The 72,089-nt window shown below is 41.6% G+C and overlaps 1 long non-coding RNA gene across 2 annotated transcripts; it reads right to left on the bottom strand.

The window, feature by feature from the left end:
* Positions 1–43,139: 43,139 nt before the first annotated feature.
* LOC119856160 lies at positions 43,140–48,372 on the bottom strand. Of its 2 annotated transcripts, XR_005293186.1 has the most exons (3): positions 48,287–48,368; positions 45,932–45,959; positions 43,140–43,693 (listed from the first exon to the last, which is right to left on the bottom strand). It is a non-coding gene; the product is annotated as an uncharacterized LOC119856160 (long non-coding RNA). The 2 variants fall into 2 exon arrangements; XR_005293187.1 differs by lacking the exon at positions 45,932–45,959 and having other exon boundaries at positions 48,287–48,372.
* Between the last annotated feature and the right edge of the window lie 23,717 nt (positions 48,373–72,089).

Raw genomic sequence — 72,089 nt, 5'->3', positions numbered from 1 at the left:
CCAGTGTGCTAAGCGCTGTACATGGGGACAGTCCCTGTCCCTAAAAGCTTACAATCAAAATAAAATAAGTAGTACCCAGTACTAGAGTGAGACAAATAGGTTTTAAAGCTGGTTTGCAAATATCTTAGGGAATAGAAGCAATAATTAGTTTGCTATTTTTGTCAGATCATATTATTTATAATTTGCAAGTATTTGGCCAGCTGTCAAGTATTCGTAAAGATGTTTGACTCCTCAGTGTTTCACAATTGTTAACGGAAGAGCTGACTGAAAAATTTCTAAATTTTTCAGCATGAAAGACAGGCAAACTTTTCTCAAACATTTTCAAGCAAAAGTCTCCCAGTTTTTTCAGCCAATTTTAATAAGCACACACCATTATTCATCCCAAAATGTATACCAGAAGTGCTTTATTAGTTATTCACTATTTCTACGCACTCAGTTAGAGTTACAGTCATCCAGTCAGGGAACAGAAATGATACCATGTAATGAATCACATACCACAAGTAACAAAGAGTGAACACATGAAATGAGCAGCTCACAAATAACCCATACTCTGAATATTGTTCATTCAAACTATTTGGTAAATGCTTCCAAAAAACTAATACATTCCAGACAAACACAGACTGGTATATGCATGACTCCTGATCAGAAAAAAGGCCTAACTGTGCAATTAATGATTCGACCAGCTCTACACAGCACAAACAACATAGACAAAATGTTTAAGCACCCCTACACCACAGTTTAGAGGGCAGGATGTGTCAGATATTGAAAGATATTTTAAAAATAATATATCCCAAATCTTGTGCTCTAACGGGCAATGGGAGTTAGTGCGTAACCCTCAATGGGTCTGAAACAAAGAATTAGTATAACCAGAGCTGCTATACTCCAGAGGAAAGAGATGCTGCGGAGGTGGATCAGCCAAAACAAACATGGAGAAAATGTAAGGCATCTACCAATTTTCTAGTGGTTCAACATGACCAGGAAAATTAGTAACAATTGCAGAATGCAGAAAATGATAGATTTTCCCCTTTGAAGGGCAGCAAGTGCTAAGGAGAAGGGTTAGTGGCCAGAGTTAGATTTTTTTTTAAAAAGGGTACGAAAGCGTCTTATGTGAAAGAGATAGCACAGGGAAGGGTACAGGCTGTTTTTATTTTTGAGTGGGACCAATATATCTCTAGATAGGGCACAAAGAGCCTGGGAGAAAGAGATACACACTCCCTTTAGACGTAGCTCTTTGTAACTCACAGACGCAGCACAAAGCACCCAGACAGGCTGCTTCAGAAAAGAAGCAAACCACTAAGCCATAGGCAAGGTTGTAATTTTACAAGAGCAGGCTCACGCTGTAACCTGTATTGTTCTCGTCTGAATGCATGAGAAGAAAGTGAGACGTGCTGTGCACATGGATATGAGGGAAATGGTTTCTATAGGAACAATGACAACATATGACTGTTCACCTTCCTCAGCCCACCAGTTTGGCCGGCTAAAGGAAGTGATTTGGACACAGAGGGCCAAATTCAGAGCAGCTGTAAGGATGATGTGTAGCTTCACTTAAGTCAGTGCAGTTACTCCCCCTTCTGCCAGCTCTGAATTTGGGCCGGAGTGTCTGAAGTATTGTAGGGAGAATAAGGAAGAACACTGGAGTTCCAAAGGGGGCTCAGAAACTGGGCAGTAATATTGCCAGCATATCATTCTGCTCATTTCCAGATTAGGGCAGTTTGAGGTGTGAAGTACTGTCAAGAGAGCCTTTGAGTTTCACTCCTCTTTTCTTGTCATATTGAACCACCCTGAATGTTGTTGCACTGCAGTTAGATTAGCCCCAACTCAGGCAATCTGGGGCAATACATAGCAGCAATAACTAAATTACAAAAAGAAATGGAGTACTTGTGGCACCTTAGAGACTAACAAATTTATTAGAGCATAAGCTTTCGTGAGCTACAGCTCACTTCATCGGATGCATTTGGTGGAAAAAAAAGAGGGGAGATTGATATACACACAGAGAGAACATGAAACAATGGGTTTATCATACCCACTGTAAGGAGAAAGAAAAGGAGTACTTGTGGCACCTTAGAGACTAACAAATTTATTAGAGCATAAGCTTTCGTGAGCTACAGCTCACTTCATCGGATGCATTTGGTGGAAAAAACAGAGGGGAGATTGATATACACACAGAGAGAACATGAAACAATGGGTTTATCATACACACTGTAAGGAGAGTGATCACTTAGGGGGTGGGGTGAGGGGGAGAAATAACATGGGGAAATAGTTTTACTTTGGTGCCACAAGTACTCCTTTTCTTTTTGCGAATACAGACTAACACAGCTGCTACTCTGAAAACTGTAAGGAGAGTGATCACTTAAGATAAGCCATCACCAGCAGCAGGGGGGGAAAGGAGGAAAACCTTTCATGGTGACAAGCAAGGTAGGCTAATTCCAGCAGTTAACAAGAATATCTGACAGGTTTCAGAGTAGCAGCCGTATTAGTCTGTATTCGCAAAAAGAAAAGGAGTACTTGTGGCACCTTAGAGACTAACAAATTTATTAGAGCATAAGCTTTCGTGAGCTACAGCTCACTTCATCGGATGCATCCGATGAAGTGAGCTGTAGCTCACGAAAGCTTATGCTCTAATAAATTTGTTAGTCTCTAAGGTGCCACAAGTACTCCTTTTCTTTTTAAGAATATCTGAGGAACAGTGGGGGGTGGGGTGGGGTGGGGTGGGGGGGAGAAATAACATGGGGAAATAGTTTTACTTTGTGTAATGACTCATCCATTCCCAGTCTCTATTCAAGCCTAAATTAATTGTATCCAGTTTGCAAATTAATTCCTATTCAGCAGTCTCTCGTTGGAGTCTGTTTTTGAAGCTTTTTTGTTGAAGGATAGCCACTCTTAGGTCTGTAATCGAGTGACCAGAGAGATTGAAGTGTCGTCCTTCAGGATAGGTTGTAGATCCTTGATGATGCATTGGAGAGGTTTTAGTTGGGGGCTGAAGGTGATGGCTAGTGGCGTTCTGTTATTTTCTTTGTTGGGCCTGTCCTGTAGTAGGTGACTTCTGGGTACTCTTCTGGCTCTGTCAATCTGTTTCTTCACTTCAGCAGGTGGGTATTGTAGTTATAGGAACTAAAACCTCTCCAACATATCATCAAGGATCTACAACCTATCCTGAAGGACGACCCATCACTCTCACAGATCTTGGGAGACAGGCCAGTCCTTGCTTACAGACAGCCCCCCAATCTGAAGCAAATACTCACCAGCAACCACACACCACACAACAGAACCACTAACCCAGAAAACTATCCTTGCAACAAAGCCCGTTGCCAACTCTGTCCACATATCTATTCAGGGAACACCATCATAGGGCCTAATCACATCAGCCACACTATCAGAGGCTCGTTCACCTGCGCATCTACCAATGTGATATATGCCATCATGTGCCAGCAATGCCCCTCTGCCATGTACATTGGCCAAACTGGACAGTCTCTATGTAAAACAATGAATGGACACAAATCAGACGTCAAGAATTATAACATTCAAAAACCAGTTGGAGAACACTTCAATCTCTCTGGTCACTCGATTACAGACCTAAGAGTGGCTATCCTTCAACAAAAAAGCTTCAAAAACAGACTCCAACGAGAGACTGCTGAATTGGAATTAATTTGCAAACTGGATACAATTAACTTAGGCTTGAATAGAGACTGGAAATGGATGAGTCATTACACAAAGTAAAACTATTTCCCCATGTTATTTCTCCCCCCACCCCCCACCCCACCCCACCCCCCACTGTTCCTCAGATATTCTTGTTAACTGCTGGAAATAGCCTACCTTGCTTGTCACCATGAAAGGTTTTCCTCCTTCCCCGCCCCTGCTGCTGGTGATGGCTTATCTTAAGTGATCACTCTCTTTACAGTGTGTATGATAAACCCATTGTTTCATGTTCTCTCTGTGTGTATATCAATCTCCCCTCTTTTTTTTCCACCAAATGCATCCGATGAAGTGAGCTGTAGCTCACGAAAGCTTATGCTCTAATAAATTTGTTAGTCTCTAAGGTGCCACAAGTACTCCTTTTCTTTTTGCGAATACAGACTAACACGGCTGCTACTCTGAAACTAAATTACAGACTCCGTGCTGCAAATGCTTAGGCACATAACTTTACTCATATGAGTAGTCCCATTGACTCCAGTGTAGTTAGACTGGTGTAAATGGGAAAAGAATCACACCCCATCATGTTTTGAAACAGAACCCTGGAAAGTGCTTAGAGCACTCTCTAGGATGTTAACAAAATGAAAGAAACCACATTTCTTAAGTGAGTAGATCAAATCCAGTGACTACATTTGTATAAGAGAAATTTACTGATGATCTGGCTGAAAGTCACAAGAATTAATATCAGGCAGTGCTGTTAGTGATTATTTTAGTTCCAGTGGCCTTTATGTTGACTTCAGATTCAGCAGAGGTGTTAAATTGATTTTTACACCATATATACATAAAAGATTCCTTAGAAAATTCTCCTAAAATAGATGGCACAATACGTGGAAGGTATGTTTATCATGTGCATTCTTAGCTAATCCACCCTTCAGCACACAAACAATTATACAATGTAATTATGGCAGAACATACATACTACAATTTTCTGTAATCCATCATCAAATATAGTCACTTTTAATCACCATTTAGCAGAAAAATCTGCTCAAATAGGGCATTTCATTTTAATAAAGCAGTTGTGATAGAAAGAGAATATTTCAGTTAGAGATAATAGCTCTCATCTGAAATTCACATTACTTAATCTTTTTGTTCTTTTGCTATTTTCAAAGAGTAATTTATCTTGGCACTTTCATGACAAAGAAAAAAGAATAGAATTTCATGAGCTGTCACATATATTGCAGAACAAAAGGTCTACAGAACTTAATTCATATTGGATCTGAAGCCAAAGGGAGACAGCCTGAACTAAGCACATGTTCATAAACGTGATGAAGAATAAAAGATCCAGGAAGGTAAAATAATGTAAATCCAATCTAAATTCCTGCCAATGTTTGCCCACACAAGACAATTTAGAAAATGCGTCATTGTTTCCAGAACCTTCCTGTGACTGTGGCATTATTTTTCTGAATATCTAGCTTAGTAATATTTTCTTTTTTATTATATCTACATTTCTATTGAAATGTGCAGGCATATTATTTTAAATATGCTCATTGAATTCTTCTTGCCAGTGGATTCCATTTATCTTCCAGGATGCGAACATGGCTTTATATTTGCAAGTCTGAAATATCCCTCAGTAGGGACAAAGAAAAGATGATGTATCAACAGCATGTCATTGTCTCAGAAGAATAAACAGCACACCCTGATTAGCAGGGCTACTTTTATTTATTATTCAGCATGCTACAAAATTGCTTTTCTTTTTTTGCCAGGGAGTGGAGGGGAAATGAAGCTTCTAGTTTTCAGCGAAGAAGTCCTGCTTTTAATCACAATCCTGTCAGGACTCAGATTTTAACACAACATCAAATAACTTTCTCAAGGTCCTACAGTAAGGCAATATTTCAATCACAAAAGGAGCCCAGGATCTGCTTGGGTTTCAGTCCCTTAATCAGGAGTCCAAAGATTTGTGCAGTCATGGGGCATTGTCACTTTCCCTATCTTAGCTGTACATTAATATTGTTCAAGGCATTTTTGGATACGATGCTTAGTGTTCGACCAGGCTGTTCGGTTAAGTTGTGCTGCTATTATTGACGTTGTTCTGAAGCCCAAGAGTAGAAATGCATATAAGCTTGTGGAGTGGGCCTACTGGTCTACCTAAAAAAAAAAAAAAGTCTTTCATCAGGACAGTTTACCCCCAACCCCAACTAAGGCTTGATTATCAAGACACAGAGTCTTAAATTGAAAACTAGAAATGACTGCTTACATGGGCCACCTAGTAGTATTAAGTGGAAATCACTCATTTGTGAACTACTTTGTATACCCATTCTAACACAGCAACAATACCATTCATAATTCATTAGCTTATTATTGCACCGAACGGGAATTCGGTACCGTAATGATGAGTAAACTGGGATAATAAATATACTACAGTGACCTGAAGAAGAGCTCTGTGCAGCTCAAAAGCTTGTCTCTCTCACAGAAGTTGGTCAAATAAAAGATATTACCTCACCTACCTTGTCTCTCTATACTATAGCATAGTCAATTTGTTTGGAGGGGGATCTTAGTGCCAGATACATGATTTGATGGAAAATATTGGGTCTGATCTACACTACAATGTTTTGTTTGCAATATGTGCCTTTTGTTGCCACTGGTCTGCATGGATCCACGGCCAACTTTAATTCCTGCTGGTGAAACCCAGCCTTTCTGTTGTTAATATAAAATCAATACCCGGAACACCACCAATCAAGTCATCAGCCATCATACTTCTTCCAGCAAAATGCCAGGGTGAATTCTGTATTACCTGTACCAGCAACGGTTCCACAATGCCCTGTCTCTCTCACCTTTGAATTCCACTGCCCAAGGGTCAGAGTGATTGCAAATCTGCCCTTTCCTGCCTCCTGACAGTAAAATCCCTGGCATGTTTTGTAAATGCCTCTTTTCCTGTTAGCCCACCTTTGCAAGCAGACAGGTATGATTAAGCTCCTGCTGCTGCCTGGACCACCAGGGAAGTCCTATATCTCCTCAGCTTGTGGGGAAAAGGAGCAGTGCAAATCTAGCTGCAAGGTAACTACAGGAATAAAGATGACTATGCAGATTTTGCAGAGGTGATGCCAGGGCCGGCTCTACCATTTTTGCCGCCCCAAGCAGGACGTCTGAAGACAGAAGCTGCCACCGAATTGCCACCGCAGCGCAGCCTGCAGAGTAAAGCTGCCGCCGATTTGCCGCTGCCATGGAAAGACGAGTGCCGCCCTGACGGCACACGGACTGCCACCCCTTTCACAGTGCCGCCCCAAGCACCTGCTTGTAAGGCTGCTGCCTGGAGCCGGCCCTGGATGATGCAAGAGCAAGTCTGCAACAGGGACAAGAAGGAATGCTAGGCCAGAACAGACAGGTCCTGCTGCCCAAGAAGGGTATCCAACATGTGATCTTCACCTGGGAATGTGCCTGAGCAATCTAGAGCTAGGAACAGTAACCAATCACTAGCGAGATCCAGGATGCTTAGAAGCAGGTGGGTTCCAGTCCACTCAAAACAGACTGGTGTCCACCCAGCGAGGGGGACAGGGACAGGTTGTTACACCTGGAATTGAAGTAATAGGTTGTTGTTCTTGTCATCACTCATGGCCATAAATGACCTGCAACTCACTGGTGATGGGTTTGGTGTGTTATAGGGGGTAAAGCCCCCAATGGAGGTAAAAGGAGAAGACCCCCTTATACTTGGAGGTCTAAGGAGTGAAGCTCCCCAGGTAGGCATGGCATGACAGAGGGTGGCGAGGCCACATTTGAATGGCATTGTGCCTTTGTGCACAGAGTCGCCAGAGAGAGTGGTGCAATGCCAGGTTTGAGTGGCATTGTGACCTCAAGCACCAGGTCCCAATACCACTCAAATTTGGCCTAAATGCACCTCCATCTGGAGACCCTGTGAACTAGGACACAATGCCACTCAAATTTTGGGCTTCCAGGCAGATAACATGTTCTCCCTCCTAAACAAAATTCTGCTTGCTCCACTGGCTCAAACATCGGTGAGGCTGGGCCCACTTTCCAGAATATTGATGGACCCTAGGCCCTATAGGCCCCTATAACTCAGGACCTAGGCTCCCTAATTAGCTGCTGATACTTTACAGGATAGCCACACTGAAATCCCATTCAATGGAACAGCAGAGTTCTCCTCCCTACTGATATTCCAGGCTTCACCCATTTACACTAAAAAAGCAGCTATTTGCTGGGGTATGTGTATTTCTTATAAAATCTCCATCAAGGCCTGGTTTCTCTTAATATGCAAAATATTTCTGTGCTGTTTCAGGCAAAACACTCTCATTTAAGGATTTTCATTTTACATCATGGGTGAGCACACTTTACCAAACCTGGCCCTTAGGAGATAGAAAACTGCAGTGGACAATGACCATGAGCTCTCTGATTTTCTCAGTGTTTCTTATAAACAGTAGAGAAATCGGAAACTGCACGTTTCCCACTGATAAGAGTGTCATTATTATTGCTAGTGAATGAAGTGCTCATAAAAGTGTGAAACATGCAGCCTAAACTGCATATTATCACATGAGGATTTGCTAGTGTTCCTTAACCCTTAGCTGAAAAATCCTTCTGATCTGATCATATTTAGCCTAATTAAAATACAAATCAAGGACTTCACACCACACTAAACTTTCAACTTCAGAAACCAAGGGCCAGGTTAATTAAAAAAAACTGATTTATTAAATTTCATTTCATTTTTTGTGCAAATATGATATTTGTCATATGTTCTATATGTTAGCTTGGCAGCATGGCACAGGTGCTCACTCTGGTCACTACTAGTGCTTTACTGAAGATTCATGCTGGCAATTCTTTGCCATTATGCACTTAATTTTTTTTTAGACTTTTAAACTATTATTCATGGTCACACCTACCAAAGGGTATACACCAAAAAATCACAGGCAGTTTGATCAAAGATGTCATCCAATTACATCAATGGAAAAACTCCCACCGATGCCAAAGAGAGCTGGATTAGGCTCCAAGTATGCTTTTATGTCTTTGGGGATATCTGTGAGTCACAAAAATAGCTCCTTTTTGCTTACGTACTTAAATGGGCCCCATGACCATAGTATCCAAGTGCTTTCCAGGTATTTATCGTCACACATATAATCTTTGCTTTGAAGATGGAGACCTGAGGCCAGAGATTCAGCCTTTTCCTAAATTCACAAAAGAAGTCTACAGGAAGTGAACCTGGATTGCCTGAAGCTTTATCCTGTGCTTTAAACCCCAAGACCATCCTTCCTCCCAGTTATGAAAGCACATTCTCAAATTGGGAGAATTTGTCCCTGTCCTTGTTTCTGTATTAATATGAAGAAAAAGCAGCTGACTCTCCACTCATTCATTACTTGCATGAAGAACTCCCTGTGTTGTCTGAATAAATTCCATATTGGCCATCCTATTTGTATAGCGTGTTTGCTCTTTACGGTTGTTTTAAATGTAATTAGCAGTACTTAAAAAAATGAAATCAGTCATTAACAGTTAGTGAGCTTTTGAGTTATCCAAGCGTAAATAAAATATCTTAGGGCCAAGTCCTTCCTTCACTTATTCCAGTGTACCTCCATTGAGTTTAATTCAAGCAAGTCAATGCTAGAAAGCCATAATTATTTATGGGTGTTTGGGAAATATGTGGAAACTTTGCTAGACGCTAAGATAGCCTACCTAGAGTCTCTGGATCTGGTGTTTTCATATTATTGTTCTTAAAGAGAAGTCAGATAATTGAAAAAGTGGATAAAAGAATTTTTGTAGTGCAGATTTAAAATTTTGTAGCAATTCTGTGTTTTAAACTATGGCAGGAGTCTAAAGTCTAGGAAAGTTATCTGATAAAAAAATTAACAAGCAAATAAATTGAACTGAATATTAGTTGAACTCAGTGGGATTGCACCTGTCACAGTTCAGGTAAATTGGAACTGTATTTTCCCATCATGGGCCAGCAAAGGCACCCACTCCAGGTCTCCCAGCTTCTCAGCCATCACCTCTCTTGGGCCCCTGACTGAGTATTTCTAGGCTTCACAGTTTCTGCCCACACTGTGAACTCCCTAGTAAGTCAGATGGCCCAAACAGCCAGCATCTACACTTTGCTTTCTCTCCAAATGCAACAGCCCAGCATATTTGCTCACAGTTAAGTTACCACATAGCCCTTTTTAAGCAAGCACATTTACTCTTAAGGAAAAATCCTTCCAGGGAAAATATATTAAAAAACAACAAAAGAACCTCTTCACATGCTAATAAGCTTACCAGAGATCATCCCCAACTCCAAAAGGGCTCTGGTAGGCATCAGTCCTTCAAACCTCACACAGGGATATTTCTGTGGTTACAAAACCAGCTTTTTGCTCAGAACAAGAACACATATGCAGAGCTGGCACTAGGCATAAGCAGACTAAGCAATTGCTTAGGGCTCCAAGCAGCTCAAGGGGGCCCCCTATTAATTATTAGTACATGTTGGGGGAACCCAAAAGATTCCTGCTTAGAGCCCCCAATGGGCTAGCACCAGCACTGCACATATGCATAGATTAACATTTTCTTTATACAGCTTGGGTCTTTGATCTTCAAAGGTAAAGGTAATCAATCATAAAATGGTTCTTTTCTCAGCATGTAGCTTCAAATAGTTGGGTCCGGAGGTGGGAATTTGCATTCCCCTTTCCCCAGGTGTTTCTTAGGAAATCCATTTACGTTTCTTTGTCCCAGAAATACCTTCTTGTCTGACATGTCATTTAAAATAGTCCTTTGAAGCTCCTAACACTTCCTATGGTTTACAATGGCCACCTCACCCCCTTAGAGAAGATACATACATCCCACTATAAGCTATTTACATTTAATTCAATAAGACCTCCTAAAGATTGTGCTATTACAGATATGGCAATTTCCTGCAATGTCCTAGATACTACAGTGATGGGCTTTACAAAAAGCTGAAAATATTGATTAGATCAATTTCTAAACAGTGAGACAAGCAAAATTCTTCTAACAAGCCAGTTTTACATTTTTAGCAATTCCACTGGAAGGTCATCCTTTACTTACTCTATTGAACTTTGATATGCATTCAGTATGGGCCCGATCCAAAGCTCTCTTAAGTCAATATGACTCATTGTATTGATTTCAATGGACTTTGGATCTGGCTTTATATGGGTGCTTGTAGGATAAATATGAAATTAAAGAATTAGGATTAGCTTCAATTTGGTTAAGGAAATCGTATGTGGGTGTGTACACGTGCATTGTAAAGAAAGGCTCTGACTAGCAAGTGGAAGGAAAGGCCTTGAAAATAATGAGTTATAAGGCCAGAAAGAATGAAGTATGGAGGATGTCTGGTTCAAAGAATATCTAATGAAATAAGGGGAAGTTCATGGAGGATAGATCCATCAATTGCTATTAGCCAAGATGGGCAGGGATGCCAGAAGCTGGGAATGGGTGACAGGGGATGGATCACTTGATGATTACCTGTTCTGTTCATTCTCTCTGGGGCACCTGGCATTGGCCACTGTTGGAAGACAGGATACTGGGCTAGATGGACCTTTGGTTTGATCCAGACTGGCTGTTCTTATGTTCTAAAAAGAAGGCTTCTGACCGATAGGGGTGACTGCAGGTGGTTTTAAATAAGACAAAGAATATGTCTGAAGATGAGCCAACATGGCCCTTCCCATGCCACACACGAGTGTTACCTCAAAAAATTAGGGCTTATGTGAACTCAAATGCAAAGGAAAAACTGTTAGTCAGCAAGAAGAGGAGAAGAGATAAGGAGGAAAGGCCTTGGGGAGAAAGGAGATTGTAAATCTTATCTGAAATAAGATTGGAAAGAAGGTTGAATTGTCTCAAATTGGCTTTTAGCTCAAGTCAGTCATTGGCAATGACATCACTTGTTTGTTAAAGGGGTATAAAAAGTAAACTCTTCAAGGCTAATACCTGCCTGACCACACTGGAGCCAACCCATATGGGTCTAAGCTCGTTTGTAAGTATCTTGATCAAATGCTTATAAATTTTTTGTTACTGTTTGGATGAAGTAAATTGCTTATTATTTAGGCTTTTTAGACATGTTTAGAGCAATTGTATAAATACCATTTGGCCTTTGGTTTTAATAAAGGAATTTATGGCTAAATTAGTGTTGTGCTAATGCCTACATAAATAATAATAATTGTGACAGTATATAACATAAGCATATCTAGGATTGAAGAGCTAAATCCTTCCTGATCCTGCTCTGTTACTTGGTATTATAGGAGTCACCAAATAGCATTATTATTAAGCAGTTATTGGGGAGGGAAGGGGTTGGTTGTTTTTCTGAGTGTTACAGAATACTGTCATTCCTTATCAAATAAAAGCTAGAACAACCGAGCAAGAGCCTCTGAGAGATACACAGGTTGGAAAAGACACATTTTTGGGAAGGAAAATAAATTTTTGATAACTTCTGTTCCTTCAACTCCTAAAAAAAAAAAGTAACTTGAGTATTTTATGCATTTGTTTTGTTTATGACAGAACAGTTTTCTACTTAACTGGCCAATCAGTTTGACAAACCCAATCCTGCTGCTCACAGGCAGACAAAATTGTGTCCTGTTGCATGAATGCATCATAAATTTTAACTGTGGAAGAAGGGCTTAATGGGCTAGAAAACTCTGGTGTTTTACTAGGCATTTTAAATGATAATTGAGCATGTCATCTTAAACTGCTGCTTTTCAAGTGGGCTTTGTTAAGCTGATGATATACAGTAAGGAAATGCTGTTTTCTCTCAGAATTGGCCTCTGTAGCTATTTTGTTGTCTACAGCAGGGACACTAGCAAGGGCTTTTTTCTTTCCACAATCCAAGGAGTTTTGAAAGCCACCATGTAAAATGATCTAATCAGTGCCTAAAATTATGGTTGGTACAATATCATTTTCTTCCTCTTACACACACATCTGGAAGTAACATACAAAGTAGAAACGTTCCAGAAATACTTTTAATCATCCCTGTTTAGGCACTGGGGAGGATTTAAGTTCCTGACAATATTGTAACATTTTAAAACATCAAGAGCACTATTTTTAAAATTTGCTATGGTTTCTTCACAATCAGAAAATAAGGAATGTATGCCATATCTGTGTGAAGAGCAAAAAACACTGTCATGTCTTTCTTTTTATGATAAGAAGATTGGGAAAATTGCAGAATGGGTTTCCTAATATGGTTGAATGAGCAGAAAAAAAAGAAAAGACACCTCTGATTTGAACTTTCTTCCATTTTAGGACCAATCTTGAACCAAATAATGTAAGGTTCTGAAATGTTCAGATTCATTTTCCTATTTATGTAAAGAAAAGAGAGAGGCAGACACTTTGTTGTTTAGATCACTGCAGACACAGTGTGCTCTGTCATGGAGACTTTACTTGTATTGTCCTAATCTAAAATGAAAATGATTCTAATTGAAGGCATATGGCTGTTCTTTGTGAACAGGAAAACAAACTGGAAGCAGAATTCCTGGATATTTTATGGTCAGTGAACCTATTCTTACAAGATTTGCTACCCAGCTTTACAGCCCAAGAGGTTTAGATCATTCAGATAGTTCAGAAAAGCACTTGAAATTTCTGATGCTCTCTTGAACTGAATCTGAATCCTGAATCTTGTGATGTTACCCCCATCAGTACTTCTCCATTTCCTCTTAGAGTGCTGGTCTATCTGAATTCATTGTGCCAAATCTGCCCTCACCAGTACAACCCCAGTGAAGACAGAGGTAATGGAACAGATCATGAGTTCACAGACATCAACTGACAGAACCGCTGAAACCAATCAATCTGAGTCCCTGTAGTTTAAAGCAGGCCTTTCATGTTGGATTGCAAAGGGCATGTTCCAAGTACACCAGTCCAGAAGATGAAGAAGCAGTAGTGCAGCCCAGATAGTTGTATATAAAACAACTCAAGCTACAGATGAAACAAAATCACAAGGTTGTTGTCTAACTCAGAATCTGGTGAAAAAGGTAGTTGGACAGTTTTTGTGGAGAACCAGAAAGACTCTGCATGGCCTTTCACACCAGACTACATAGCTTTTTTATTTAAATTGGTGTGTCCTTATTGTAGGCTTCTTCTGAATGGTTAGGAGGAATTGAGATACCAGATGTCTCATCCTCCCCCCTCTTAAGAGTTATGCTGACAGTGAGAGCAATCCCATAAAGGCACAAAGGTTCTGGATTAGGGTGACCATATTTCCCAAAGGGAAAATGGGACACTACACGGGGCTGGCCTGAGGCCCTCCTCCCCCAAGCAAGGCTGGGGTCGCTGGAACTCTGCCTCAACACCCCCCTTCCTCCCCGTGCGAGGCTGGGGGTGGTGGAACCCTGCCTGCCCCTCCTCCCCCATGCCAGATGGATAAAATATTCATTGTAATATGGTATAAATGTATCATGATTTTAAAGTGGGTGCCACATCCCTCACTAGTGGCTAGTTCACATAAAAGGAATAACAATCTACTAGTGCTGCTAGCTTGTGGAGTTAACCAAATGTTATAAGTCTGTGCTTTGGTACTGATGATCACAGGCTGATGACCTGTGTTGAGGGTCACTATTTTTAAATGAAATGTAAATTTGAATCAAGATCATTGTCTCTGGGGTATAAAAGGCATTTCTCTTAGTCTCTAAGGCCTAATTAAATTCATCTACCCTCTCCCCCCCACACACACACTTAAAAAAGAAAAAAACCAACAAATCTCATTAAAAAGTTTAACAAAATACATACAATGTTTTAAATAAAGCTAAAACAAACATTTAATGGTATTGTATAATAACATTTTACTAGTAAAACAGCCTTGATCTTTTTGATTAAAAATTCACAAAAAACACTCGTTCCTTTCATTCTTAGTAGACTGAGGGCCTGATCATGCTCCCTGTAGAGCCAATGGAGGTTTTGCCACTTCAGTAAGGTCAGGATTGGACCCAAGGCGTCTGTCATAATTATTTATTGTTAAGTTTTATAAATACCTGATAAACACTAACTGAAATTAAAAGTACTACTTCAACCTTTAGTTCCATTCAATGGGTGTGTGGAGATGCTACTAGTTATCATGTAGGTTATGAAATATCCTAATTAATAACATTTGTGGTATTTGTTAGATTGTATAAACACAGCTCTTTAGCTGTGAAAAACATTTTAGTCTTCAGGTTCTTTTTGATGATTTGTTAAAAAAAAAATTCTCTACTGGTGCATGTGGTTAAAGAGCAATTTGCAGGACATCTGACCTTGATGACTGAATAAAGAAGGGAAGAGTTTTAAAGCTATCTGATGGTGTGATATTTCATGTATACAGCTCAAAGGATTTTATAGTGAAGCTAAGAGAATTTTATGGCTAAAGGTATATTTTACAGCAGTCAGTGATGATGATATGGCTTCCTTCTCCTCTGCCCCATCTCCAACACACAGCTAGCTATATCATTCTAAGAAATCAGGTTTCCCAGAATTCCAGGATTGTAGAAAGATCACGGAATTATTTATTAGCCAATGGATTTAGTTAATCCTTTCAGTCGAGTGGTTCATACAGCATTCATCCAATGAGGAGAGAACTAATAACCTCCTGGGAGTAACGTGTGAGTCAGAAGACACACAGTAAATGGAAAAACAAAACAAGAAAGTGCATGGGCTTGGCAACTGTATTAACTATAGAAATGTAAGGATTAAAATTCAAGTACACTGACATCCATACACAAAGCAAAGCTGGTGTATCAAGAAGAAAGCTAATGTCTAACGCTAAGGACATGACTGCCTGTTGGTACCAATACTAATTGGGCTGTATTAGTAGGAGCATTGCCAGCAAATCGAGGGAAGTGATTATTCCCCTCTACTCAGCACTGGTGAAGCCACACCTTGGGTATTGCATCCAGTTTTGGTCCCCCCACTACAGAAGGGATGTGGACAAATTGGAGAGAGTCCAGCGGAGGACAACGAAAATGATTAGGGGGCTGGGGCACATGATATACGAGGAGAGGCTGAGGGAACTAGGGTTATTTTGTCTGCAGAAGAGAAGAGTGAGGGAAGATTTGATAGCAGCCTTCATCTACCTGAAGGGGGGTTCCAAAGAGGAAGGAGCTCAGCTGTTCTCAGTGGTGGCAGATGATAGAAAAAGGAGCAATGGTCTCACATTGCAGTGGGGGAGGTTTAGGTTGGATATTAGGAAACACTATTTCACTAGGAGGGTGGTGAAGCACTGGAATGTGTTACCTAGGGAGGTGGTGGAATTTCCATCCTTCGAGGTTTTTAAGGCCCGGCTTGACAAAGCCCTGGCTGGGATGATTTAATTGGTGTTGGTCCTTCTTTGAGCAGGGGATTGGGCTAGATGACCTCCTGAGGTCTCTTTCAACCCTAATATTCTATGACCTGTTAAAGCATGCTCTTTCTACATGTGTGGCCTCATAGAACAGAAACAACTAAGGGAAAATTATGAGTCAATTAGTTTGGATAAAATAATTGCCCACCCTAACTCCAAATTGTCTTCAATTTTCAGAATCAAACCTTTTTGTGAAGCTCTGAAACCATTCAGAATACCTTTCTCAAACAGAAAAGTCAAAACATTCATTTATAAGAGTTCTATGACGTTCATCCCCATAGTGTCTGAGCATGTAACAGCACTACTAAGAAATGGGGAGTATATTTATCCCTCTTTCACAGATGGCAAAACTTAGGCATAGCAAAGCTGTGTGACTTGCCCACGGTCACACAGAAGTCTGTAGCAGAGCTGGAACAGAACCCAGGTCTTGTGTGTCTAAACCATATAATTATCAATTATCATGAAAGCCTGGGACTAAATGCAGAGGCGCCAGAAATCTCACAAGAAAACTTTTCATGAGATTTCCAGCCCAATTTTGTAGATCACCAAGATTTATATAGTTTAGATAAGATTGGGAAAAGTACCCAGAATTTTGTAAGTTTGTCTGAACTTGAGGTATATTGATCTCTAGTAAAAACCCTGAAATTACAAAACTACATGGATTTCATGAAGAAAACCAGCGAGTTAGGTCTATACGAGTCCATAGCCCTCGGTGTTCGCTTGCGCTAGGTTCACACAAAACCTGAAATTCCAAGCAAATCTGGAACTAAACCCGGGAAATTCACAATTTCACCACTCCTTGATCCATGTTCTTATCTCAGGATCACCCTCTCTGAACTTTAAACAGTCTTCTAGTGAGGGTAGGCTTGGGGGGCAACCCGTTGTTTGTTATTCTCCCCTCTAGTTGGCTACTTTCCCCTTCTTTTGTTCTTGGACATCAGTGAGCTGCCCGGTATGCCCCATTTTCAATTTTCAGTGGAGGGGACAGCAAAGTTAAGACCACTCCTTTCCTGATCCAAATAGCTTTTAGAGATGCAGGTTGTGCCGAGATACTGAGCAGGGTTTTTACTACCACAGATTACTCAAGTGAAGGCTGGAACATCTCATACCCAGAGAAAGACAAGTCTCAGACAACTGTTTTCTGCCTTACTGCTGCCAAACAGGGAAGAGGCAGACAATTTGATTGTATGGAGATACCGTGGTTTGGGGAGAGCCTTACCTTTGCTGTCTCCCATCCTTCAGCCCCCCAGATTGTAGATAAGGGAGTGTGGCAACTGGCCATATAGGAAAAGCTCAGGAGTTGCACTCAGAAACACCCGAAAATAATGGGGTGGAAGGTCAGGCAAAGCCCCTTTCCCCCCCAACATGTGTTAAAGTATGGATAGATAGATCCTGGAGTCTCTTGGAGAAGGAGAGGTTTTGGGGTCCTGGTTAAGTGAGGCTTATATTTAAATTATACCTAAGGTCCAAATGTCATTTGACTAGTCACACCCCAAAAGCTGCATAGCATCTGAATCCAATTGTCAGCTTTGCCACCTATTTCTGTCCAAGGGCTTGTTAGAGGGAAGAGAATAGGTGGAATAAAACTTGCCTGAAATTCAAGAAGTCACAGCACTGGAGTCAGTTCTGATGCAATGCCCCAAATGGTGCTGGAGGCACTTGGATACTGGAAGGGCTGTCCTTCATACGCAGTGTAAAACTGAGATTCTATTTTCATTCTGGGCCTTATGCCTGGAACTCCCTTTTCTTCCCTGGTGAAAAGGCAGCTATATACACTTCATTCAAAATTATCTGCAAACACACTCCTTCTGTCACGCCTACTAGTGTCAGCCCAATTATACGAGAACTAATGTTGCATCATACCAACAAGTAAAAAATATACAACATATATTACACACTTGGTTAGCCTCCCTCTTGTCACCTACAGCAGTGTCTTTTTAAGGCCCAGATTTTGCCACTTTTACTCCTGTTGATTACTACCTTACTCCTCAAATAACGTGGACGGCAAGTTCTATTTAACGTGAGTAAAGGTAGCAGAATCTAGCCCTTAGATCGAAAACTCCATGGGAGTAAGAATTGTGTCATTCTCTGGGTTTTGTTCCGTGATAAGCACAGTGTTGGCATCTGGGAATAAAACAAATACTAATTTGGGTAGAGCTGGGTGAATAATGGAGGTTTTTTGGTTCACTGGCAATTTTTAAAGCCAAAAAAAAAAATTTGTTTCAGGTCAGCCCCAAAATGAATTTTTTTGAATTTTTCAGTGAAACAAAAAAGCCCCCCCAAAATTTGTTGCAGGTTAAAAACAATTCTGTTTGAACTGACACTAAGTATATCATTTTAATTTCAGGCATTTTTTAACATTTTTGAATTTTTAAAAATAAAATTAAAGAAAATTTCAAAACAAAACCAGTGGATTTATGACTTATTACAACATTCTGCAACCCACAAATCCCCTCTTTTTATCCTATGACTGCAGAGGTCTAGTGAGCCACTCTACCTAAAATGGTCCCTGAAAATATGTGCTAACTATCTATGCTAAACAATCTGTTCCACCTTGCATTTAGCTGTGATGCTTGGACTACCTTTTTCAGACCTGAAGAAGAGCTCTGTGTGGCTCAAAAGCTTGTTTCTCTCACCAACAAAAGTTGGTCCAATAAAAGATATTACCTCTCTCACCTTGTCTCTCTAATTCTCTAAGACTCACATTGCTACAACTATACTATATAAAACAAAGTCATTTTTAATGAATAAATTAAACATTTAATTTCAAAAATGTAAAAAGGAAACATCTCAATTCTTTATGATTTAGTTGCTTTTCCTAAACGAACAATTCAGCAAAATGGACATGAATTTGTGAAACATTTCTGTGTCATTGAATCTGAATTTTTTGCCACAGTGTCAGTTAACAAATTTTGCTAAGCTCTAAAATTGGGCTGTGTTTGTGTAATGAAGATTTGTTTTACTGTATGTATATCCATTTACTAAATTAGTAGAGTGCTATGAAATTCTTCATAACAGAAGACATTCACTATATAGTCATTTGCTGTATACATTCAAAATACTATATTAGCAACATACTGCAAAATGGAGAGCTATGCCCAGCGTAAACTACACGTTTAGCCTCTCTCCATACATTTTTTCCACGTTGTTTTCCACATCTGTAATTCATCTGTCAGAGACATATTTTTCAAGAATTGACAAGCATAAGAAAAAGCTTTGGCAATACATCCTAACCCTAAATTAAAATCTAGACCCCACCAATGAACCTGCATTTCAGGAAAGAAAAACTCAGATTGAAGAGTAGAGAGGTTTAAAGGCCTGAAAACTTATGCAGCTACTCAAGGACTGAAAAGTAATTAAAAGATTGGTACAGAACCAGATAATAAACTTTGATGAGTAAGTAATTCATTAGTCAATATTTTTTGTGTTGATGCCAATCTTTAAGTAGCAACAATACATTGAGCTTATGAGATACACTCTTGTAAAATGTGTGTGCGCATACTATATAAATTTGTGAGTTCACTTCCACTTAAAATGAAATTCTAGATGAAACTGAGAAAAAAACCCATCTTTCTGTGCAATATGCTTGGGATTTTAACTTTTTTTGCATGCTATCAGGGTGACTCTCTGCTATCAGTGTGATTGCAAAGGCTATCCCAGTTTTTCATGTCCTTCTTTTGCTGCCTGTTGAGATTTGGATGGATTCTCTCCACTCAAAACAGACATTGTTCCTCCACCCATTAGAGATAACTTTTGTAATTGTACAAACATCAGCGTGCAAATCCTGTTCTGATAAATGTGAAACGTCGAATCTGTGGATGAAACTTTACAGTATGTTCTTTTCAGCAGTTATAAACAAGATATGAATATTGTATCTGACATAACAAAATCTGTACCTCACTGGCAGCTTTTGCAACAAAAATAAAAACTTCACATCTTTACACAGGGGACTTCTAGAATTGCAGTTGGAGTTGGTGATTATGGGGAAGCTAAGACGTACAAATACTTTATTGTTGTGGTGGAAATAGGCCAAGAAGCCAGATAAAATGCTTTAGAAGAGGCTAGCTAGGAAACAAATCAAAGACCTAGATGACCCTACTGGAAAAATAAATTCTAGAGCTTAGCATCTGGTTCTTGCAGTTGTCAGCTCACTCAGTGAATGGCCAGACTGATTAGCTGCTTGTCTACTGAATAGAGGGAAGGGTGTAAAGACCACGTCATATCAGCAGTAGCAGGCAGTACCAACTGAAAGCTTATAATCTACAGTGATATCAGGAAAATGGAGGAGACATCAGTGTTTAGAAAAAGCCTAATTATTTTTTAGTTTATCTATGACGCAATGTGTGTCACGCAATTTGGGTGGCAAGAAGATGGGAATGGAATCTTAGACAGAAATGTGCAAAACTTTCAGTTGTAAAAAAAGCTCACTTTGGACTTTGTTACAAGTTTAATGGGCCAGGTTTGCTAAAGTTCATGGACCATTCCACCAAACGTGAGCCATTTCCAGTGAAGGTGAACTGACTTTTGGTTTCATATCAAAACTGTTTTCATGTGAAACCAGGAGAAACGTGTTGAATTTGAAGGAGTTTTATGTCTGAAACAAAAACTGAAAGAGAAACTTCAGATTTGTGAAGCAATTTGAAAATGGAAGAAGAAAAACATCTTCACAGGAACCCACTAAAAATAGGTTTCAGAGTAGCGGCCCTGTTAGTCTGTATTCGCAAAAAGAAAAGGAGTACTTGTGGCACCTTAGAGACTAACAAATTTATTTGAGCATAAGCTTTCGTGAGCTACAGCATCCGATGAAGTGAGCTGTAGCTCACGAAAGCTTATGCTCAAATAAATTTGTTAGTCTCTAAGGTGCCACAAGTACTCCTTTTCTTTTTTTTCACTGAAAATAGAAATGACAGAGTTTGACAATAGTCCCATTCAAAAACTGGGGGTTACTTAAGGCATTAGTCAAATTACTGGTTCTGTACAAATTTCCCCTATACATTGGAGTGAAAATTTACAATTTAAAATGAAAAAGAACAGGCCCAACTGATATGCAATAGATGCAGGAAATGTCTCTTGTTATTTAAGAAAAGTGGAATTAATATTTTCTATTTTTTTCATGTTTACAGTTCATTTACATCTCCATTAGTCTGCCCCTTATTTAAGATGCAAATCTAATCCTCAGCTCCACCACTAAGTGGAGGTGACCTCTTCCTACATGGTATGCTGCCAGGACAATTACCTCTACATACATACATACACACGTATTCCTAGGTTGTACAGCTTAAAAAGTGGGTCATATTCCACTCACACAATGGTTTAGGTCAAATATTAAAAATGTGCATGCTCAATTCTTTTTTTTCAAAACATGTTTAATTGTGACGTGTGTAGGTGCAACTGTAGCTCAGTGCCAGAATTCATTCTGCACCAATACATTAATGATCTATTCCTAAAAGGTGCTGGGGAGTTAATTTAAATGAGAATTGTGGATACTCAACACCAAAAAGATTTGACCATTAATTTGATAAAAATCTCTTTGTGATGTAATATAAAAGTAAAGGGCCAAATTCTGCTCTGAACACTGGTGTAAATCCAGAGTAACTCCATTAAAAGTCAGGGAGTCAAGCCACTCTGGGCCAAATCATGTGATTTTACTCCACATTTAGGAAAACTCCCATTAAAGCAGAATGAGAATTAGGCCAGAATCAGTCGTGTAACTGGGGCCCTGCTACATCCTCTACCCTGCAGAAACAGCACAGAGTCCTCCAGGTGTGCTCTCAGTGAAGCTTTATTTTACATCTCCTTCACCAATATCACCATAGTCCCCTGGGCTTCCACCTATTTACAGTATTTGCCAAGGCTTAGGTCCTCTCAGCAGGACCTGTAGGGAACAGAGGTCTTCCTACTCTAAGCCCTCTGTGCGACTAGTCCCAGCTAGCCCTGTTTCTCTCTCTCTCTTCCCCTGCACTTCTTTTCTGTACCTCTTTTTATCAGCCCTGAGCTGATGGGGCCAACTGAATGTTTACCCCACCCAGCCCACTAGCCCAATGGGATCATTACCACAGTCTGCTTCTCCTGGGGCACTAATTAACCTTCAAGTGATCAGAGTGCAGGCACTCTCTCATAGATAGGGAGAGGGTATCACTTATACTTGTTTTCCACCCAGTTTATACTCCATATGCAACAACATCCCAGTAACATCACTACTGAATTTGGTCCAGAGATTTCCCACAGGAGTTTCATCTACTGCCATCGGATTTGAATTTGACATTCTGGTTATAAAAAGTGACTCTATGATCTGCCACTATAATTATTTTTATATATACAAAACTAGATCTCATTCTTCACATTTTGTATTTGTAAACAGATGGTCTTACAGTCTCCATCAATTTGTTTAAAATCTTCTGTGATTAATGATGCCAAACTCTGAGTTAAATTCTGATCTCAGTTAAATCACAATGACATCAATGGAGTTACACAAGTGTAACTGATGGCAGAATTTGGTCCGAACTCCATCTTTAAGCGTCTCACAGACTCAGCCATTATCTTGCCACCTCCTGCAGTCCCTAAAATGTTAATCAGTCTTTCATTATTAAAAATATTTACTGTACATGTTAATCCCAGAAGAGACTGAACCATCCTCAGAAAAGCAAACCTGTATATATCAACTTGGATTACAATAGCACTGTGACATATCCAATTATCGGCTAGCATTTTGAAACAAAAAACGCAAGTAGTTGCATTTTTTTAAACAGCACAGAGACAAGAAAGCACTTTCAGAACTTCAGAACTCAAGTAAAATTTTATATTCATTATCATTACTAGTTTCAGAGTAGCAGCCGTGTTAGTCTGTATTCGCAAAAAGAAAAGGAGTACTTGTGGCACCTTAGAGACTAACAAATTTATTAGTGCATAAGCTTTCGTGAGCTACAGCTCACTTCATCGGATGCCATCCAATGAAGTGAGCTGTAGCTCACGAAAACTTATGCTCTAATAAATTTGTTAGTCTCTAAGGTGCCACAAGTACTCCTTTTCTTATTATCATTACTGAATGCACTAAATCACTGACTTGGAAAGAATACATAAAGCCTTCATATTTTCTGATACCTTTTCAATTCTTGAGCTGGGCAATGAAAACTGAAAGAGTTGATATAAGAAAAGTCTTGTTTCATGTCTTTGCATTAAAAATTCCTCAGTAAGACAAAAGCATACCATTCCATCAAACAAAATAACTATGTAGCCTCCTCCATATGTTATTTTCTTTTAAGGTTGATGCATTTGAAAAATCTGTATTGCATTAAATAGGAAGTGAATATAAACATGACATATGGAGATCTGCCAGATGATTAAACTGTAAAATATGATTTAGTGCTGAAGAAAACTTCTTTTCTTTCTCAGCTCATGGCATGCATTTCTACTTAGACATTAGAGGATTTTTTCATTCATTTGCTCTGGTAACATTTTACTAGCACTTTTAGCAGAAAAATCCCATGATGTTTCTATAATGCTGCTCCAGGATTTTATTAAATTAAAAGGAAAACTAAAATCCTTAAGAGACTGAGTCTGCTTCTGACCTTATGCAACCAGAGTAAATCAGAAATGACTCGAAGTGAATGGAATTACACTGGTGTAAAAGTAACGAGAGATTAGAATCTGGTCCATCGAGTTAAGTGGAATTACTCCTGATTCACACTAGCATGAGATCAGATTTAGTCCCATACACAGAGCCTTAAACATTAGAAATAAACTTTTGGGGATAAACTGGGCTGCAAAGTTCTGATCCATAACAACATTTTCTCAGATGCCAAGGTGTTTGGATCTGGGATTTTGGTTCAGCCCATTACAAAGATAGGGACCAGCTGCAAAGTTCAGGATGTTTGGGTCTAGGCCCTTTTCTAATAAATATATTTTAAAATCAAATGGCTGCAAATCAGCACCTCCTTCTCTTAATTGCCAGGAACTAACTGCATGCCTCTGGATTTTTGCTGCATCAAAAACTAATACCAAAAGCAGAGCAGGGAGCTCATTCCTTACACTACACTTAGATGTTAGTGAAGTTATCTACTGTTGCAGAAGAAACCCAGAAGTTTGCTCTGAGCTGTTGGCAGGTAAAAGCCTTTCAATTCATCTTTATAACAAAAATAATGTTGATATTCGAGATGGGCAAAATGAATAAAGTTTGCTACATCAGTTGTTCGATTATTTGACATGAGTGAAGTTCACTCCTTTAGGCTTAAGTGGAACATGGGCCTTGCTGCACAGGGTGAATTTAACCTTTAGTGATTGGCAGACTGTTTTGGAAAAATAAGAACTCTCTACCCTTCTCCCACTCCCCTTTGACCCTTCACCCATTTCTAAAGCCAAACCTAAATTGCAACTTTAAGATTTTGAAATGTTTGACTAAGTCTTTTTCACTTCTGGTTTCTGGCTGCAGCTGGAAGTCAATACCACAAGGAGGTCTGTTCTCTCTGCTAGTTTTGGAGACTCAACGACTTTTGAAGGGGTTTGGACAAGTTGTCAGTGCTAATGCAAAGTAAATCCAAATGCAAATCCCTTTTGCACTCAGCCTGTCTCCAGAAGTGCAGAGGCCAACACACCTATCTTGAACATGAGTCCCATGACATCTTATTGTCAGACTTGCTCTATTAAGCCAGACATCAAACTGTTAATCAAAACCAAAGGGAAAGTCTTCAGCCATGAGTATAATAGACACATTTGTAAAAATGTACATTAATCTCTTGCTCCTTCAACCCCCTGTATTTCCACATATATAATTGCAGAGTCTAAAGCATATAATAATACACATAATTTGTTGCCTCTAGGACTGGCAATTTAGTCCTAAAAGTGTCTTGTGCTGATTTGATGTTACTGATATAAGTATCACCTTTACAGATTCTGGCTGCCCCCTGCAGCCCCTCTTGTACATAAGGGAAGGAGATGGCCCAGAAGCCTGTCCCACTTCTTGCTCCATGCACCGTGTTTGGTCAGAATTCTGTTGGGATCTAATCCTTGCTCCCTCTAAGCATCCTCATAGTGACTGGGAGCTAGATCCACAAAAGGATTTAGGGAACTAAACTTTAGGCACCTAAATCCAAAATCTAGATACTCAAAATCCCTGCTTCGCTGCTACCTAGCCCTGCAAGCTCCTGAAGTCCCTAAGTTTCTGCCAATAAAGTCCCATGCCACCTTCATTTCTGAAATGGGCATAGGCACCTAGCTTGCACCTAAGGCCCAGCAGATTCACAAACTAGGTGTTATGCTGTCTATCTCACCTATGGAGCCCGATCCAGCAGGCTTACTCAGATATCACCTTAGAGCATGTCTACCAGAGTGGGCCACACACAGGACACCTGGAGGAGGAGAAGCTCCCCGTATACCTTAACATAAGAACTCACCCAGGATGTGGGAGACCTGGGTTTGAATCCTATTCTGTCTGATTTAGAGCAGATTCGAACCTGACTTTCTCACACCCTACGGGAGTGCCCTGTGCTACACAATCACACTCTCTCTCTGGCCTAATGAATGTTTCAGCATTTTATACATAGTGGAATAGCTTTAAACAGGAGAGACCAAGAGGAACACACCGCAGAATATCCCATAGCCCAGTGGTTGGGGCATGCATTAGGGGGATGGGACACTGTGGTTAAAGTCCCTTATTTGAATCAGACAGAAAGGGGATGGGAACTCATGTATCCCACATTGTGGGAAATCACTAGACTATTGTGGTAGGGGTACTAATACCACCTCCTCCTTTGTAAGAAAGTGCTGAGATAGCTTAGGCATCAGGGAGACTGTAAATCGTGAGCTGAGGGAGGCACCTAACTATGGGTTGGAGTTAGGTGCCTAAATCCCTCTGAGAGGTGGGGTTTAGGTGGCTCCCCACCCAGTGTGTTGGCTTTGGCAAATCCCTTTTTAGGTGCCTAACTCCACCCGTCCATTGTATAGGGAGCCTGGGCACCTAAGTCAAGGCTCTGGATTCCATTGGGCAGCAGGGTGCCTAAAGTTAGGCCCCGTGTTGCAATGTCTATGTCCCCTTTATGGATCTAGCCCTAGGTGCCTGTAACAGGGGCCCTGACCCTTAAAGCACCCCCTTGTGGCCTGGTGCAGCACCATTGCCTCTCTGCCTCAGTTTCCCCGAGCAAGGGTTTCAATACGCCCAATGAGACCTTAATATTGACAGCTCCCCTTCATTGGCCTAGGTTATTTAGCCCCAGAGGTGGAACATCTCATAAATATGCCTCCCTCTCAGCATCACTAACTGGAGGGTGAAAGGGCTGAGTCAACCTTAGTCCATCAATCCCAGTTATGTCCAAGATCCCTTACAAGTGAGACCTTCAAGACCCAAAACCCTTTTCTGGAGTCAGGGCCTCTTGTCACTAGCTGGGGGAGGGTCTCTCCTCTTGGGTCAAAGTCCCCACAGATGCTGAACTACAACGACCCTTCCTCAGGACAGCACATCATTCCTCTTTTTCGACGGCTTATGCTGTTGCCTGGTGAAGTCTTTCATAAGAGTCAGTTTTCTCAGACTTAGCATTCATAGTCCCTTCCTTTTGGGAACTTGCCCCCCTTCACTAGCTACCCCTGGATAAACCTTTGCTTAGGAGCTCTCTTTCTACATTCTGGGAACTATTCCTCTACCCAGGAGCCTCTGTTCCCCTAGCTAGCCACCCACTTGGAGTAGCTTTTTATCATGCCTGGATGCTTCCCTACCTAATGAACTGCCTCCCATTTACTCAGAGAGACAAGGTGGGTGACATAATATCTTTTACTGGACCAATTTCTGTTGGTGAAAGACAAACTTTCAAGCTCCACAAAGCACTTCTGCCATGGAGCTCAAAAGCTTGTCTCTCACCAACAGAAGTTGGTCCAGCAAAAGATGTTACCTCACCGGCCTTGTCTTTCTCATATCCTGGGACCAACATGCTACAACAACACTGAAAACAGCAATTCTGTTTACCAAGTAAGTTAATTAGTGCCAAGTGAAACTGAGTTGCCTCATTCCCCCTTATGAAGCCTGTCAGAGGTAGACTGAGCCCCTGACTCCTTCAGAGGGCCAGCATCCCTCTGAGAGGAGCAAAGAAGGACAAGATGCGGGCAGGACTATGACTCTAATCAACTCCATACCAGTCCATGGAGCTGGTAAGGCATAAAGCAGGAACCATGCTGTGCTGTCTCTAATGGGCAATTAGATTCCAGCATGTCTATAGTAACCACAGTCCTAGCATGCTATGTTTTTTTAAGTTTGCATAACCTCCAAATTGCAGCACTAGGACAGTTAATTTGAGATATTAAATAAATAAGTGATAAAAGTGTCATGTGAGGTTTACTTATTTTTTTTAAACTGCCATAAAAAAGATTTATAGATAGAACAAAATGTAAAAGGAAAATATTATTGTAATTGAGCCCTTCAATAAATGTAAAGTGTTTGCATTTGCTGCGGTACATGAGATTTTGCAGAAAGACAGAGCATTTAGAACTGTTTGTGCTCAAAAAAGAAAAGACCAGGAGGTGGCAAGTGATCCTAACAAGAATTCCATTAAGTTTAATAGTGTGGTCCTTCTGGAAAATAACTCAGAGATCGTATCAATTGAATAAAACACCCTAGGGTAGTTATTTCCTGCTGCTAGACAAATGCTGAAGCACATCCGAATCACTATCAAAACTAAATGTCAAGAAGACAAAGCCAAAACATTTATTTTCAAAGCTGGAGAAAGCCCCATGAAAGCAATCCATATGAATGACTCTTCCCCCCCACCACTATGTCAAATGACAGATGTACATGTAATCGTCTCAGCTGATGGGTATTGGTGCAGTAGGGTGACATTTCTCCGTAACAAAATAGGGAGTTCATAAAAGTTAAAATTTTTCAAAGTAACTTCCATCTGAAGAGGAAAGCATTAAGATTTTCAGTTGCATGGAAGAAGAAAGTGTTGGTCCCTATTTCTATGGGTACAAGTATAGGGCAATGGCAGTGAATATTGACACTGTTTAACATGTAGTGGTCTACAGGGCGCTTAAGCACAAATAAGTTCCAACCTGCCACCCAGTAACCTGCTAGTGGTTGTCAGAATAACAGTTAAACCCTGACAGAGGACTCCAGTCTTGGACTCTGATTGGCAGAAGGGTGGAGGTGCTGACTGATTCACAGCCTCAATATAAACAGAGCACAAGTTGTCCATGCAATTGGGATCTCCTGGCTTTGGATGCCTTCCCCTGCAATACCAGCTCCTTGCTGTTGATCTCTTGGTAACTTGACCTTACCTGACTCCCAGTTTGCCCTCTGGGTTGCCTTGGACTCTGAGTTCCTGGTATCAGACCTGACCTGACTCCTGCTCGAATCACTAGGTCAGACCGCCCATGTGTCAGTTGTGATAATAAGACAGCCATCCCTAGAAACCTTCAGAAGAGGATTGCTGAATATCGCCCTGAAAATTTCATTGAGATCTCTCATAAGGGACATCCCTACGTACATAAACAAACTGTTCCACATGTCCCTCCTGCAAGCTAATCCTAAAAGGGAGTAAAAAGCAGATACCAACTCTACCTTTGTTCATTGTACCACTACCTCTTCTCAGACAAGTAAAACAATGTAGAGTCATTGTATCTGTATCTCGTTTACTGGGATGGGCCATGCACCATCTTTACATTGAAATATTGTAAGGGAAAATGCATGTATACACTTACTTGCAGTCCTTTCCCCTTCATGGGGCTCATCCATACTCAGCTGGCGGGACTGACTAGACTGGCAGAGTCTTGAACAGGTCCTGGCTTGCAGCATAATTGGATCCCGCCCATCTCCCACCCCCTCTTCCTCCTCTCTGTTCTCGGAAGGGGTCTTGGGCTCCTTAGAAATATCCGCAGTGGTCTGTGAGGTGCTGGTGGGATCTCCACCAAGTGTGGCATGCGGATCAATGTAAAAGGGGAAGGTCTGCAGCTCAGCATTGGATCAGATCAACTGCTGGCCTCCCTGGCCTTGTGGAATGCCTGACACAAATCTTTTGCTTTCACGTGGCACTGCTGCTGATCTTTGTCATGCCCCTTCACGGGCATCCCTTGTGCAATCTTTTCATAAATGTTCACATTTCTACAGCTAGTCCATAGTGGTGTCTGCACGGCCTCTTCTCCCCACGGGCCCAGTAGATCCAATATTTCCTGTCAGCTCCAGGCAGGAGAACACCTACTGCATGGAGCTGGCATGTTTGGCGGGCTGTTGTACGCAACAAGGAAAAGCTGCTAGTGGTATCTGCCAAGCTGGGCAATCAGGAGATGGCAAAAATGTGCATGGTGTTTTAAGATGGGGTTGGTTTCCAGTTTTTGGGACACCTAGGCAGTGGAGTTCATAACTGTGAGCAGAGCAGTCAATGCTAGGTGTTGTAGGACAACTAATGGAGGACTGGTTTCAGAGTAGCAGCCGTGTTAGTCTGTATCCATAAAAAGAAAAGGAGTACTGGTGGCACCTTAGAGACTAACAAATTTATTTGAGTATAAGTTTTCATGAGCTACAGCTCACTTCATCAGATGCATACAGTGGAAAATAAAGTGGGGAGATTTTATATAAACAGAGAACATGAAACAATGGGTGTTACCATATACACTGTAATGAGAGCAATCAGGAAAGGTGAGCTATTACCAGCAGGAGAGCAGGGGCTGGGGAGGGGACTGTTAGGGTTGACATAGGTCACGCAGTGTCTACACTCACAGTGTGTTGACCTCTGTAGGTCATCCATTGCTCAATGCCACTTGGGGAGGTGGTTTTATTGAGTCACCTTAACGGGGCACTTACATTGGCCGGAGACAAATTTGAGCATAGACATGTACAAATAGGTCTACGAAGGCAACTTACATTGACCTAACTTTGTAGTGTAGACCAAGCCTCAATAACTAAATGACATTGGGAGTTTTGGGTGCCCAAAGAATGTAACATTGGGCCCTTGATGAATGTTTGTAAGAGGTGCACTGTGGGCTTGATCCTACTCCCACTGAAAACAATGACAAAACTCCTACTGACTTCTATAGTATAGAATCAGTGCTGATAGGTCTAAAAGAACATAATGTACTATATTCCTTACAACTAAATCAATCACACTCTAGACTTTAGACAGGCAAGTAGTCAATCATAAAAGATGGCTTAATCATAAGGTGGCACATTTGTATATACTGGAACAATGTTGTAAAAGCAGTTAGTATTTTATGTAAAAAGCTCTTTTATAAGCCAGGCTTAGAAAATAAAATATTTCAGCACAATAATAGAGTCTTATCTATCAGGCACTTGTCGACATGAAGAAGTATATTTCAGAATATCAAAGCCCTATAAGGCTTGGTTTTATTTGTTATTTTAATAACTATTTTATTTTTAATTATTTTAATATTGTTATTTTTTCCTGATTTTAGGTGGTTTGATCAGGATGAGTTCAAATTATCATATAGTGTAAGTTTTCTTATAATCATGGCTTCAGATTGTATTTGTGAAAATGCTGGGCCTGATTCTGATCTCATTTACATTGTTTTTACTCCACTGTAACTTCTTTGACCTCAGTAGAGTTTCTCTTGATTTACACTGGTATAAATAAAATCAGAATCTGGCTCAAGGTGAAGCAATCATAGCAGAACACACATAATGGGATGGTGCTATTTTTCAGGTAGGTCCATTTTTGCACATCCATGAATAGCCCAAGTATGCAGCACAAAACTGTGGATGGGCCATCTGGTTTTAGGCTGCATGTTTCTCCTTTTTAATCTGGTGCATAGTGAGATTTCACTCATATGAAACCAGGGAAAACCAGCCAGCATGTGGGCACAGAAAGGGAGAAGGCAATTCTTTGTAATCAGTGTAATCAGCCAAGAATCCAGGCTCCAGACATGCATTTCTAAGTCACTCAGTCTCCCCAGCAGCTGAGCTGTGGAAGACCATGAAATCTCCAGTCCAAACCTATAGAACTCGGAAGTCTGCTGAACAAAAACATGACAGACATTTTAACTCTTTCAAATCACCTTCTCAATTCATGCAAATGGAAACGCTTTATAGTTTTTTTCATTTTGAAACCATCAACAAATTTTTATTTTACAATGCTGGGGAATCGATCATTCTGGGGTGAGAGGATCTGTACTGAGATAATGAACTATTCAACTTCAGTCACTGGTTTAAATCCAGTTGGGGTAACTAATGTTGCCACCATGTATTGGTTGTTTTGTACTGAATAAAAAAGCATTAGTCCAATTCCTAGCTGTTCGCTGTGACTAATACCATGATTGATACCTTTATTGACAGTCTCTGTGACAGGCCAGGCCTGATTGAACATGGCAACAAAATCCCTTCTCATTCCTATAGGTGGTCCATCCACATCAGAGTTGTAGCCCTTACATCTCAAAATATGAAAAGTTGTACTAGTGCCTGCTGATTGTTAAAACCAGGGATATTCAAATAGTAATATTGCAGTGTCTGAAATGTTGCTGTTTATTAAAGGATGAACAATTTATTAGCTGAGTTTAGCTTTCCCCACCAAATTGTCTATGATCAGATAGCAATTTCCATGAACTTGTACATTCAGAAAAATTTAACAAATGTTTTATGCAAACATGTTTCAGCCTGTGGAATTCTGAGTGTGTTCACAGGGACTAGTACTTCAGCTATTTGATGTTCACAATTGGATATTCAAACATGCTGTGATCAGATATTTATATATAGGTCACATTGTATGTGCTTGTTCCCTGACAGAATGAGCTTGAATCATAGTAAAATGTCTGCTCCAGTTTCTGCTTATTATGAATTCAATTGGTTTTCCATAAATATTCTGTAAAATTTGTTTAAAATATGCAGTTTTGGTGAATATTCCTGCCAGCATGCATGCTTGAAAGATTATTTGCAGAAAGTGCACACAAAAAGGTATAAATGAAGTGTAGCTCAATTCAGTTCCAAATTTGGAACAAGTGTTCAAGATTTTTTTTAGTTATTCACCCACCTCTAATTAAAATGTTCACATGTATCTCTGGCTGATGAGATGAAATATGAGAAAGAAACTTTCTAGCTCTATGGCAATTCAAGTTTTTGCCAAGTTTTTCTTGGCTAATCCTATGGATAATTGTTTTTCTATTATGTACATTTTATCACTTAAACCACATTATCTACCTACATAATGGATACAGCAATAGTGCAAGTTTCCCCATATCAACGTTCCTCAGATTCTACTGAGATTAGCTGGTACGGTGATAAGTGACCTAGAAGCATGGTAGATAGATCAACAAATAAAGATATTTCAGATTCTGCTTTTATCATAAATCTGGAGTAATTCATTAACATAACTGGATTTACACTGGAGTAACTGCAATCAAAATCTGGCCAAATATGCTCCTTAATCATTGATATCTTGGCTGAGATTACAAACAAGGGTGGCTCTTAATGCTATTTGTAATAGTCTTTTTTGGTGAAGTAGATATCTGTCCTCTGGGAATTGCAGAGAGCAGCATATTCATTTCACTCAGGCCACTGAACAGCCATCACATGGTAACCTTCTGTCCATACAAATCTGGACTAGCAATCTAGAGTTGAACATATAGTCCACTGCCTAACCTATGCAATCATATAACTCTAAGGACAGTTTGGATCTCTAGCCATCAGAAATGTCTATTTCCACGAGTTCCTGACTTGGAGGTTCCAGGGAGATTCCGTGTACAGATACCTTGTATGACACATATACCTGCTGGACCGTGCTAGAATGTGAACATTTCATCCTCATGGTATCTATGCACATGGTATGCAGAGCATATCCATCTATCCAGGTGAGAGAACTTGCTCATTGGGTAAAAAAGAAAGCTATTCTTTTAGATTGGCTAAGAGCAACTCAGTTAAATCAAATAGTTCTGTTTCCCCTCAGACAAATCTGTCACCCTTAGAACTGTTTTGATGCTGCTCAAGACTCATTTAAATGTTGCATTGGTGGTTTATTTGAAGACCATTGATGCACCTTTGCATAGCACAGAAGTCCCAACAAAAATCATAGAATCATGGAAATGTAGGGCCTGAAGGACCTTGAAAGGTCATCTAGTCCAGCCCCCTGCTCTGAGGCAGGGCCAAGTATACCTAAATCATCCCTAACCATATTCAAGCATGAGATACGGCTGAGAGATTTATCTCATCTGCTTTCTTCTGTCATTAGCCATTACACTCTAAATTATGTGGATTCATAACATTCACACCCATATCAAAAGATTAATTAATGAGAAATGTTGATAGGAATGGATGTTCCAGCTTTCACGGGAGGTAGAAAGAGACGGGCGAAGGCAGCTGGAAGGATTCCATTCCATGCTGGAGCTGCAGGACAGAATGCTTGTTGATGTGTATGACTCTTTTTGCTCTTAAAAGAGATGCTAGTCTTGATTGTGTAGGACAGGAAATTCGGTGGGGAAGGAAGCAGTAATGAAGGGATATAATTTTGTTTAACATTGTCTAGAGCTGGGCTCACTGCTGTCTAGTCCCTTCCCACTCCCTGTCCTCCTGAGCAGTGGATGGAGTGTTGGTCCCTTGGAGCCTCCCCACCTCCTGCACCAGTCCCTGTGTGACTGGTTCCCCCTGGGTGCCACCTGGAAGTGGGGTACCACTGAGCCCCCCCAACCCACCAGCCTGGGCTCCCTTTACACTGTACTGCTGTGACATGCTGCCCAGGCCACATACAGGTAGGGACACACCCAGCTGCAGTTATATCCAAATGCTGTGATCAGCCCTGCATGGGAAGGCTCCAGCTAGGGAACTTCCCAGCTACTCAGATATGCACCCCCTCTGGGTTGTAAACCCAAAATTATACCATCTTTTGTTGCACAGGGAACTGTACAGCATAAGCTCATGAAATTCACCCTCTCCCACAATGTGGAGAGGAATACACAACAACTTTATGACTCCCATACACTGGTTTTAGAAAAAGCAAAACAAGTTTATTAACTACAAAAGATAGATTTTAAGTGATTATAGCAAACACATCAAAACATTACCTAGCAAATAAATAAAATTGCAATCTAAGCTTAATATACTAAAGAAATCTGCTATTCATATCCAAAGAGATGATACAAGCAGGTTTCAGATTCTTAAGGGGCAAGCTACACTTGCTTACAGTTTAGAATCCCCAAGTGTTCCATTCACAGGTTAAAAATCCCTTTAGCCTGGGTCCAGCACTTCCCCCAGTTCAGGCTTTGTTCCTCAGGTCTTTTCAGGAGTGTCTTTGGGTAGAGAGTCAGTGAAGAATCACAATGATGTCACTCCCCTGCCTTATACAGCTGATCCGAGTTCTAATCACCAGGCTGTTACATTGTAATTTTGATGCTCTTTCCTTTACTCCCCCCTCCCCTGCTGAAGCTGTTCCACTGTTGATAAATAATGAAAGAATCATTAGGCCATCGTTTCTTTGTGAATCTAGCCATAGGTATCACTATGAATGGAGGTAGTAATTCCTGTTTGTGCTGCCATTGAAAAACAGCTGAGAAAGATGAAAAAACTGTGGAGAGCAATAGCAACCCCTGTACTTGTTAGCTCTTGCTTTTTGTTTCTCTTTTGGGTTGCAATGCCTATTAGTGATACCAGAGAATTTTCTCAAACTCCATTTTGTGTCTCTAGCTTCCATTTTGACTAAGCAAAAGTCACTCCACCACTGGAAGCTGTTGTCACACATGATTGGAAGCTGCAGATCACTAGATAGGTCAGCAGACCATAACTCTGAGGTAAAAGCATGAATGAATGTGTAGTAAAATCATGAACGGGATCTGTAGTAGTAAAAAAATCCACGCATCTAGAAAGTTCTGACAGGACAATGTAAAAGGCAGATGGTTAGGACTGTTGAGTGAGGAGCGGAGAGAGAACGAGCAAGTGAGAGGGTGGGAACAAGGGTCTCAACCTGTATTCTACTATAATCCGTGAGTTACTCAGGGAACTTAGGACTCAGGTAGTATTACCTGGCTAAGTATGTAATAACCTCAAAATGATAGCAAAAATGTTAGAGTTAAGCAATAGTGCGAAAATGTTAGGAAGAGGGCTATAGGATTTTGTTTTAAAATATAGGAATGCTCCTTGGAAACCTGTGCATTTTTCAGACCTGATGCACATCACTGGCTATGTAAGCAGTGGAATCAGTGGATTAAGCCCAAGAAAAGGAGAATCTTTTCAGGAGCTCTGGATAAAAAGGCTAAAAAGAGAATAAAGATATAATAACCAGCTGGTTGGCTAAGAGGTCTGATAGCAGGAACAGATCTCAGCTATGGTTAATAATTTAAGAATACAATATTTAGAAGAATCAGAAAGGTTGGGAGATTCCTAGATAAGATCCAGCAGCACCTGGCATTTTATCATAGGGAAAAGGCTCAGTTTAAGGTGGAGATCTCCACAAGGGAAAGTTATAGAGGATGCGCTGTAGGTTGAAAAGCTGCAGCACCCTTGTAATAAGCAGCAGCAGAAAATTACGTGAACAAGACTGTTTAAGAGAAAAGTAGACTGCCACACAGGCAGCAGCAGCTCTGGTTCCGGATTTACAGGACTAGCAGATTGTGACTAACCATGCACATTGCTAGCAGAAAACAACTTGCTTGGAAAAGGAGCTGCAGGCTGTGCAGTTAGTTAACAATGCAGCTCATGCTCAGGGAAGCGGTGCGATGGTGAGCATTGAGACAGCTATACTCATAATCTTGGAAAAAAGGATCAGGGTTAGCCCTAGTAAGAGTTCAGAGAACTTTTCTAAATTCCCCTATGGAGGTGATGCTAATTGCCTAGAAAAGGAAGCGGTGAAGTCTTTTTTTCCAGGAGGGGATACTTTCCTGAAAAGAAACAGTCGTTAGAGGAAAAACCAGAGCCATGTATAACTTGGGAATTGGTGTATGGAAATTCAGAGTTAATTCAAAATTTGGAATTAGACTTGGTAATGGAAACCACAGTGATATGTACTAATTCAGGTGCTGTTGTGAATAATGTAGGGAGAGTTGTATTTAAAATACAAAAGAAAGGATGGCCATGCCTGAGAAAGAAGCCTGAAAAGTTATCAGAAGTGACCTTCACTAACAATGATCCTGAGGGGAAAAAGGGACCAGCGAGGTAAACAGAATGGGAAAAATGATAGGAATCCTAACAAAGTATAGCAGAGGACTCCTGAGCTCTGGAGAAGATTAATTTGGAAGGGTTTATTACAGTATGAAAGCAGGGATCAAATTGACAGGTTATCTACTGCAGAGCTGCTCCAAAGGCTAGCAGACCACGAGGGAACTGAATCTACAGCTCCCCTGCCTTCCAAGGAGGTAGCATAGGAAGGTCAGACGATCCCCCCAGGGTTAGCACCAGATCAAGCTGACTTGGTGGCACATTTAGATCAAGATACCTAAGGAAGACCCACAGTGCATATGCTGTTTAAGGAAGCAATCAGTTAAAATACTTTGGTAAACATAGGTGTCACCTATTTCTTAAATGGTCCAATAAATAAGTCAATATTCTGAATACAGGAAAGATTAAAAATAATGCAGGTATTAATAAATTTTCCTTTTACTTTATCATGCATATGTTATAGTTGTTAACCACAGTAAGCAAAGATTACACATAGTAGGACACCCCCAAAGCTTGGCACAGGTGGAAAGAATGAATAGAACCACTTAAAAAGAAAAGCCCTAAGAAAGGTAGTAAATAAAAAAATTCAGAATGGTTCCATTCTTCCCACCTAAAGCGATGGAAGGAGAATCCTGAGAAAGTTGTAAAATAGTTAAGTGAATAGTTGTTTAGAAACAAGATCATAATTAATAATAGTCTTAAGGTTAGTATCATTTAAAATGATTAAACTTACCCTAATTATACTTCTTTAAAGAGAGAGAGAGTGCACAAGAACAAAAGGCAGTTGTAGAGGACCCATGAGGAGAAATATCAAGGAGAAAAAATACTGAAGGAAGGAACCAGGAGTTCACACACACCCCTTCAGAACTTTTTGATTTAGAAACCCACCCCCTTTTATTTTATTCTTTTGAACCTTATTTAGAAGAACTCCCTCCCCGACAACCTTCATATTTCAATCAACTCCCTCCCCTGTAATTTCTTTATGTTGAATAACGCCCTCTGTTAGAGGTACATCCGGACAATATTTCATACTTATTTGACAAATGAGGGAGGCCTATGGTGCAAGCAAGCATAGAGGAAGGAGTATGTAATCAAATCACGTATGTGGGTATGGGAGACACTTGCTCTATTCTAAGCACTAATGGAAAGGTAAGTATATTATTGATTTATTTTACATCCAGTAAAAGAAATATGGGGAATTAATAATATCACAAGTATAATCCCCTTTAATTTATATATGAAGATACAAATAGGAAAAAAGAAAATTAAAGACAATTCAGACTAATGGATATGGGGACCCACAGGGTGGTTCTAAATAAATTTAATTTCTCAGCTTTGTTGTTCAATTGATTTAGTTAATGGGGTATTAAGGAGAACAAATGTCTTTTAATTTCAAAGTATGGATATAGTTGTATTTTAATGTTTTTTAAATAAAAGTTTGGTGTTAATATATTTTAAAAGGGAAAAATAAAAATAAAAAAGATGGTCATTAAAGGTAACTTGAAGAAAGTAGACTTTGTTTTGAATTTTTTAAAATTCAATATAAAAGTTGTTTGAAAAATAATACTCCTGCCAAAAGGGATGAAACAGTTTGTCATTTTTTTATATTGATAAGAAAAACAACCCAAATGATACAAGATGAAGTCTTATTCATCCTCTCTCTTCTTGGCATTGGGGTTTTTGGACCTTGGTATGTTGGTGTGTGTTCGGAGAACGAACCACCAATGAAAAGGATCCAAATGACATATGTGATTGGGATGGATCTGTCAAAATGGGGAATGGCATACCAAAAATCCATAGTGTAATAATGTAAAGGAGGAATGTGATTTACTTTTTACAGCGGGGGGATGAGAACTTTTATTATTTGGAAGAAGGAAAAGCATGTTTCCATATTAGCAAATCTAGTGACATAAGAATTTAAATAGAGAATGTTACAATGGTACTATAGTAGCAGTCAAAAGTATTTAGCACCAGCCAAAGTATTCAGGAAATAGAAGTGGAACAATGAAAATATACTGTGTCCACAATTGATTTATATGGTAAAGAAATTACATTCCAGTTCCAGGAGCGCCTGGAAGTAAATCAGAGATTGTCAGAGAATATATTAACTCAGTTAAAAAATTACCCCAATTGTATAGATTAACAATCAATTGAAAAAACAAGTAGGAGATTTTAAATTAAAAATGAAAATTGTTAATAGAAAAATTATAGAAAAAGCTGAAGTAATCCAAAAGTCAGGATGCCATAGTTGGTGATAACTACTATGGGGATGGTCTCCTACTGCTCCTGGAATCTTAAATAAAATGTTGCATCCCATTGTACTGTTAATTGTAATACAAATTATTTGTATGTCATCTGTATTATTAATATGTTGTTGAACTAAAAATGTCTATTAAGTTACAATCAGTCCAGGAAAAGTTGGAAATTGAGTGGAAATTGGTTTATTAAGAAATAACTTAAGATTGTAAACAAATTTGTGCAACAGTTTATGTACATGTATTAAGATTTAATGTGAGCAATTAAAAGTTACCTCTTTATTTATTTGTAATGCTTGTTAAAAAATTTACAACAGTTTTACACTAGTTTTGGCCAAAGCCCATAAACAAAGTTGTGATCACTTTCTGCCACCTTACTAATGAAATTGCATGAATGTTAAGGTAAAACAAAAGCAACTTTGCATCTATTATAAATAATTCTAGTGCTTCAGATATTGGTGGTAGTTGAGATGCTTATATCAAAAGAGACTAGTGAGGCAGAATCAGGGGCAATAAGGTATTGTGCCAACAAGAAGAAAACACCCTCTGTCTCAAAAGGAGAGCCTTGAGCCAATGTTGGACAAAGCCAAACACCCACTGAACTCACTAGTGAATGATGATTAGATATAAGTATCAAACCATCAAGGAGGGGACTGATACCAGAGAAATTCCTCAGATTTCATTTTGTGTCCCTAGCTTCCATTTTGAATAAGCAAAAGTCACTCCACCATTGGAAGCTGCAGGTCATATGATAGGGTTAGCAGATAATAACTCTGAGGTAAAACCATGAATGTATTGTTAAAATAACGAATGGGATATGTAGTCATAAAAAAAGAATCTAAAAAGTTCTGACAGGACAGTATAAAAAGCAGATGGTTAGGACGGTTGAGTGTGGAGCAGAGAGAGGACGAGAGTGAATGAGTTGATAGGGAGTTGCTGAGAAACCAGAGAGGAGGAGCAGAGCTGATCCAGAAAGGAAGAGCTAATCAAAAGAAGCAGCAACGGAAAGTCAATAGGATAGAGTAAGCCTGCCAATTTTAATCACAGGGTAGTATTAGTTTGTGTGTGTGTGTGTGAATTGTAATTTACTATGTAAAATTTAAGGTACATTTAAGAACGGCTGTCAGCGATTTCTAACAGACTGGCCCTCTATTGCAGAGCACACCCACTTAGAATCATTTGAACTGCACATTATTGTGCTTTAAAATGCTCTTGAACTTGCAATAAGGGATTTGTTTTCTCTAGGTTTTTGGGTTATTACTGTAATTAGGGATTATTTACATAAATAAAAAGGTGCCTTGTTTTGGAAAGAATACAGTCTGTGTCAATCATTTATCAGAAGGCTGTATCTGTGTCCTTTATTTCCTTAGCTACCTTGGATACCCATACCCAAGGAAGGGCAAATTAAGGGGGCAATAGGCAGGTTATTCTAGGGGCATCCCAAAACCTGTTTTTCGGGGTAACCTTATCTCCTAGAGACAAGTACAAATAAAAGGACCTGCATCAGCAACACCAGGGCCAAATTGCTTTTCCATGCAATTGCTGAAAAGCAGAACATTTCCCCCAAATCTTCCATTTGTAAATCATTTATTTTCTTGCTGGAGAAAGTGAGGGAAGTTTTTATGGCCATAAAGCTGCTGGTTTTGAACACAAATAATCACAACTTCAAAAGTAATAGTTTGGCACATAAACAATTTGCTTGTATAGCAGGCTGAGCCTAACACTAACCCTGCTGCTACCAGCTTACTACAGAGGACTGTCCATGATCAGCTTCTTCTGAAGCAAAAGAGGATGAGACCTGCAAACACTCACTACCAACTGTAATGCTTACTATTACTCTGACAAGAGTCTGATTGCTGCTTTGCCTTTTTTACACCGCAAAGAGATTGAGAAATTTCTCTAGGATAGACACAGGGTAGGGCAGATTTATGCAACCCCTGCTAAAGGAGTATGCAGGGGCAGATTGATGTTAGAAGGGCAAATGGCTGGAATGCTCCATGCTGTCTATTCTGGGCTGTAGAGCAGCCAAATGTAAAGCTATGCCAGCCTCAAAAGCAGCCCAGTGTTCCTGACGTACAAGGGTGTCTTAAAGGCAACTTTGCTGTCCTGCTACCTGGTCTGCACTTTCTGTACAGGTTCTGGCCTATTGATTTCAATAGAACTATACACATGTAAAATAAACTATACTTAAATGTTTTTCAGGTTTGGGTCCTCTGGCTTCAGAATTTTTATCACAGCCCCTATTCACAGGGAGCAGATTTGCATGTGGGAAGGTTGTACATAACAACAATCCAGATGCACATGGGCCAACTATTCCTTTCAATGGTAAAACCTGATGCTGCTCCCTCTCCACCCAGGCCAAAACAAACAAAAAACAAACACAGTGCCTGCCCCAAAACTTGGCAATCCCCAGGGATTTGTGTTTCCCACATGGGTCTCCTTTCTATACTGCTGGCTCCTGTAAACCCCAAGGTTTCACATTCAGCAGTGGGCCCCCATGACTTCCACAGACACACACCCCACTAAGACTTGCTTCTTGCTCTCTTTCCATATGCAGGCTCTTCTGGTTACTAAACAGTTCCTGCCTTGAACCTTGATGGCTCTCTCTCCCCTAAAGGCAGCTAGCTCCCACCTGCTTATCTGAGTAAAGTTCTAGAAGAAGCTATAGGGCAGAGCCAGCCTTAGCTGAGATGCAGCTGATAGATTCTAGGAGAGGGGGCAGTGTATAGACAGGAAAGGTGCTGCTGTGCTTCAAGAACAACTGCGTCCTGCTACCAACAGTTCTGCGACATTGGCAGGGACAGATATAGAGAAGAAAACCTGTCCTCACCAAAGCAAGACTCTTGGCAGGTATGGAATTGCAAAGAGCTGTAGAAATGTTTTGTTTCAAATTGTTTATTTCAAAAGACCACTAGCTGAGAGGGGATTCTCCCTATATCAAGCATGTGCTTTCACAAAAAAGAATTACTAGGATTTGGTAACCATCTGGAAAAAAGGTGGTCAAGTTGAAATTTTTCTTGTTCAGGTTCATTCACGCCTGCAAATTCATTTTGTTTGCCATTTTATGATCATAAGTTATTAAGTGTTCATGCAAAGCATTAATGATAAAAGCAATCCAAGACATGGGCTATTATGTTTCCAAATGCAGCAACGCCCAATGCCATGTGTCAAAACTGGGATTAGTTCAGACAGGTAAACCTCTTGTTATTTGACATTTGCCAGCTTAATTTTTAAGCAAATGGACATATTGTTCCACTGCGCCAGTGAAGGAAGGGAAGAAGTGCTGACAGATACAGTCATCTTATAAAGCACGTTGAAATGTTCAAAAAACCACAGGAGTATATTGCTATGCTTATATAAAGCACACTTCCCTGAATTGTTGCAATCTCTCATTTATTAGTTGATGTTTATAGGCATTCCTATGACTCACAAAGCATTCAGGAATTAAATGTCATAACATGCCTGCAAGGTAGGAAAGTATGATCATTCCCATTTTACAGATGGGGAAAATGGAGGCATACAGTGATTAACAGAAGAGGGCCCTGAAAAGCTCTCCCTCATTTTACACTGGGAGAGGTAGCATGGGCTTTGTTCGGTCTCTACAGTTGCACAGGGCACCGCCAGCTCTGAGGGGAATAGAAAGACACATTTCCCTCCTTACTGAGAGCAGCAGTAAAACAAACATGATGTGTTCTTAAAATTGGGTTAGTTAACCTGTGTCAGCTAGCACTGAAGAAACAGCAACTCAGCTTTTAATTCAGGTTAGCAGCTTGAGTTCCCCAGGCTGCCAGATAGGCTTGAGTTTAAATTGCTAACCCAATTTTAAAACCAAGTAGTTGTGTCTTCACTGCTGTTTTAATCTAAATTAGCTAACTCAGGCGAGCTAACCTGAATTAAGAACGTATCTGTTTTTGCAGTGTAGACATAGCCTGAGAGGCAGAAACATCTCCTTACTCCTCCTCGCATAGAGTAGTGGCAACTTCTCCCCTGCATTGCTCTGCCAGAGCAAAAGAGAAGGGGAAGACAATCTTATTGGAATGTAGTACTTTACACCTATGTGGTTTATGATAATTACTGCATTCCACCAGGATTAGTAGCACCATGGAACCCAAATATACTAGAGCAGAACTTCATCAAGGGCCAAGTCCTGAAGCCCTTAGACCTGGTCTACACCTGAAACTTAGGTGACAAATTCACACCCCTGAGAGATGTAGTTAAGCCAACCTAAACCCTAGAATAGACACTGCTAGGTCGATGGAAGAATTCGATCGACCTAGCTACCACCTCACAAAGAGGTGGATTAACTACAGCGATGGAAAAACCTTGTCTGTTGCTGTAGCAAGTATCTCTACTGCTGCACTACAGCAGCGCAGCTGCAGTGCCACAGCTGTACCTGTAGTGTAGCCATAGTCATTTTTTTCCTCAGTCCTGACTCAGGCAAGCCATCCCTTAAAGTCAAGGGATGTCTTGCCTGAATGAAAGCTGGAGTATTTAAGTTGATGGGAGAGCTCTCCCCTGATGGCATAGATCATCTTCACTAGCAGCCCAGTTGCTATGTAGTGTGGCCATAGCCTGAGTGAAAAGTGAGTCAGGGTTTCAAGATCTAACTGGCTAAGAGAAGTGCAAATCCACTAAAGTAATTTGGACTGTCAATCAATTTCATTAATTCATGGAGTTTAAGGTCAGAAGGGACCATTATGGTCATCTCGTCCTGACCTCCTGCACAACACTGCCACTTTAAAACTTATCTCTAAGCATTTTTCCTACCACATTCACTATAAATGGGTTTCACTGTATTTAATTATTATTGTTTTCTCTATAGAGAAGAATATACATGTGAACATAATATGTGTGATTTTTTTTTTAAAACTGCCAGGGGACTATTTTCAAGCAAGTACATTCAGACATCTATAATATATGCAATACAATAGAAACTTTATTTTTATAGTATAGTACTGCTCATACACATGTATGTTAACAGATGTTAGAAGATCAGATGGTTCAGAAGATTTGGTAAAGGGGGCATGGAATCTTCTACCTCTAGCTGAAATATCTACAAAAGTTCATTGGAATTTTTAACAAAACTTGTTTTTAATTGCATTTGAGTGCCTGTTGTATTCATTTTCTACAAATATTCTCCGTGTTGCCAGTTCTCACAAAATTTTAATGCAAACACCACAATTTTGTCTCCTGCTACAGGTGGTTTTGTGATGATGTGAATAGTTGCAGCCTTCAGGCAGTGTTTAGAAGATAAACCAGCCAGGGGGCTCATGAGATGATGCTCTGTAACATAAGCGAAGGTGCAGTAATCTGTGCATCTGGAGGCTGAGTTCTCGTCATAGACCTCAGCTTTCTGCCATTAATATTTCTGTCCTTCACAATCCTGTGAGCCAAGTTCTCATATTTCAGGGTTAACTGTCATTCACCGATTTCCCACAGCCAAGAGCTTGCACAAGGTCACTACTGACCAAACTGTGAATAGAATGCAGATTTTTAATATAACAGAACGAATATACCTCCACTTTGCCACACAGTCTTTCAGAAAAAAAACATGGCAAATCAGATGTATGTGTAACCAGTGGTGAGCTGGAGCTGGTTTGCACTCATTCGCACAAACCAGTTGTTAAATTTTGAAGCCGGTTTAGAACCAGTTGTTAAAGGGGTGGGCAAACTCCGGCCCGCCTGAGCTCTCAGCTTGGGAGGCTCCCCTGAGAATCCCTTTTTAATTTTTACTCACCCAGCGGCACTCCGGGTCTTCAGTGGCACTGAAGAACCTCCCACCGAAGTGCCGCCGAAGACCCGGAGCGACTGAAGGAACCGGTTCTTCAGCTTTTGGCAGCTCATCACTGTGTGTAATCCACACTAACATGGCTAAGTGTCATCCACTGCACCACATATATAGATTTAAGACTGTGCTAATACTTCCAGGTTAGGAGAGCTGATTCTTTAGCTCACATGATGGAAGCTCGTGCTTCTACATGCAGGGGTCCTGGGTTCAGTCTCCACAAACAGCCCAAACAGGGGTGATATTACATTTGGCTTTGCTCTCTAACCATTAGACCACAATCTGCTCCCAGAGCCAGGAAGAGAAACAAATAAACCAGATGCCCAGCATTCCTCTGCTGTCTCGCAAATACTTGTGTAACCTACTAGCAATATATGTGTTGTGCCTCCCTAGATGGGATGGGCCAGGTAGAAAACAAGGGCATTGCTTTCCACTCTTCCCCAACATTATTCCCGTCACTGAAGTGGAACATAACAATGGCAATACTGGGTTAGACCAATGGTCCATCTAGCCCAGTATCTTATCTTCTACAGCTGCCAGGGCCAGTTGCTTCAGAGGGAATGAACAGAACAGGGCAATTTTGAGCTATCCATACCATGTCATCCACTCCTAGCGCTGGCAGTTTCAAAGTTTAGGGACACCGAGAGCATGGGGTTGCATCCCTGATTATCTTGGCTAATAACCATGAATGGTTCTCCATGAACGTATCTAATTATTGAACCCAGTTGTAGTTTTGACCTTCCCAACATCCCTTGGCAATAAGATCCACAGTTTGACTGTGCGTTGTGTAAAGAAATACTTTCTTTTGGTTTGTTTTAAACCTACTACCTATTAATTTAACCAAGTGACCCCTAGTTGTTGTTTACCCCTTCACATAATACAAGAACAAGTTTCTTATTTACTTTCTCCCCATCTTTCATGATTTTATAACCTCTATTGTATCCCCCTTAGTTGTCTCTTTTTTTAAACTGAACTACCTGAGCCTTTTTGATCTCTCTGCATAGGGAAGCTGTTCCTTACCCCTAATCATTTTTGTTGTCTTTTCTGCACCTTTTCCATTCTAATATATAATTTTTAAGTTGGGGCTACCAGAACTTCATGCAGTATTCAAGGTGTGGACATACCATGGATTTACATAGTGACATTATGATATTTACTGTTTATTATCTATCCCTTTCCTAATGGTTCCTAACACTGTGTTAGCTTTTTGGACTGCCACTGCACACGGACCAGATGTTTTCAGAGAATTAGCCAGAATGATGCCAAGATCTCTTTCTGGAGTGGTTCCAGCTAATTTAAACCACATCATTTTGTATGTATAGTTGGGATTATGTTTTCCAGTGTACATTACTTTGCACTTATCATTGAATTTCATTTGATATTTTGTCACTCAGTCACACAGTTTTGTAAGATCCCTTTGTAACTCTTTGCAGTCAGCTTTGGACTTAGCTATCATGAGTAATTTTGTACTGTCTGCAAACATTGCCACCTTGCTGTCCACCCCTTTTCCCAGGTCATTTCTGAATACGTTTACCCACACTAGTCCCAGTACAGCTCTTTGGGGGACCCCACTATTTGCTGCTTTCCATTTTGAAAACTGACCCTTTATTCCTACCCTTTGTTTTCTATCTTTTAACCAGTAACTAATCCATGAGAAGACCTTCCCTCTTATTCCAGGGCTGCTTAGTTTGCTTAAAAGTCTTTGATGAGGGAACTCAAAGGCTTTCTGAAAGTCCAAGAAGCCTATATCACCCTTGTCCACATGCTTTTGATTCCCTCAGAGAATTCTTATAGATTGGTGAAGCACGACTTCCCTTTACAAAAGCCACATTGACTCTTTCCCAATATAATGTGCTCATCTATGTGTCTGACAATTCTGTTCTTTATTATAGTTTCATCTAATTTGCCTGGTTAGGTTCACTGACCTTTAATTGTCAGGATCGCATCTGGAGCCTTCATTTAAAAAAAAAAAAAAAATCAGTGTTACATTAGCTGCCCTCCAGTCATCTGGCACAGAGGCTGATTTAAGTGAAAAGGGCTGTGCATTCAAAATCTGTTGATTAGCCATATAGAGATTAAAAATACTATAAGTATAAAAGCTGTGATTGTTGGAATTATTTTACTTTGGAAAATATTATACTTAGAAGTGAATTTGGATGCTGTGCCGATATCTTTTACTGTTGCATTTTCATTATTTGTATTTGGTTAGAAGAAGCTGTCCTTTTAAAACTAGTGTATGGAAGATTTCAAGTGTGCGGGAGATTTTAACTTTGTATCCAGAGAAAGACAGACCCCGCTTGTGTGAACTCCAGAGTTCAGAACTTGACTTAATAAACATATCTTTCTAAAAAGCACTCATTCTAAAAAGTGGAAAAGCATTTATGGGGGACTGGTTGTCTGAGGGCACTGCTAATGAGCTATAGGGCTTTTTACCTGTAGGTCACCAGTTTGAATCCTACCAGTTCTGCAGGGATTAAAAAGGTAGCCCATCTGATTGATGTTTGGTAGTCCCTCTGTTGAGTCTCAGTTCCAGCTCCCAAATCATAAATTCACCATCATGCTTCGCATTAGATTTTAAGCTCTTCTGAGCAGGCTGTCACTTATTTGGTGTTACCCACTCTCATACTTTTATCACAAGTCTCACACTATTTGGTTTCAGAGAAGTGAGCTGTAGCTCACGAAATCTTATGCTCAAATAAATTTGTTAGTCTCTAAGGTGCCACAGGCACTCCTTTTCTTTTTACACTATTTGGTGTTCTTCTTAAAGTCTTATATCCTGGAGAAAGTAGTTAAAGAAAACCTCAGCTTTCATTTAAAAAAAATGAAACAGTAAATTTCTAGCCCTCATGATTGCAAAAATAAGTTTGAAAGGGACTAGAATGTCCCCTAAAGATTAAAACAATGAGAAGCCATGCAAAAAGAACATCAAATTTACTTTATTTTTTAACATCTCATGATTTTAATCCCATCTCATAATGTTGGTGGTCCTGAGTCATGATTTTTGAATGCATGGTGCTGGCAGTACACTTACTATATTTGTACAGTATTTACAACAATGGGGCCCTGATCTTAGTGGGTCCTTTAGTGAGAGCCACCCCAGTAGCCAAAATCATCTCTCTCTTTAAATTGGCAACATCATAACTGTCACTTAGGCCCTGGGGGATGGGTATAGTAGTTCCAAAATCAGAAGACAAGCCAGAAAATATGATTTAATCTTTTTGAAAATGTCATGATTTTTAACCCAATCTCATGATTTTTGGTGGTGTGACTGATGACTTTTGAACTTTTGGGTTAGCACTACTATAGTCATACAGCTGAGATTTATTAGCATAAATACTAAAAAAAGGCAAAGTTTAAATTTGACTGTGCAAATATTAATTGAAAGCAAATTTTGAATGGCATGACCAATGACAATTTTTAATTGTATATTTAACATTCAAATATGCCAATCAAAATTCACACTATTGCTGGTTAATTACATGAATTGCCACTATTGCTGTCAATTATATGAACTGACAGAATATATGTGATTCTGTAACAATCCAAAACACCATGGACCTTAAGTTTCAAATATTCATAATGAACCATTGGCAAACAGTCTGTAGACTAAGAATTATTTCTTAAAGACACTGGTGCATAATTTTGAACAGTGAATAAGCTGGTTCCTATATTTGAGTGAAAAATCATGACCTTTCTTCAGCACAGAGAACAACGATCATCCTTTTGTATTCTTTTACATACCTAAAGGGTTGAATAGATATCTGGATAGTACAGTGCAGCTGCAACAATGCTAACATTGGGTGAGGGAATTAGCATTTGCCAGTGAAAAAGTAAAGACATTAGTTGAGTCTACACTATGGGGTTAAGTCAACCTAAGTTACACAACTCCAGCTATGTGAATAACGTAGCTAGAGTCAACATAGCTTAGGTCAACTTATTGCAGTGTTTTCCCCTCTTACAATATTAGTAAAAGCATTGTGATATGTTTCTCAAACCACTAGCTCATGGGTTCAAGTAAATACATGAGAATCTGAGCTGTCATTGACAAAAGTAAGTTTTTAGCCCTCATGGTTGCAGAGAAAAGCTTGAAAACATGACCTGAGAGTAAAAAGATACATAAACCAGAAAGCAATGCTTACAAAAATCTCATAATTCTTTGGGCAATTTTATGTTTTTCTGGGGACTGATTCATGATTTTTTAATTCTAGGGCCTGGCAATTCTATTTGTTGGCTTCCCCCAAGCACTATGTCACCTCATAGTTATATAGACATGGATTTACCTGATGAGGAAACATCAGTCTTTTTGTCTTTTCAGCTTGATCCAAAGGAAGTCTGTAACTAAAACCACCAGCCACTCCCTAGCAATGGCTGCTGTTAAGAACCAGTGTTCCCACTTATAGCCAATTCAGAGGTTCACAGGTGCAGCAGTAAGCCATCAACAAGAACTGAGACAATGTGGGTAATTTACTGCTGTGCACCAAACATGAATCAATGGTCACCAGCTGAAGGGAGTTCCAGAATAGTTTGAATACAGGCTCCTCAAGAGCTGAAGCCAGAGGTTCACATTCTACTCAGAGATTTGGGAAGTTTCATGTCTGACTGTTTTTCTTTTAGATTCATAGATACTATGGTCAGAAGGGACCATTATGATCATCTAGTCCGACCTCCTGCAGAACTCAGGCCACAGAATCTCACCCACCCACTCCTGCGATAAACCTCTCACCTATGTCTGAGCTATTGAAGTCCTCAAATCGTGGTTTAAAAACTTCAAGGAGCAGAAAATCCTCCAGCAAGTGACCCATGCCCTATGCTACAGAGGAAGGCAAAAAACCTCCAGGGCCTCTTCCAATCTGCCCTGGAGGAAAATTCCTTCCCGACTCCAAATATGGCGATCAGCTAAACCCTGAGCATATGGGCAAGATTCACCAGCCAGATACCCAGGAAAGAATTCTCTGTAGTAACTCAGATCCCACCCCATCTAACATCCCATCATAGGCCATTGGACATATTTACCCTGAATATTTAAAGATCAATTAATTGCCAAAATCATGTTATCCCATCAAACCATCTCCTCCATAAACTTATCGAGTTTAATCTTAAAGCCAGATAGGTCTTCTGCCCCCACTGCTTCCCTTGGAAGGCTATTCCAAAACTTCACTCCTCTGATGGTTAGAAACCTTTGTCTAATTTCAAGTGTTTCAATTTTTGCACAAACATGGTCAGTCATCTCATCCAAAGCATATCCACACACTCAGCTGGTAATAAGGAGTATAAGTAACATGTTAATGAAATTCCCAGATGAAATGAGGAGTGCTGTGAATACCACTGAGAACAGATGAATAATACTAGGGATTTAATGAAGTTAGAGACATAGGCAGAAAATAACATGAAGTTTTATCTCTCTGTGGTACTTATATGGCCCCCATCACCATAATATTTGAGTGATTCATACTTTTTAACATGTTTACCCTCTGTGACAAAGCTCTGTCCTCGTCTTCGTGGGTCCCACGTTTCCTGGTGGATTTTGCTAGCCTCAGAGGCTCACTGTGACCTTCCACATAACACCGTCTCTCTCTAGAGAGAAGGGTCACAGTCTATGAGCCCCAGAGTGCTGTGGGAGGAGCTCCCGACGGTCAGCGTGGGTGACCGAGACCGGCTAGAGCTGCCTCTCACTCTGGCCGAGTTCTCGGAAACCCTCCGTCGCATGCCTACCAATAAATCTCCGGGCATGGACGGGCTGACCGTGGAGTTCTACCGCGTGTTCTGGGACGTCGTGGGCCCAGACCTAGTCACCGTCTGGGCCGAGTCTTTGCAGAGCGGGGTCCTCCCTCTTTCGTGCAGGCGAGCCGTGCTGGCCTTATTGCCGAAGAAGGGGGACCTCCGCGATTTACGAAATTGGCGTCCCATCTCGCTCTTCAGCACAGACTACAAAGTCGTGGCAAAAGCCATCTCCCTGCGGCTAGGGTCCGTGCTGGCGGACGTGGTCCACCCAGACCAGACCTACACCGTCCCGGGCCGCAGCATCTTCGACAACCTATATCTGGTCCGGGACCTATTGGAACTTGGGTGTAGGGATGGTCTGTCGTTCGCCCTCCTGTCCTTAGATCAGGAGAAGGCGTTCAACAGGGTGGATCATGGGTATCTCCTGAGCACTCTGCAGGCGTTTGAATTCGGACCCAGGTTTGTGAATTTTCTCCGGGTGCTGTACGCTTCTGCAGAGAGTCTGGTCAGGCTCAACTGGACCCTGACCGAACCGGTCAGCTTCGGGCGAGGAGTACGGCAGGAGTGCCCCCTCTCAGGCCAGCTGTACACTCTGGCGATCGAGCCCTTCCTCTGTCTCCTCCGAAGAAGGTTGAGAGGGTTGGTGCTGCGGGAGCCGGAGCTGCGGCTGGTCCTGTCGGCGTATGCTGATGACGTGCTCCTCGTGGTCCAGGACCCGGGCGACTTGGTGTGGGTGGAGGCTTGCCAGGCCATCTATTCAGCAGCCTCCTCTGCGCGGGTCAATTGGGTCAAGAGCTCTGGCTTGGTGGTAGGGGACTGGCGGCAGGCAAGCTCCCTCCCACCCGCGCTTCAGGCCATCCGGTGGAGCACGGGTCCGCTGCTCTATCTGGGCGTTTACCTTTCTGCCACGCATCCCTCTCCGCCGGAGAACTGGCAGAATTTAGAGGGCGGGGTGATAGAGCGGCTCCGGAAATGGACAGGACTACTCCGGTGCCTCTCCCTTCGAGGGAGAGCGCTAGTGCTTAATCAACTAGTCCTGTCCATGCTCTGGTACCGGCTCAACACCCTGGTCCCGGCCCCAGCTTTCCTGACCAACCTCCGGACATCGATTCTGGAGTTCTTTTGGTCAGGACTGCACTGGGTCCCTGCAGGGGTTCTCCATCTACCTGTGGAGGAGGGAGGGCAGGGCCTAAAATGTCTGCTTACTCAGGTCCATGTCTTCCGTCTCCAGACCCTGCAGAGGCTCCTTTATGGTGCAGGTAGTCCGGCGTGGAGCATACTGGCGCACGCCTTCCTGCGCCACTTCTGAGGGCTCCAATACAACCGGCAGCTCCTTTATCTCCATCTGAGAGGTCTTCCGCAAGAGCTCTCTGGGCTGCCGGTCTTCTACCAGGACCTCCTCCGGACCTGGAAACTCTTTACAACGACCAGGTCCGTGGCGGCCACCGAGGGGACAGATCTCCTCGCGGAGCCCCTGCTACACAACCCCCAGCTCTGTGTGCAGGTGGCGGAGTCCCACTCGGTGCGCCAGAGTTTGGTCCTGGCAGAGGTCACAAGAGTCGGAGACCTTCTGGACTATGACCGGGGAGACTGGCTGGATCACCTAACCTTCGCTCAGCGCATGAGGCTTTCCAGACCTTGTACTCCCCGGCACATACTTCAGGAGGTGAAGGCTGCTTTGCCGCCTGCTGCTCGGGTTTATCTCGACCGGGTCCTGCACGAGGGCACGCCCCGCCCACCCGCTACCCCAGGCCCGCCTGACCTTTTAATTGGACCCCTGCCCCGTGGACCCAACCGATCCCTTCACCCCTTCACTAGAAGCTGGCTGCACGAGATGCAGCCAGTCTGCTTTCAAACCGCGCCAAGAAAACATCTCTACATGCTCGTGCTCCACACCCTTCATGCCCGCACCCTTGTGTCCCGCCCCAATACAAAATGGCAGGACCTCCTGCCACCTTTGGAGGGTGAGGAGCCCCGGTGGGCCAGCCTATATTCCACCTTAGTCCCAAGGCCTGCCGGGGATGTCAGTTGGCGGCTCCTTCACGGAGCCGTGAGCACGGGCGTGTACTTGGCGCGGTTCACTTCAATCCCAGACACCTGCCCCTTTTGTGGCGTAAGGGATACCCTGGCACATGTCTACCTGGAGTGTGCCAGGCTGCAGCCCCTATTCCGGCTCCTCACCAATATTTTATTACGTTTTTGGTTGCACTTCTCCCCTCACCTTCTCATTTATGCACTCCCTATCCGTGGCCCCACAAAGTCACGGGATCTCCTGGTCAACCTCCTCCTGGCCCTAGCTAAAATGGCCATCTACAAAACCAGAGTGAGGAGGTTGGCCGATGGAGTCTCCTGTGACTGTGGGACCTATTTCCGATCCTCGGTCCGTTCACGCATCCGGGCAGAGTTCCTCTGGGCGGCGTCCTCTGACTCCCTTGACACCTTTGAGGAGCAGTGGGTGCTGTCCGGGGTTTTCTGCTTGGTGCCCCCGTCCGGTTCCCTTTGTTTGACCCTTTGACCGCACTCCTGTCCCTGTTATTTTATTAGTTGTCCCCTGGAATTTTTTGGGCATCTAGGTCCTGTGGATCCCCCTTTTAGGCTGAGGGGGATCCTTTAGCAGTGGACGAGCTTTGCCCACCCACTTCCCGGATCCCAATAAGACTACTTTTCTATAGCCAGCTGGCCTTGCCCTGTCACACCTCACACTACCCATGTGAGGTAGGGAAGAATCATTAACTCCATTTTACAGATGGGAAGCTAAGCACAGAGAGGCTGAGTGATTTGCCCAAAGTCGCATTAGAAATCTGTAGCAGAGTAGGAACTTGAATTCAGGTCTCCTATGTCCTAGGCTAATGACCTAACTACTGAACCACTCTTCCTGTCTAATTGCAACACTTCAAGCTAAGTTTCAGAGTAGCAGCCGTGTTAGTCTGTATTCGCAAAAAGAAAAGGAGTACTTGTGGCACTTTAGAGACTAACATTTATTTGAGCATAAGCTTTCGTGAGCTACAGCTCACTTCATCGGATGCATTCAGTGGAAAATACAGTGTGGAGATTTATATACATAGAGAACATGAAACAATGGGTGTTTCATACCATACCATACTCACTGTAACCAGAGTGATCATTTTAGGTGAGCTATTACCAGCAGGAGAGTGGGGGAGGGCGGGGGACCTTTTGTAGTGATAATCAAGGTGGGCCATTTCCAGCAGTTGATAAGAACATCTGAGGAACGGGGGGCGGGGGGGGGGGAAGGGGATAAACATGGGGAAATATCATTACACAAAGTAAAACTATTTCCCCATGTTTCCCCCCCCCAGCTCTCCTGCTGGTAGTAGCTCACCTTAAGTGATCACTCTGGTCACAGTGTGTATGGTAACACCCATTGTTTCATGTTCTCTATGTATATAAATCTCCCCACTGTATTTTCCACTGAATGCATCCGATGAAGTGAGCTGTAGCTCACAAAAGCTTATGCTCAAATAAATTTGTTAGTCTCTAAGGTGCCACAAATACTTCAAGCTAAATAAATCTGGGGGGAAATACTCTCAAACTGATATTAACGATGGGGGAAGAAAGGGGGGGAGGGAGAGAGAGAGAGAGAATGTAGAAAACAGCAGTGCTGAAAGAGGCACAGGGGGACAGAGAATAGCAAATTTGACGCAACTTTGCAGTACAATATGGTAGCAAGAAAGGCCAATTTAATTATGGACTGTGGAGACATCGAGTCATGGAGAAAAGAGGTGATAATCCTTCTCTAGACAGTTCTGGTAAGACCACACCTAAAATATTACAGCTATGTCTAAACACCTCATTATGAGAATGGTACTGCCAAACTGGAGGGTGTTCAGAGAAGAGCAATAAAAACTATTAAAGGGATGAATTTATGAGGAAAGATTAAAAGAGATAAACATGTACTCAACTTGGCTAAGAGATACATGAAGTGAAATGTTAATTATCTAAAAGGACCGTATTCAAGGGCATAAACACCAAGAAGGATGAGAAATTGTATGGATTATTTAGTGAAATATAAGGGAATAGAGTTAGGGGCCATGGAGTGGAAAAGTCTCAAATACTGTATATATTTACATTTAGCTGTGTTAAAAAAATCACACAATGTGTGTTTTAATATGGCCAAATGTAAGTGTATACATCTAGGAAGAAAGAATGAAGGCCATACTTACAGGATGAGGTATTCTGTCCTGGGAAGCAGTGATTCTGAAAAAGATTTAGGGATTGTGGTGGATAATCAGCTGAACATACATTCCCCCAAAAGGGCCAAAGTGATCCTTGGATGCATAAATGGGGGATCTTGCATAGGGGTAGAGAGATTATTTTACCTCTGAATTTGAAACTGGTGTGACCACTGCTGGAATCCCGTCTCCAGTTCCGGTGTCCACAATTCAAGAAGGATGTTGATAAATTGGAGAGGGTTCAGAAAAGAGCCATGAGAATGATAAAATAATTAGAGAACATGCCTTTAGTAATAGAATCAGGGAGCTCAATTTATTTAGCTTAACAAATAGAAGGTGTAGGGGGTGACTTGATCACATTTGATTAGTACTTACGGGAGAATAAATATTTGATAATGGGCTATTCCATTTTACAGACAAAGATATAATATGGAAGTTGAAACTTGATAAATTCAGACTGGAAATAAGATGTATATTTTTAGCAGTGAGCATAACTAACCCTTGGAACAATTTACCAATGGTCAGAGTGGATTCTCCATCACTGACAAATTTTAAATCCAGATTGGATGTTTTTCTAAAAGATAGGGATTATTTTGGAGAATTTCTGAGGCCTGTGTTGTGCAGTCTAGCTAATCACAATCGTCCCTTCTGACCTTGGAATCTATGAATCCATAAAATAATGGTGATGAGGACTGGATCAGCTGTCTTCATAAACTATTTCTATCCTGACCTTAATTTCTATGACTTCTAGTCTGTAGATTTATGAAGTCTAGATGTGTGTGTGTGTCATGGGAAGGAGGGCCTAAGGAGATGAAAGGGACGAGGTACAGGGGTTCTCAAACTTCATTGCACCGCAACCCCCTTTTGACAACAAAAATTACTACATGGCCCCAGGAGGCGGGACCGATGCCTGAGCCCGCCCAAGCCCTGCCGCCCTGGGATGGGGAGGCCAAAGCCGAAGCCCAAGGGCTTCAGCCCCAGGCAGGTAGCCTGTAACCTGAGCCTGGCTGAAGCCCTCGGGCTCAGGCTTCAACCCCAGGCCCCAGCGTGTCTAATGCCAGCCTTGGCAACCCCATTAAAATGGGGTTTCAACCCACTTTGTGGTCCTGACCCACAGTTTGAGACCTGCTAAGGTAGAGGCCAGCTGACTGACATTGTTCTGTGTGCAGTAAGGTGTGAACAAATTTGTTGTCCTCTGTGCAGCTTCTGTTCTTGTTAAATTAGTGTAGAATAGTTTGCTTGTATTCACAGTGTTAAAAAATAGACACCCCAATATCAAATATAAGTTCTGTAATGCCAAATCCTACAGTTCTTGCCTTCAGCAAAACCCACACTGAAGTAAGTACACTTTTGTCTGAGTAAAGACTACAGCGTTTAGCCATGAAAAAGGTGGAGGACCCAATCTTGCAGTTCTGACTGAGACCAGGTCTACACTCAAAAGTTAAATCAACCCAGCTTTGTCTCCCCTGGATTTCCATTAACTGCAGTGCTGGGAGAACCCTTCTCATTGCCAGAGTGAGTAGCCCGCCACTACTGCAGCCCAGCTCCAGCACCTCAGCTGTGCCCTGGTAGTACTTCAAGTGCAGACAAGCCCTTGGGCAAAATACCCATTCACTTAAGACTGTAAGATCAGCCATAAATTTATTTATTTATATTTGCAGGAAATAAATATACATTAATTGTTAGGGTTTGCAGCACGTCTGAATAAACTAAAAATGTCCAGTGGTTTAAAAACAGTGCATTTTCCTGTCTATTAAAGCCTCCAAAAATAGAAAGTAACCTTTGGGGATTTTTCTTGTGTTTCCAGAGGGGACAGATGAAACTGCACAAACACAGAGACCCCTCAGTTGCTGGCAGAGAGCACAAAAGATGTTTGAAAATTTTGGATGTGCTAAAAAATATCTTCATCTATTTCCCCTGTGTGGTTATGTTGTTTTGCAAAGCATTATCTATGGTGCTTTGCATAGAAGTTGCCTACATTTTCCCCAAACATCTTTTCTTCTATCGGCTGCACATCTAGTGTATCTTTTCCTTCATCTTTTTCTTTCTCCTTATATTTACTTACTTATAGACTATAACTTTCTGTCAACGCTTCTCTCTCCTCACATCCCACTGCTTCCCCTTCCTCTACATTGTGTTGTCAGTCTTGCATCTTCCACATCAGTCCATCCTATTTTTTCTATTTTCACACTCCAGACACCCCAACACTTAGTTTTTTATCTAGACTAACATCAAACATTTAAATCATATTTAGATACAGCTTGGTACCTCAGCCTAACATCTCCTAAAACTCTAGTAAAGACAAAGCAATTGTACTTTAGCACGAGTTAAAGCCTAGTCTAGCATTAGATTTTAAAATCCTAGTCTAGATAGGGCTTTACGTTCCAAACCCACTAATCATAACCCCTGCAAACCAACAGCTACTCGTCCACACTTGCTGCCCCCTCAAAAAGTCATTCACATGCTCACATCTAGTGACTGCCAGCAGCTCATGTATCCACTTGTACTCATGAGGAAGGAGTTTCTTCCGCAGCTTAATATATACTTTTTTGGAGCCTCTGCTGGGAGTTAGGGGAAACTAGCAGGGAATTGTTGATGAGGGAGGGTGGGGAAGAGGGCTTGGGTATTGGCTGCTCAGAGGGCCATCGGTGGAGAAAAGGAGAAAGCTACATCTGTGAGAGGGTTTATTTTTCTTTCCAGCCTTGTTTATATTTGCTGCCCCTCTATTCTGTCATCCTAAATCAGCATTTCTCAAATGCGGCCACTGGGGGCTTTTCTTGCAGCCGCAGCCTCCTGGGAGGTGATTGTGGGAGCAAAGCAGTGGCCCCTGCCCCAGGGCAGCCAACAGGTTGGACCCTGCCCGCCTCTGGAAACAAAAGTTGGAGGAGCAGGCGGACACTGAGTTCCACACTTTCCCGAAGGCGGTGGGGTCAAACTTCCACCCTAGGGTGGTGGGCAGCAGGCTCCAGCTGCAGGGCTCCGTACCCCGGGCTGACCCCCCCCCCATCATCCCTGGCCCCTGCTGTCTCCTTATCCACCTCCCCATCCAGGGCTTAATTTGTCCCTGGGCTTTCCAGGGCCGAGTAAATCTGCTGTGAAAAGTGATATTTGTATGTTTGTTAATATCACTTTTCACAGCAGACTTAGTAGCTAGCTGGGAAGCTGTGAAAAGTGATATTAATATACAAGTATCACTTTTCACAGCAGCAGACTTACTAGTTAGCAAATCTAAAAAAAAAAAGCAACCAAAAAAGCAAAAGAAACAACAACAAAAAGACAAGAATGTGCAAAGCACCTTATTTGTGTTTCTATTCTGATTAAGTCCAGTAAAGAATAGAGATAAGTATATATTTTTTTTAATTTAGTCAGCAAACAAAACCCTACATAAATTACCATGATTTGGTGCATATTTATTTGTTTTTCCTAACGTTAATTAAGTATTTTATGAAAAATTGTCAGACTGGCCACCAGCAAGAGTTGGTGGCCACACTCTGAAGCCACCAAAAATTTTGTTGTGAGAAAACCCTGGGTAGCAGCATACTCTGCCTGTAAGGGAAAGCCAGGCCAGCTGTAGGGATTCACAAGTATCCTAAAGTTCATCCAGTTTGTTTCTCAAATCCATGCATAGAGAAGACTTTCTGCACACAGAGATCCTGTTGATCAAGTGGAAGGATGTGGACAATCAGTTTACATCTGAGCACCATCCCTTTTTGTCCAAACCATAAGAATAGGGCCCGGTTGGGAGGTGGAGGAGGGATGGTACCATCCCATGACCAGTCCAACACGGAATAATGCAGCATCAGATCCAATGGACCCCTTCTAAGATGTGCAACTGCTCCTTTTAGGGAGAGTTCTAGGGGCAGCAGCGGGCAGGAAAGCTCTTGGTTGATTTGGCTCAAAGACATGTATTCTTTCAAAGGCAGTCATGTTGCCAGGAAGCCCAGAGCTGAAAGAAAGGTTCTTGGAGATTTTGTGGGGGCACAAAGCTATACATGGATCCCACACAAGAACCTCAGTTCTGGGGACTGAACTTCTTGCTTACTCCAGGAGTGGGAGAACCTCACAAGCCCTACCCCCAACTCCTCAGCCTTAAAAAATTATCTTAGGACAATTCTGCTATGAAAACTCAATAGCTTATGCTTCTCTCTGGTTCCTTCCAGCTGGGTTCCCCCCCCCAAAAAAGAGACAATGTGGCCCTTTTTTATGTAATTATATCTTCGTGGACAACTCGGACTTACAAAGATATTCAGGAATACTACTTTGAATGTAAGGTATCACCACTGAGTGATGTGAACCAGATATCTACTGATCTTTGATTACTTACCTATCCAAGAGTAACACGAGTTAAAATATTTATCCTTCAAAAGTTCCAATATTCAGCCACGTCTCTTCTCTTTGCAACTTGTTCTCCTTGTTTCTGAATCTTCTATGGGCCAATAGTTCCTAGGGAGTTTACTAAGTATGATGGTCAGTCTGAATGTAACAACTTAAAATTTCAGAGTGACAATATTCAGACTGTCTAGAGAAAAATATTAAACATGATGTGAGCAAAACAAGATGCACAATGATCACAAAGAAACTCAAAAAATATCCAGGAGTTGGGGTATGTATGATTTGTTTTCCTGATGCAGCAGAAGCACATAACCAAGCTTTTAAAAGGACCTATTACTAGGGTGACCAGACATCCTGTTTTTAAAGGAACAGTCCCATATTTAAGCCCTCCTACAAGCATCCCAACTTTTTCTTAAAAACAGGCAAATTGTCTCATATTTTCTGTTTCCCCACATCAGTACTGGCGGTTCCTGATGCTGGCTGGATCCCTGCTCACTAGACACATGCCACCAGCAGTGTGGGGGCAGGGTACAGTGACCGACGATGGGGGTGGGTGCGCAAAGCTGGTGTCGGGGCAAAGCTGCAGTGTATGGGACCAGGCAGCTCCCCCTACTGGTCCATCAGTGCAGCCCCCGCTGTGTGCTGGTTCTCGGCCAGCAGGGCCCCATCCCATTTCCGGCCAGCACTGGCTGGGCGCTGTGAGCTGCAGTGGCTGGAGTGGCAGCAGGCATCAGGCAGCCGCCAGTTAAGTGTCGCCGCTCCTGCCCACCCATCTGCCCTTTACATGCTCCCCCTCTTGCTGCCCTCTCCCTGCTTTACCCCTTAACCCCCTGCCCCAGCCCCACTGTTCCTACATATCATCCCCCCCCAAGTGGGGTGCGTCCTGCTCCCAGCACTGTGCGGAGAACCAGCCCTGGTCAGAGTGCTCAGCTCACTAACAGCCTGGCCAGCAGGCTCCTTCCTTCCCTCACTGCCTCTGGCTGGGCCAGCGCCCCAGGAAAGCCCAAGACCCTCCGGCCTGGGGCACCGGCCAGCAGAAGCCAAGCCCTGCATGTGCCAAAGCCCTGCACAGCGCTGGCATTGGGAAGCCTCTCCGCCCCTCAGCTAAGCTCTGGAGTGGCGGGGGGAGAGGAGGAATCGATTTCCAGCCCGTTCTCGCCCCGAACCTGCAGGCTCCACAGCAGTCCCCCAGGCAAGGGCTTAGCGTGCGCGCACACATGCACACACACACACCCTGCCTGAGTCCTGCACCCAGGGGGCATGGGGCTGCTCTGTCCCCTAGGAACCCTCCCCTGCTGAGCCACCTCTCTGGCTGAAGCCCCTGCAGTAGGTGCCCTGGGCCGTGGTGCACAATGCATCCCTAGGGCAATGTAGCCAGGGTACAGAAGGTGGCTGGGTTATGTCAGTGGCCAGCAGCAGCCTGGAGGTGTTAGCTACCTTTCAACACTGTGTGGACAGGAAGGGACAAGTTGCTTCCAGCCACAGGGGAGCCGGGGGTGGGAAGAGATGAGCTCTGCAAAGACATGGGCCAGGTCATCCCTTCCCCACACCTCCTCCTCTCCTGCGGCTGGAAGCGTCTCCCATCCCTTCTCTCCCGCAGAGTGCTGAAAAGCTGCTGCTGGCCACATTCTGGTGCAAACCCTGGCAGAAATCTGGTGAGGGGGGATATGTGACCCTGCATGTCGCCCCCATGTGTTGCCTCAGGAAGATGCGGCACCAGGTACCAGGAGATGCGGGTCCATCCCAGAGGCCCAGCCAGGCATGGAGGGCGGAGAGCGCCGGGCCGGAGGGTTGGGTCAGTTGGTCATCCTCCTGTGTGAGAGAGGTGTATGGGAGTGTGTGTGTCACCTCTCCCCGTGTGAACCCTAAAGCATTAAAAAATCCAACTACTCAGTGTTTCTTTTTAACAGGGGCTCAATTAACTTCAGTCAACTTGATGCTAATTTGAATGTCTGTACTGCATAGTTCTCTGATTGATTGCTGTTGTACTCACTTGAATACAAGTAATTTTATCAGGTGTCCCATATTCAGCATAGGGAAATATGGTCACCCTACCAATTACTAAAATAAACTGTTCCTTGATTTGCTTTTAGAAAAATAATCAACAAACTTCAGATCCTCTCCACGATACACTGATTTTCAGTTTTGCAATTGCAGCTGTCCTTTCAGATTATGTAAACATGTTTCAATATAAAGCTGTGATTTGGAAAGCTGCTCTATCTGGGCAGATCCCTGCATCTACATAGAGGCCCACTGAAGTCAATAGGAGTTCCCCAGCACAGAACAACTTATATGATGAGGGCATAATCTTGGACCAAAAAAAGAACAAAGAAAAACGAGCTTTTACTATCTGAACTACGAATAGTTCACTACACCAGTACTAGCACGTTTAGGAACAATTTTATAAATTAAGAGCCCCAGCCCTTACTCTGATGAGTAGTTCCATGGGCCTCAGTAGAAGGAATATTGTATGAGAGAGTGAGGATTACTCAACGGGAGTACTATGAGTAAAGTTCCAGGCCCTAATCCATTGTTACTACTTTTTGAGGGCAGTGATGAGGAAGGAACATATTAGAAAGTGCAAAGAAACGTTCCCATTAACCTTTTCTAGTTCTGAATCTTTGTGGCGCAGTACATATATTTGCTTCTCTTATATCTATTATCAAAGTGACTAATCAGAAGTCAGCCATGAAAAATGTACCAGTTTCTTAATGTTGTTCTCAAAAGTGTCTGCAACAAAACGAGGGATGTATGTAACCTTTTACTGGCTCCCAGCAGGTACCATCAATTACTAGATTCTAAGCAGCATTATGACATCACCAGGGAGCGTGACTTAGGTCAAGAGTTTGGCAGGAGGTTCTGGCAACTGCTAAATCAACAGCAATCAAAAATGGAAAACCAACATGCTTGCCACCATAAAATTTAAAAGAGAGCTTGTTGTGCCTCAAACACAGCAGCAGGTTTAATAGAAAAGTAGACATGTTTATAGTCCTAGATTTACAACATGGCTTATAAACACCTTATTACTTAGAATCCAGTCTGCTGCCCTAGAAACTAAGAATGTTACTTTGTTGAGAAGAAGGATTTGTTGACATAAATGTCTTGCCTAAGCTGGCCATTGTGGTTAACCAAAATGCATTTACTACTGAGAAAGTAAATAAAAGCAAACAAGATGCTTCTTATACTACAATACAGTAAGGTTCAAATTAACCTATCTTAATGCTATGACATAAATATGCTTAATATTTATGGAATATTTTAGAAGCAATTTACCTTGTTGGGCTAAAAGTCTTGTATGAGTCCTACTGAATGGGAATGTGTTTTCAGAATTACATGTGCTTAAAAACTTCATCAAAAATATTCAGAAAAGCTGCCATGAATACCACAGTTGACCATGCTGCAAATAAAATGGGTCATGGTCTACTCTAATACTAAACATGGATAAATCAGTTCTGCACCACGTTACAGCTTCACACTGAAATGGTTACCAACAATTAAAATCATAGCACTAATGGAAAATAATGTTGTATAAATATTATTCAACCACATAAAACTGTGCTAAAGTAACATTAAGAGGGTGACTTAAATCCACAAAAAGCAGGAAAATTCAGAGTGAAGGTGGAAAATCCAGCTTGATACCTGATCTTTTTGCTGTTCCTAGTTATCACAGGACACAGTTCACAAGCTCACTCCCTGACAGGAAATCCTTCCAAACAGTGAAACACAATGAGATGAGGGTAAATTCAGAGAGTGTCCATTTCAATTTGAAGCCTTAACTCTGCATTGTCTTGTTTCTCTAAATCAGACAGGCATGCTCAGCCGTATTGAAAGGCAATTTCTTCTAATTTAAATGATCTTTCCCAATATTTTTTTACTTTAAAACCACTTAATTTCTATTTTTTAAAACTACACTTAAAATCATTCAAATCCATTTGTTAGATCTGCCTCTAATGACTTGGTCTCTGCTCCAGAGGGCTTAGAGTCTAAAGCCCCAATCCTACAATTCACCGTGCCTCAGTGTAAAATCCTAAACCTGCAAACACTTAAGCACGTGAATAAATTTACACACATCAGCAGTCTAATGGGACTATATACGTGCACAAGTGATTGCAGGATTGGAGACATGCTGCAATGAAGTAAAATAAAACAGTAGGTAGAAGATGCGAGCAGAAAGACAAGGGCTACAGTAATGGGATCATGCAGTTTCTCAGTTGAAGCTATCAAGGTTATTTTTACATCATGCCACCCTTGTATATCAGAGTGGAGAACTTGGCTCACAGTGCATTGATTCTTTTAAGATCCCCCTCTTCCCCCGCAACACCACAAAAATATCTGTACTTTCCAACTAAACCACACTATGGACTAACATTTCCACAGATTGGCCCAGGTCCTCTACCCCACTGGAAAACCCTTGTCTACACCTGAGTCACTTACTGTGACTTCTGCAACTTACTCCTACCTTTTTTGGTTTGGGGGGGAAGCATTTCCAATCAGTTTGTATTTGTGGTTATTGTGGAAAAGCTTGTGCAAACAGGTGTCTTACATTTTATGCTCTCTAGGCAGCAAGACTTATCCTCAGTTTCCTCTCCCGGTAGGAAGTTCCATATTGAAGGCTTTCCACCAGCTACACAGAGTTTTTATGTCAAGCAGAGCATCTCATTTATCTTGAGGTGAGTTACACACACACACACACAGTCTTTCTAGTAGCTGAACATAGTCCACTGAGTCTTTTAAAAAAATTAGCACCAGGTCTTTGAATTGTACCCAGCCTTAGATAGCGATACTGGTTCATCCAAAATGAGGCTGCGAAGACATAGTTTCTCCCACTACTCCTAGCACATCACAATGCTCTTCAAGTCTCTATATGAACTACCTCTGACCTTCTCACCAAGTTCAGCTTGCTTGTCCCTCTCTTATAATAAATGTGTGTGTGCAGGCAGCAGATACAATTACCTGATAAACAATACACCTGAGAACTGAGCCAAGAACCTTGCCTTTGAGTTTCAAGATCATTCTATCACTGAAGCTAGTGCTCAAATCGTTAGCAGATAGCGGTACTATATCCCCATGCCTTTTTGTAGGCCAGCCACTATCCGGCAACATCACACACGTCAAACTCGATGGCCTTGCTCAATTCTGCATGAGACTAATCTCTGCTGACATATCCGCCTGTATCCACTCTTGCTTCCTTTGCTCAGCTCTTGCTTCCCGTCTTACCTCTCACTTTGTTATTTTCTACAGCTCTCATTTTTGCGCCTTCTATTATGTTGCCACTACACTTTAAACTCCCTGCCCAGGTGCAGGCAACATCCCTGTGGATGGGGTGGTCTGCCCTTTAAGGGCAGTACTGCCTACTGGTCAGTCAACCCTAGCACGGCTCTTTAAGAATTGAAAGATTTGATTACGGATGCAAGGCTTTCCTCTCACCCAGCCAACTGGGGTGAGCTGAGTGAAGAGGACCAGCATAAATGCTGCCTCCTCCCTCATAGCAGGCAGCTGCCTGCAGTCACTGAAGAGAATAAGAGGGTGTCTGAGCTAGCCAGGAGCAGACACCAGGAGGAGAAGGATGCCAAACACTCTGAGCACGATGACAAAGTGGGGCCAGCTGAGGGATAATAAATGGTTGAATTACCTAGCTTCCTGAGGAGGCTGGCACTCCTGCTAAATGGAGAAGACACAGAAATGGAGAGGTAAATTGGAACCCAGCTCCAGGAGGAGAGCTGCCTGAGGACTCTTAATAAGGAGTGAGACAATAATTGCTTGAACTACTCCAGCTCAAGGAGACGGGCTGAGATTCCTGCCATAAGCAAAGACAGAGAGAACTTGGAGGGGAATGGGAACAGCACTTAGAAAGTGGGCTTCAGAGAAATCCTGAAAGCCAAAAGTGCCTTTTGTTTATTTGGAACTTTTTGTCATGGACCCGCTTGTATGAAGTTTTGTAACAAGCAAGCCTTAAGGAGGGTATTATTGAGTCAAGCGGCAAGAGTGCCCAAAGTGAAGTGGCTTCCTGAAAAGGTAAACTGAAGAACAGAGTGTGTGCACTGTCACACTAACTCAGCTGGGGAGGCACTACTGGGCAGGCACGCCATATGACAATCCCCCTTTCTAGACTATGATTTTCAGGGAAGTAACTGCCTTATATAGTGCCTAGTATAATGGGGCCCTGATCCCACAACACAAAACAAATAAATTATACAGTCCTCAGGGCCAAGATTTCCTTCTCAAATCCCTTTTTATTACTCATAGATTTTAAGGCTAAAAGGGACCATCATGATCAATAGATTCCAAGGTCAGAAGGGACCATTGTGGTCATCTAATCTGATTTCATGTGTAACATAGGCCTTTGAATTTCCCAAAAGTAATACCTAGAACAGCTCTACCAGAAAAACATTCATTTGATTTAAAGATGGTCAGTAATGGAGCATCTACCTCAATGCTTGACCATGATCATCATGGATCTAGTCAGTACTCCTGCACAACACAGGCCATAGAATTTCACTGACTAATTTCTGCATCAACCCATATTTTCTGTCTGAGCTATAGCTTCTCTTTGAGAAAGATATTCATTCTTTATTTAAATTCTGCACAGGATGGAGAATCTACCACATCCTTAGGTAAATTGTTCTAATGGTTAATTACCCTCACTCTTAAAAATTTGTATAATATTGCTAGTCCGAATTTGTCCAACCTCAGCTTCCAACCATTACTGCATCATGTTATACTTCTTTCTGCTAGATTAAAGACCCATCAAGTAACAGAAATCTCTTCCTCGTGTAGATACTTGTAAACCAAGATCAAGTCACCTCTTAGCTGTAACAGAATAATGTTATTGAAAACTGGTCACTATTAGGCAAAGCTCTGAGTTGTTATCCCTCAAAATCTGAACAATTAGGGATAAAAGGAAATAAAAAGATGTCTTATTTCTAATACTCAAAACTATTGGCTAAGTAAACATAACAGAGGTATTATGGAGTCATGGGTAGAAACTTCAATAACTCTTCAATGATGAACTGAATTTTTCATAATATCTGTCTGGTACAATATTTACCAACTTTTACAAAGGAAATATTTGAAAATGAGGGTTTTTTTACCGTGACACACAAAGAGTTATTCCCCTTTTTAGGAAGTGGATTTGTTCATTGTGGGGAGTGGTACGTTGGAATGAAAACTGAATTTGCTGTGGAGATGAGGGGACTCTGAGCATGTTTGAGTGCTATGATGATTGCTTTTAATAAGCATTGTGATCTGAGGTTGGTGTGGATATTGTGTTGCCTTTATTAGCAGTTTCCTGGAATTTAATGATGGCATTGATGGGAAATGCAGTTGAGCAACCCTAACTCTAAGCTAACAATGTTTTTGTATGTGTAAGTACGGGAGTTTTCCCAGCCTTTACACTGCCCCAATGGAATCGGATGGTGAAAGGATCTGAGTCCCCAACCCAACTCCCTTTACCCGAAAGCCTGCCTAACCTGAGGACTGCTCTTTCTCCCATGTTGTGGAATCCTCCTAACTCTGATAAGGCTGGATCCAGGATCCCTGGGGGCTTAACCCCCAGTCTCACCCTTCAGGACAGGGGCTAGGGTACTCTCTCCTCACTGGCCACTTCCCTGACCCAATGATCATTGCACTGGGTTTAAACCAGACACAATTTATTAAACAGCAACTGTAAAAAAACTAAGGGAAAAATTGGCAAAGTTAAAGGATGAAGGAACCCCGTACTATGGGCACAGGGAACACCATAAGCACTAGTCTCTGGAATTAAAAAAAAATAAAAATCACAGCCTATTCATTACTCTTCCCAGGACCTGGTTATGCTACAAGTATACCTCAGGTAAGGCCTCTGCTCTGGTCATGGCTATGCACCATCAGGCTCTAGGTGGGGGGATCCTTCTCCCCAGGATCAGCCCACCTCTCGGGTTCACACTTTCTTCCCCTGAATCCAGTCTTCAGGGTCCTCTTATCTGGTGACATCTCCCTCCGTTGGGCCCTCTCTGCCCAGGATCTCCACTTCATTCTCTCTAGCCACTCACCGTGCTCAGGTCCAGTTTACTTGTGGCATGGTGGACCTTCCCCTATCCTGGTTCTGGTCCCTCAGCTCTGCACTGTAGCTCTGGCACACCATCCGCACACATGGTTGTTGCTGTTCTGGTTTCCTGGCTCTTGGCTGCTGCACTCTTCTTGGCTTAGCTGTGAGCTGCTGCTTTCTCCCTCCCTTGCCTTACTTTGCCCCAACTTACACAGAGGATAAGCCCTGGGCTCTTGACTCCCTCACTGGTCTGACTTGGAGTGCTGGCTGCTCCTCATTTGTCTTGGGGACCTGTCAGTCCCAAGATCCTCACTCCTCTTCAGGCCTTCCCCTTTCTCCTGGTATTGGGAGGTGGCCAACCAGAAAAGATGTTTCAGGAAAGAGCCAACAGCTCCCTTACAGAGGAAACCAGGAATATTGTGTATACTTGTCATAGAAGGAAACACTTTGCACATATGGAGTAACCTACGAAGAGTAATGTTATCAGTAACTGCTTACTGACCCTTACCCAGTAAATCAACTACAGCTGATTGGAAAATGTCAACAAAAATTAAATTTCAACAAAAAGCAGAAAGGAAAATTTTCACAAACTCTCTTTCAAGCAGCTCTAAAATTATCTGTACACAATATAGTAAATCCAGCTTGAAGCCCTTCTCCAATCTACTCTGAAGATCTAGACATGTATGCCCCAGGGATCACATGCCAGGTAGCTTCACTCAGCTGCAGCCCGATCCAGCCCTCATTGAAATTAATCTGTGTTTCATCAACATCTGCAGATCTTGGCTTAGTGCCTCGCCTGAACACTGATAATACATTTCTGCATAAATAACAACAACAATAATAAATCAATCACTAATAATATCAGTCAATCACAAAATGCCTTGCACAAAATGACACTAGGCAGTCCAAGATTTTCCCAACACAAAATCCTTTCCTCATCCCCATAAAGATGGGATTCGTCTACCTTCTCTACTCAAGGACATGTTATGTAAACTTGTCAATTTACATTATTACTTTAGAAGGTGATACTGTAAAACATCCTCCCAATTATTATGAATTATGAGGTCAGTGCTAATATTGTTCTCTCTGGCACATGACTAGAATTCCAAGCTCCATCACAACACCCTCTCCCTGTTAGTCAATATAGAGAACTTTTTGACCCAACTTCTTACCAAGGGGGATGATCCTAGTTCCTTACCAGTTTGGGTATCTCCAAACATAGGCTGTCAGGCAGGTGCTTTCTTACTAGAAATGGGCTTGACCCCTAGTGTTTGAGATATCTTGACCCAGGAGTTGATTTGGGCTCAGCCAGTTCTTACACTGTGGTTGTTATCCAAAGAAAATATTAAGGCTGGAAAAAAGGTAATCCAGAAGAAATAATTCAGTTAAAAGAAAAAAGCTCAGTAGTAACCTAAGAAAAAGCTTTAAATAAACTTGTTTAGGCTTTATGAGAAAAAATGATTTAATGCTCAATGGGCCTCATTTTCACCTAACACATAGCAGTTGTACAATAGTGTAACTTGGTCAATTTCAATGGTGTTTCCTCAATTTTGCACTGGTATAAATTAGACAGAAATAAGTCCATTTATTTCTATTACTATAATGTCTTTTTAAAAGTCCTATCTCCTTCTTGGTCATTTTTATATTTTCATTATGCTAGCCTATTATTTCAGAAGATTTTTGGCAACAAGACATCAGTGTGAAGCTTCCCAAAAGACATAAGGCCAAATTTACCACCAGAGCCCTCATCTTTATGTTGCTCCAGTATTGCAAAGCAGCCAATTGAGCCAGCTATATGTTGCTTTGAATTTCACAAAGTAGCTGGAGCGTACTGCTGAATCTGGCTCCTAGTGTTAAGGAATGGCATTGTTTAAAAAGGTACTTTTAAAAAGAATGTGCTTTTTTCCCCCCAGCTTATTTATTACTTATGAGAAGATTTACAGTCGACCGAAGGCTACAAACTTTTGTCAAGGTGCTGTGAACAGACTTGATTCTATGTAATAAAATTTAGAGACAGGTTGAATACTATTATTATATGCTCCACGGAAAACACTGCTTAATAAGTAGGCTGCTGCATTCTACACCAGTTTTAAGTTTCTGGGTGGACTTACTATGTAGCTTTCATGCACAGCACATTAAAGAAGGAGATATTATTCTGACCATATCTTCTGATTAATTTCCCTAACCTACTAACAACACCTTTTTATCTGGATCAGATGAGAGAGAGAGAGATACACAGCTGGATTTCATCAGCATACTGAAAGCACTGTAGCTCTCATCTCTTCACTAACCTTCCTAACACAGCTACATTTAACAGAATGAGAGAGCAGACAGAAATCTCTGGACTGCTGCATGACAACATGATGGAGCAGCAACTGCCTGACCCACCTCTGGAAATACTCAGCAAGGAAAAAGCTTTTCAAGACCAGCACCCACTCCTGCTGCAGTCCTCAAGGCAATATCACCTCCCAATCAGAGGTGTCAATGACAACTTGTAGATATCCCAATATCGGCATGGACAGGATGTCCAATCTTCCAAAGCCACCAGTGCAGACTCTGTCCCAGGCCCAGTGCTGTACCCAGACTGATAAGAATCAAGGTGATGTGAGGCATCTACTTATGCTGAGCTGTCTTGCCATAACCTCTCTTTATGATCTCAGCTAAGAATGGAAGACTAGATGCTGGATAATAGTTAGCCAGACTGTCAGCATTAAATGCTGGTTTCTTGTACAAAGCCTGTAAAACAGCTTCCTTAAGAAAAGCTGGCACCCTGTCCTCCCTAAGGAAGGCATTGACTATCTCCACCAGCATTGGACCCGATATTCCTTACTACCCTTCACCTGTCAGGAAGAACATGTGTTGACAGGACAGGTTATAAACTAATTTATCACAATACCTCTAGAACCTCAGAAAGCACTACCAACTTAAACTCAATCAGAAAAGACCTGACATTTGCTAACATAGAATTCCTTTCTGCAGCCATGGAACAGATATTGTGATACAAATTTGTGCCGTTTTATCCACAGAATAATCAGAAATTTCCTCACAACAGAAAGGTCTCCAATCAGCCAACAATGGAAAGCAACTCAGATTAACCAAGCTGTCCATTCCTTGAAACAGATTTTGTATTTGCCTAGAAGATCTTCCTACCCATTAGAGCTGAATAAGTGAATATTTCAAGCCCTGACAATATTACTATTCATTTTTATTATATCTACCAAGTTCATTGACTGTATGTATCAGCCTCCATTTTCTGCCATCCATCACCATCCAACACAGATTGTCATAAATAATGTTAGTAGCCATGCGTGTGGATACATATTCTTGTTCATCCTGTTCGATTAACTAAGCAAGTCCAGGTCTCTGCCCTAGGATTCCATGAACACTGCCTTAACAGTGTGCTATGTTTCCCACATTCATTCATATTTCCTATATCTTAACAATTAAATGGGGGTGCATCACACATGGACCCCATTGCATCTGTGTTCCAAGATTTGCACCAACTTCCAATTTGTTTCCTGGTGTAATTCGAGGTGTTGGATTGGTCCTAGCTATTTGGGAGACCATCTCTCTCCCTGTGCAATTTCAGCTGAGGCACTTGAGCTGACAGCTCTTCTGAGTCAACAGAGACAGGCCTGCTGGCAAATTCCCTTGACTCACTGCCCACCATGGTCAGACATAGTGCTAGTTCCTGACCCTGGGGGCTCGCTGCAAAGCCCATATGTTTTCCTCGTGTTTGAAAAGGGGGACAACTAAGGTCGACCAAAAGTGAAAAGTTTATGAGTTAATTGGTTAAGGCAGAGCCTCACTTCAGTTTTTGTAATATCTATTATAGAGCATAAGAGCATTTTGAAAATCAACTAAATAAAATAATCAAGCTGAGAAACAGCTAAGTCAGTGCTGGAAATCTCCTAGAAAAGCTAACTGAGCATTCTCATTAATATTACTCTTTAGCTCAGCCAGTAGATGTCTCTGTTCCAGCTTCTCCCTGTCTCCCACTCGGCTAACTTGTGTGTATCTGAAGCAGAGAACTTCAGAAGGCTGGCTAATATTTTTCACTGCACCTGCTGCAACATCTCCAAATTAAAACCATTTTGAAGGAAACCATAAGTAGCACTGGGGGGTTGCTTTTGTTAATTAAAGAAGATAATTAGAATGTATTCTGCCCTAAAATAGCAACGGTTAAACCAATGCTAGTGTTAGATGTTCAACAAGATGATGATCTAAGTCTTGTTTAAAAACCATCATAGCAGATACTGTGTTAATTCAGTAGATGTGGCTCACTGTGAAATTAGCATATTCAAACAAGGAAAAACTAGGAATGCTGAGTTTTGACCACCCCCACCCACAATAAAAATGGTGAAATTTAATCCCATTAATTTAATGCAGTTGAGGTCAGATGAAGAAGGAAAGGCAGGACTGTCACTAGCAAGCAAATTACATTCCTCCCAAGTGTTAATTTTTCTAAAAGAATTTTATACTTGAGTTTGGGGTATTCTACAGACTGAGAAAATACACAATTAAGTTAGTATAGTACTAGCTTCAATTCTCAGTTCATTTTCTATAGGTAATGATGCAAACAAACAACTAAAAAGCTAATCCTCAGGGATCCACACTAATGAGTTCATGCAATCTTCCCTGGCACCCTGAGAACCAAATAGTCAAAGTATCATTAAAATATTCTGAGCACTTTCTTCAGCAGAGTTTTCGTCTTTGACGACGGAACACTCAACATTTTAAAATTAGGCCTGAAGCATTTTGAAATCTTGGGAAAATTATGTGTACAAATTAAAGCTTCTTGGCATACCATTTTAATAAAAAGAAAAGGAGTACTTGTGGCACCTTAGAGACTAACAAATTTATTTGAGCATAAGCTTTCGTGAGCTACAGCTCACTTCATCGGATGCATCTGATGAAGTGAGCTGTAGCTCATGAAAGCTTATGCTCAAATAAATTTGTTAGTCTCTAAGGTGCCACGAGTACTCCTTTTCTTTTTGCGAATACAGACTAACATGGCTGCTACTTTGAAGCCTGTCATTTTAATAAAACATACCCATCACTTAAGGAAAAATAACTCCAAGTCTCCCTGTACTGGACATGTGCAGATGTAATATTTTCTCATAAATTCATTCTTTTTAGTTTGAATTAATTGTCCAGTGTATTAGCTCTTAGGAATGCTCTTTCCACTATCCCCTTATTTTGCCCCTTCAGTGTGCCTACTGTTAAGAAAATTCCTTTCTGTAATTGGATACGTCATCTCTCAAAGTGTCTCAGTGTTCTGATAGCATACAACACATTGCCCTACACATCTGACTTTTTTGCTAAAGGATTTAAAATACAGTCATCGTCTACGTATCCATGCTGGGGAACTATAAATCACCCCTTTACTCTCCTGTGCTGGCTACCTGTATTCCTGGAGAAGGGGAGGACAGAATCAGCAGGGTTGTTATTCTCCTGTCCCTTCAACACACCAGCCATAGCAGATGAACCACGCTGAGGGAGGAGCAAGCTGCACCAGCTGACAGATTCCTCCATCCCTGTCAGAGAAAGTGGGGAACCAAAACAAACGCAGCAACTCTGAGTTGCAATCTGGTCGTGTCAAATCTTGAAGCACTGAACCCTAAATGTATTGATTCCCATTTTGTCACCAATGCTGTTATTTTCTCCATCAATTGACTGTTCTTTCAAACATCCTGTACAAACTAGATACAATTTTTGAGAATTGCAAATAAAAGCAGGAAAAAAAATAGTTAAGAACAGTCACAGAACAAAAAGTAAAGTATAGGATGTTTAAAAATTGTTACAAGTAGACTA

Source organism: Dermochelys coriacea, chromosome 5 (genome assembly GCF_009764565.3).
Source record: "Dermochelys coriacea isolate rDerCor1 chromosome 5, rDerCor1.pri.v4, whole genome shotgun sequence".
NCBI lineage: Eukaryota > Metazoa > Chordata > Testudines > Dermochelyidae > Dermochelys > Dermochelys coriacea.
The sequence above is the reverse complement of the archived record's forward strand: the minus strand, read 5'-3'. Positions and strand labels throughout refer to the sequence as shown.